Source organism: Hylobates moloch, unplaced genomic scaffold (assembly GCF_009828535.3).
Source record: "Hylobates moloch isolate HMO894 unplaced genomic scaffold, HMol_V3 SCAFFOLD_14, whole genome shotgun sequence".
In the NCBI taxonomy this organism is placed as follows: Eukaryota; Metazoa; Chordata; class Mammalia; order Primates; family Hylobatidae; genus Hylobates; species Hylobates moloch.
The window spans coordinates 34,441,250-34,513,338 of NW_026652289.1; the positions used below are offsets into that span (position 1 = coordinate 34,441,250).

Genomic DNA, 72,089 nt, shown 5'->3' on the forward strand with positions numbered 1-72,089 from the left:
TAATACCAATTATTCTCAAACTCTTTCAGAAAATTAAAGAGGAGGAAAGTTTTCCAAACTCATTCTATGAGATCACAATTACCCTGATATCATAACTAGTCAAGGACACAACAACAAAAAAGGGAAACTATAGGCCAATATCCCTAATGAACATAATTGCACATGTTCTCAACAAAATACTAGCAAACCAATTCAACAATGCATTAAAAAGATTGTTCACCATGATCAAGTAGGATTCATCTCCCGGATGCAAAGACGGCTCAACATACGCAAATCAATAAATATGATACGTCAGTGGAATCAAGGATAAAAACCATATTAGCACCTCAATAGACACAAAAAAGTATTGGACAAAATTCAACATTGTCTCATGATAAAGCTCTCAAGTTAGGTATAATAGGAACCTACCTCAACACAATAAAGGCCATATATGACAAACCCCTAGCCAACATCACACTGAACGTGGAAAATTTGAAAGCTTTACCTCTAAGATCTGGAGTGAGATAAGGATGCCCTCTTTAAACACTTTTATTCAACATGGTACTAGAAGACCTAGCTATAGCCACTATTCAAAAGAAAGAAATAAAGGTCATCTAAGTTGGAAAGGAGGAAGTCAAATTGTCCCTGTTGCAGATGGCATGATCTTATATATAGAAAACCATGAAAGCTTCACCAAAAAAGCTCTTAGAACTGATAAACCAATGCAGTAAAGTTGCAGGATACAAAAATCAACATAAAAAATCAGTAGTATTTCAATACATCCACGACAAACTAGTGGAAAAACAAATCAAGAAAGGAAATCCATTTACAATAGACACACACACATATACACACACACACACAAACTAGGAATAAATTTAACCAAGGAGGTCAAAGAGCTCCACAAGGGAAAATATAAAACACTGATGAAAACATTGAAGAGGATACACAAAAAATAGACATTCCATGTGCATGGGTTGGATAAATTAATATTGTGAAAATGACCATACTACCAAAAGCAATCTATAGATTCAGTGTACTCCTTATCAAAATACCAATGGCATTCTTCACAGAAATAGAAAAAAATTCTAAAATTAATTTGGAACTACTAATGACTTCCAATAGCCAAAGCAGTACTGAGCAAAAAGAACAAAGCTGGAGGCATCAAACTACTGGACTTCAATATATACTACAAAGGTGTAGTAACCCAAACAACATGGTACTGGCATAAAAGCAGACATGTAGACCAATGGAACAGAATAGAGAACCCAGAAATCAACCGATATACTTACAGACAGTTGATTTTTGAAAAATGTACCAAGAACATTCATTGGGGGAAAGGACAGTCTCTTTAGTAAATGGTACTCAGACAACTGGATATTTATATGCAGAAGAATGAAACTAGTCCCCCTATTTGTCACCATATACAAAATTCAACTCGAAATAGATTAAAGACTTAAATATAATACCTGGAACTATGAAACTATTAATAGTAGAGGATACTGTTCCTTCAGCATAGAGGAAATGCTTCAGGACATTGATCTGAGCAGATATTTTATGGAGAAGATCTCAAAGGCACAGGAAACAAAATCAAAATAAGACAAGTGAGATTATACTGAGCTAAAAATCTTCTGCACAGAAAAATAAACAACAGAATGAAGAGACAACTTGCAGAATGAAATAAAATATTTGAAATCTATTCATCCGACAAGAGATTAACATCCAGAATATACAAGGGGCTCAAATAATTCAACAGCAAAAAAACAAATAATCCGATTAAAAAATGGGCAAATGAGCTGAATACAAATCTCTTAAAGGAAGACATACAAATGGCCAATAGATATATGAAAAAATGCTCAACACGACAAATCATCAGTGAAATGCAAATCAAAGCCACAGTGAGCTATCACCTCACCCCAGTTAGAACGGCTATTATGAAAAAGACAAAAAATAACATATGCTATGAGGTTGTGGAGAAAGGGGAATATTTGTATGCTGTTGATGAGAGTGTAAAGTAGTACAGCCATTATGGGGAACAGTATGGGGGCTCCTCAAAAATCTAAAAATAGAACTACTATATGGTCCAGCAATCCCACTTCTGGGTGTATATCCAAAGGAAATAAAATCAGTATGTTGAAGAAATATCCGCACTCCCATATGTACTGTAGCATTCACAATGGCCAAGATATGGAATCGACTTAAGAGTCTATCAGCAGATGAATGGATAAAGACAATGTAATCGAATACTATTTAGACATAAAAAAAGAACAAAATTCCGTAATTTGCAGCAACATGGATGAGCTTGGAGGACATTATGTCGAAATATGAAAAAAGCCAAAACAGAAAGATAAGTACCACATGTTCTCACTCCTATGTAGAAGCTGAAGTAGTTGAGCTCATACAAGTAGAGAGTAGAATAGTGGTTACTAGATGCAGGGAAGACTGTTGGGGGATGAGAGGGAGGGCCTAGCAAATGGATGCAAAGCACAGGTCGATAGGAAAAATACATTCTAAGGTTCCGTAGCACTGCAGGGTGACTCCAGTTAGCAACAATTTATTCTATGTTTTCAAATAGCTAGAAGAGTAGATTTTGAATATCTCCAACACAAAGAAGGAATAAATGTTTGAGGTGATAAGTATGCTAATTACCCTGATTTGATCATTACATGTTGTGTATGTGTATCAAAATATCACATGTACCCCATAAATATGTACAATTATAATGTGTCAATTAAAAATAATAAAGGCAAAAAAAATGAGATACTGCATATGCCCTTGGCATTGCACCAGGCGCTTGATGAGTGCTGTGGTGGTCAATGCTATTATTTTAAAGCAGTAACTGGATCATGTTCCTATCCTTTTCTGAAACATAGTAGCTGTCCAGAGTTTGGCTGTCATAGCCTTCCTGATGGGCTTTCTCCTGCCTCCTCACCACTCTGAACGCTGGTGGCTCTGGCGTGCTGCAGTTCCTGTCCTTGCCTGTCACATCTCTACATCTCTGTCACCTCCCTCACCTGGCATGGCCTTCTCCCCTTACTTTGGCCTGACTCATTCTTCCCACCTGGTTAGGTCAGTTGCCATTGGAGACTGTCATCCCTCAGTCCAAATGACCTTCTTCTCCCTTCTAGCCCTCCCACAGCACATAGCCCGGGTCTGATTTGACTGTATTCTGTGTCTTTCTCTAAACTGTAAGTTTCTTAAGCCAGGGTCTAGTTTGATTCCTTGATTGGACGTAATATGTCTTTTGCACATTATAGCTGCTCTACATGTGGGTTGGATAAGCAACACGTGCCACAGATTTGTGACCTCCGGAGGGTCTGTGCACTGCTTTGGTACCTCCTGCTGATCTCTGTGCTGAGGCAGGTGGAGAGGGACCGCAAGCTCAACTTCGCGCTCCACCGTCCCCGCTGGATGTTGCTGCTGCATCACACCACACAGCCTGGGTCTGTTTTCACTCGATTCTTTGTCTTTCTTTAAATTGTAAGTTTCTTAAGCCAGGGTATAGTTTAATTCCTTAAGTAGACTCCTCCTTGCTGAATTTGGCTGCAGCCTCAAAATCCTTCGGAAGGCACCACTCACTCTTAGTTGCCACAGCCCATTCATCCGAGGTAACAGGGGACAACCAGGTCTCTCTGACCTGTACTGTGAAAAAGTCATGCTAACTTTTTCAGAAGGATTGTTTTGCTTACTTATAGATTTAAAAAATCAGAGAAAAAGGTTCAGCTTCTTTAAGAAGTCTTAGGGAAGACACAAAGTTTAAAAAATCTTGTCAGAGGTCCTGTTATGTGTCTGAATCCGGCACTGATGTGTGCCCACTACGTTGGGAGGGCAGAGCGAGGAAAGCTGTGGTCAGCTTAATTCCCTGATAGAAAAGGGGATGGTCATGAGGAAATGTGGTGTGAAAAGTAAATACTCACTGGATGGGCAGACCTCAAGCTGTGAAAGACAGACGTTTCTGTGCAAACCGGAGCAGAAAGACGGTTTGGATGGGGATCTCCCAGGGAGAAACAGAGTGTTACAGAACACTTTCCATTGTCTTGTTGACAATGAAAATATTACACAGCCTTTTCATACTTCATTGTAATCCCAGAGCAATGTTTGAAGCAGGTGGAGGAACTTTCTAGAAATTACTGGAATGCTTCAAACACCTAAGGAAAAGCAGTTTGGTGAGGTGAACTCTCTCACCTACCTTGCTTTATAACAATAGAAGAGGATGTGATTGTGATCTCCATTTGACAAGTGGGTGAATCAAAGCTAGGGAGGGGATGGGTTTAGGTCATGCAGCTAGTAACTGGAGACGCCAGAATTTGGGCCCTGTCTGGCTCTGAGGTTCCAATTCCTTTTCCTATACCATGGACAGTATGTAGAGCCGTTTCTAAAATGCCTTGAGTCATCTTACTCCTCACTGGCGCTGACGTCGCCTAGTGACTTCTGAGTGAATGAGGCCAATGTTTTGCTGAGATGGTGTGTGCAGCCCAGTCTCTTCCATATTTAGACCTTGCCCAGCTACCCCTGCCAGTTGGGATGCCCTGAACATGGCCTGGGACTTCCAGGGCGCTGTGCCTCTGCTCCTGGGTTGCCTGCATCAGCCTTCCCCACCGTCTCTGTCTGTTGAAACCTCACCCAGTGATGCGGAGCTGGTGGAGTTTCTGGGAATGCTTTCCCAATTCCCCTTGGCAGAGTCGACCTTCTCCTCTGGGTCCTTGTGAAACTCGATTCCAGCACCGATCACTCCCTGCCCTGTATTGGAATAGCTTATTTAGCTCTCTCGTTCTCAGTGGGCTCCCAACTCCAAGAGGCAAGGATGGAGGCTTAATCATCAGCTCCTGGGGCCCAGGACAGCACCAGTCACACTATGGGGAACTCAGCCATGGAGAGTTGAATTCAGTGGATCATTCATAGCCTCGGGTGAATCCAGGCCTCTAGGAATTTGCCTTAGGGACCTCACTGTCTTAACTTCTTTGGGAGAACTTGGAGTGTCATAGAATAAAATCCATTCCTGATATCTTCCTTGTGGTCCATGTCACCTGCCACTCGGGGACAGGGAAATTGAATTGGCGTGGTGAGGCTGGCTCTTCACAATGCCCTCCCGATGGCTCTCAGCACGGCGCATCTCTCTCTGCAGCTGTCCAGGCTCTTCTCAGTCCTTAGGTGGAGGAAATGACTGATCAGGACCATATTTTTCCTTTTTAAAAACAAGGATGTTGTGACTTCCATTTTCTCACCTTTGGAGGTTGCTTGCTCCAGGGTCTCAGCAGTGATGCCCTGAGGCTGGCTCTGTGGCACCTGTCAGCACCCCAGGAGCTGTCATTTATCCTTGCTGAGCTGGGGACTGCCTCTCTCCAAGGGCTGTGCCACCATGTCTCCCTCCTATGTTCTCTGGACAAGGTATTACACTTCACTGATCAAAAGCTACTGCTCTCCAGAAGGCTGATTCTATTTTTCAAGAGTTGGTTTTGAGGGCAGTTTGTTTTTAACTGTTACATGTGATTGGACTTCAGTTTCATTGTTATGTATACTTAGCAGTTTAAGGTGAGTTTTGAAAAAAAAAAAAAAAACAACCGTTCAGTCTTATTTGTGACAACTTGTGTGACTAATTACTGGTCTGCAGTGCACCACGAAACTTGCAAGGTACCACATAAACACCGAATCGTAACACATTTCTTGTTTGAAACTGTATTAGCAAATTGAACATCTGTATTACAGCAATACAGAGTATTAGTAAATTCAACAGCTTTTATTGATTCACCTTGTTAAGCAGGAAAATAATCCTTATAGCTTATAAACCTCCTGGAAGTTCTAGTAGGTGCCATTTTGGAAGTGAATTGAGTTGAATAAATGAAGGCAGATGTCAAACATTTAATTGGCTCTTTGCTCCCAGCTGGCTCAATCAATTTTGGAACCATTGTCAGAGATGATATAATTCACCCATATGAAACTGACAAGGTGGGTTAGATGCTGTTGGTCTCTAGGGAGGAGGGGCTGGCTATGCAGAGTTAATGTTTAATACCTGGCTAATGCCACTTGTATTAGTCAGGGTTCTCTTTTTTATTTTTTATTTTTTTGAGATGGAGTTTCACTCACTCTGTTGCCCAGGTTGGAGTGCAGTGGCACAGTCTCTGCTCACTGCAACCTCCGCCTCCTGGGTTCACGCCATTCTCCTGCCTCAGCCTCCCGTGTAGCTGGGACTACAGGCACCTGCCACCACGCCCGGCTAATTTTTTTGTATTTTTAGTAGAGACAGGGTTTCATCGTGTTAGCCAGGATGGTTTCGATCTCCTGATCTTGTGATCTGCCAGCCACGGCCTCCCAAAGGACTGGGATTACAGGTGTGAGCCACCATACCTGGCCTAGTCACGGTTTTCTTAGAGGGACAGAACTAACAGGATATATATATCCTATATATATAGAATATATATAGGATATATATGTATGGATATATATATAGGATATATATATGAGTTTATTAAGTATTTTATATATATACATAAACGGGAATTTATCAAGTATTATATATATGTATAAAGGGGAGTTTATTAGTATTAACTTACATAACCGCAAGGTCCCACAATAGGCTGTCTGCAAGCTGAGGAGCAAGGAAAAGCAGTCCGAGTCCTGAAGCTGAAGAACTTGGAGTCCGATGTTCAAGGGCAGGAAGCATCCAGCATGGGAGAAAGATGCAGGCTGGGAGTCTAGGCCCATCTCTCCTTTTCATGTTTTTCTGCCTGCTTTATATTTGCTGGAAGCTGATTAGATTGTGCCCACCAGATTAAGGGTGAATCTGCCTTCCGCAGCCCCCTGACCCAAATATTAAACTCTTTTGGCAACACCCGTACAGGCACACCCGGTATTAATACTCTGTATCCCTCAATCCAATCAAGCTGACACTCATTATTAACCATCACACCACTGTAGCTTGGTCTTCACAGAGTTTTCTACTAAAGTTCCTTTAGTAGCAGAGAGGACAGGGAGAAAGGCTGTGGCAGCTGACCCCGAGTGGTCCACAATATTTGTTTTAAAATCTTGAGGCTTATGTGAAATGTTCAACTGCTTTTGTTTCCTACTCCGTATTCACACTTTCCTCCAAAAATCCATCTAAAAAGGTTTGACTGGGAAGAGGCCTCTTTTATAATTCTGTGGATTCTGGAACCCTCAGGCTCAAATACTGGGCTTGAGAAGCAGACATAAAAATGATGATCAAAGGGGTATAAAAAAGACACCAGAAAACAACCAAAGTAACTTTGGTGTTTCAAATGTGATTCTTGTACATTTTAAAATAACTAAAAGAGTAGAATCAGATTGTTGGTGACACAAAGGATGTAACGCTTGAGGGGATGGATACACCATTTTTTGTCTTTCCTTTTTTTGTTGAGACAGAGTCTCACTTTGTTGCCCAGGCCAGAGTGCAGTGGTGCAACCATGACTCACTGCAGCCTTGACCTCTGGGACTCAAGTGATCCTCCAGCCTCAGCCTCTCAAGTATTTGGGATGACAGGCATGTACCACCACACCCAGCTAATTATTTTGTATTTTTCACAGAGATGGGGTTTTGCCATGTTGCCCAGGCTGGTCTTGAACTCCTGGGTTCAAACTATCTGCCCACCTCTGCCTTCCAGAGTGCTGGGATTACAGACATAAGTACCCTGTTGGATACTCCATTATTATGCATTGCATGCCTATATCAAAACATCTCAGGTATCCCATAAATATATACATTTACTATGTACCCACAAAAATTAACAATTGAAAAAAAATTAAAAAGGAAAAAAATTTAAAAAGAAAAAAATGTAATTTTTAAGAAAGGAAAGGAAAGTTGCTGAGTTGAGACAAGGGGCAGAGACCATGGTGGGATTTAGTGCGGCCACTCAGTAGGAATGGATTGGCAGGGGAGACTGAGGTGGGAACTGGGCGATGGGCTGTCTCAGCCTTCATTGGAGATGGTGGTGGCCTCACCCAGCTGAGATATGGGGCTGGAACCAAGCGGAAAGATTTTGTTATGAGGCAGCAGGAGGAACTGATGGGACATGGTGATGCCAGCATGAGGGGAAGAGGAGAAATCAACTCATTGATTAGTAGACACTGAGCACTTTCCGTGTGCCAGGCCCTGTGCTGGGCATTTCAGTCCCGATCCTCATGAGAACTTCCCAGCCACCTGGGGTGATTGGTTTGGGCAACTCCGATGAGGAGTGTGGGGCTTAGTGAAGTTGCAGTCATGTCCAGGTCTCCCCTGCTGAGTAGCGGTACCCATGTCTACACTTGGAATGGTTCCGGGGATGCTTCTGAGGCAGAGTCAGCAGGCCTTGGAGATGCCTGGGGTAAGGGTGGGGGGAGGAGGGGAGGATTTCCCTACCCTTCTCCTGTAGATCTTAGCCCAGGGACCTTCTCATCCAAAGACACCCCCTCTATCCCATGTGATTCACCCCATTCTTAACACCAAACCCATCTCCAGCCTCTTAGAAGGAGCACTGACTTAGGAGTCTAGTGGCCCAGGGCTGAAGCCCACCTCAGCCCCTTCTAGCTGATTGCCTGCAAGTCATTTCACCTCTCAGAGCTTCAGCATCCTCCTTAGAAAGACGCTGGTAACAGTTTCATGGTAAGAATGAAAGAAACTCATGTAAAAGAAGGCAGCACCAAGCCCAGGGCCAAGGTGATGCTCAATGCACAGGTATTAAATCAGTTTGTTTAATGCGCTTAGCCCATGTTGAATTTTACTAAATTGGGGAAATTCTGGGCTGTGGCACATGGTTGGACTTTGATAAGTGTTTTTAACATGAAAAGAGTTAGCTGGGCACGGTGGCTCATGCCTGTAATCCCAGCACTTTGAGAGGCCGAGGCGGGCGGATTATTTGAGGTCAGGAGTTTGAGACCAGCCTGGCCAACATGGCGAAACCCTGTTTCTACAAAAAATACAATGATTAGCAGGGTGTGGTGGCTCACGCCTGTAGTCTCATCTACTTGGGAGGCTGAGGCAGGAGAATCACTTGAACCTGGGGGGCGGAGCTTGCAGTGAGCCGAGATTGCACCATTGCACTCCAGCCTGGGCGACAAAGCGAGACTCTGACTCAAAAAAAGGTAATTCTTACCCATTGGATTTGTCAATACTGGTGTGTATCCCATTGTGTCCCCAAACATTGGGATATATCCTGTTTTGGCATCAACAACAGGCCACCTTTGAAACATCTGTGAAGCTCCCTTCATGTGAGAGTGGTCACTCTTTCCTGGTCAGTAAATTCAGCTCTAAAAATATCACCTGCTTTCCCCACAAATCATCTTCCGTTTGCATCTTGTCAGTGGCTCTGTGCTGTGAAGCTGCCCCGCTGTTGGCCAGTTTGCTGTGTGCACATCATCCTTTCTTGGCTTTCTCTCTAGTTGTGGCTGTTTACATAAAGGAACCCTGGTGGTCCACGGAAGATGCACTAAGAACCTCTGATCGTGCAAGAGAAGGGTTGATGAAGGTGAGTTGATGCAATTTTAAATGAACGTTGTAAAAGAAGTTTTAAAAGTCACAGTGCTTACTTGATAATTTGATCATTTAAAGCAGTCTAGCCATGTCTTCACTTCCTAGTACCACAGAGTACCACAAAACAGAAGTGTATTGTCTGACAGTTCTGGAGGCTGGAAAGTCTGAAATCAAGCAGTCGACAGGGTTGTTTTCTTTTGAGGGCTGTAAATGAGAATCTGTTCCTGGCTTCCCTCCTGGCTTCTAGTAACCTCAGGGGTTGTAGATGACCTTCTCCTTGTGTTTCCACATTGTTTTCTATATGTGTGTCCGTCTCTGTCAAAATCCTCCTTTTTTATAAGGACACCAGTCATATTGGATTAGAGACCAACTGAATCCCCTCATGTTGATGGACCAGCAGACTCTATTTCCAAATAAGGTCACATTCACACAACTGGGGGTTAGGATGTCAACAGCTTTTTGGGGGTGACAATTCAATCCATAACACCCTGCTAGCAAGGAAAACAGCACTCAGTGCTATGTATAATAGATATCTGGCTACTGATAAGTCTATTTTGCTTTCCTGAGTGGCACCTCATGTCTAAGTTTTAAAGCTTTAATATACACCATCTCTCTGTTGAATGGGAAACTTCTCTTTAGCGCATTCCGGTGACGTTTATTGGCTCTTAGCATGAGTTAGAATTGTAGCAGATATTACCCTGTATGTTACCTGAGACTCTATAGGGATTATCTAATGTCAGAACCTTCAAGGTATTTGTTTTACAGATGAACACGTTGAAGCTGAGTCACACAGCCAGTAAGTGATTTAGCTGGGTACAAACATCTGTCTCCTTGACATCAGACCTGGTGATCTTTGAAGAGCTGTGCCTCTGTTGAGCAGTTGTAAAGCAGAGACCTGGCATGGCAGGTGTGAAGGCAGGAGCCAGAGGAGCTTCTCAGAGGTCCAGGTAGCATCCTCTTGGCTGAACTTTGGCTGGGGCAGAGGCTAAGGAGGAAGCCAGTACCCAACTGAGAGTTTGGACTGTGTGCCTCACATTCACCCATTTTCATTTAATTGGTATATTTATCTTAATTCCACAGGTAGGAAGAAGGATGATGCTTCCCTGCAGTCTTGAAATGTGTGATCTTGTTTACAGTTGTCTGGAATGCCATTTGGTTCCCTTCATAGAGCCCTGTAAATAATGAATGAAATATCAGTATTCTTTCAGGTTCAGTATGGAGAATGGCTAAGAAACAAAATACAATTAAAAGATAAAGAAAAAACGTCGAGACCTAAAGTTCTACAAACAGAGAGGGGAAATAGTCCCAGGCACAATACTTCCAAGATCTCCAGCCTGATGTCAAGGAGATGGAAGTTTGTACCCAGCTACGTCACTTACTGGCTCTGTGACTCAGCCTCGATGTCTTCATCTACACAACAAATACCTCGAAGGTTCTGAAATTAGATAATCCCTATAAGGGGTCTCAGGTAATGTTCCCAAGTTGTTAATCCAGGTTTTATTTTATTTTTATTTTTTTCTGCTGAGCAATTAAAAAAATTAGTTCTTGATTTTTTTCTAAACAAGAGCTTCATTAAGATAGAATTCACACATCATAACCTTCATTCTTTTAAAGTATACAATGCACTGACTTTTAATATATTCACAACATCGTATATCAATCACCACTAATTCCAGAACATTTTCATCATTTTAAAAAAAAAGCTTTCTACCCACTAGCATCACTCCTCGTTCCTGTGTTTCTCCAGTCCCTGGAAACCACTAATCTGCTTTCTGTTTCTATGGATTTGCCTATTCTAGATATTTCTTATAAGTGGAATCATACGACAGGTGGTCTTTTGTAAACAGCCTCTAACTTGGCATAATATTTTCAGAGTTCGTCCATTGTAGCATGCATCAGTACTTCATTCCTTTTTGGGGTGAATAATAGTCCATTGTATGGATATACCATATTTCATTTATCCATTTTTCAGTTGATGGACATTTGAATTGTGTCCACTTTTTGACTGCGATTAATAATACTTCTATAAGCATTTGTATGGAAATTTTTGTGAGGATACATATTTTCATTTCTTTTGAGTATATATCTAGGAGCAGAATTGCTGGTCATGTGGTAACTCTATGTTTCATATATTGAGGAAATGTCCAACTGCCTTCCCCAGCAGCTGCACCATTCTGCACTCTCAACAGCAGTGTCTGAGGGCTGCAGTCGCTCCATATCCTCACCAGCACTTGTTATTGTCTTTTTAATGTTCTCCATCCTAGTAGGTGTGAAGTAGAATCTCACTGTGGTTTTAATTTGCATTTCCATGATGGCTAAGGATGGTGAGCATCTTTTCATGTGCTTATTGGCCATCTGTAGATCCTCTTTGGGAAAATGTTTATGAAGATCCTTGGCCTACTTTTTAATTGGGTTATTTGACTTTTTACTATTGGGTTGTGAGAGTTTTTCATATGCAGGGTTTCATATGCAGAGTTTTTCATATGCATAATCCTTATCACATATATGATTTGCAATTGTTTTTTTCCCATTCTATAAGTTGTCTTTTTTAGGTCTCATTTTAATCGACTCAGTAGATATTATTTTGAAACGGTTTTTCTTCCAGCACATTAGAGATGGCCTGAGATTCAGCAAGTGAGCATGATGTACCCAGTGTGGTGCTTGGCATCTTGGTTTGCGTTGCTGCCCCAGCTCTGGTGCTGCAGGTGGGCCAGGTGGCCACTTAACGACTGACTGTTCTGAATGCTATGAAGAATGTGAATGGCTCCTTAAATAATTTTTTCAGAACAAGAGTTGTTACTTCCTTCATTTGTCATCTCTTCTTCTAAGTTTAAATGAGAAAACCTGCACATTTTCTGACAATGTGGCCTATATTATGAACAAAAAGAAACTTGGGTGTTATTTCCACTTAATGAACCATGTTGTAAAGATCTGTCCTACCCCAGATGTACAGAGGAATATTTCCCCTCTGTTTGTGGAACTTTAGGTCTTGACTTTTTTCTTTTTCTTTTAATTACGTTTTGTCTCCTAGCCAGCTCTTCTTCACAAATTATCAAAAAAACCCCCACAAGATTTCTTAATGTTTTTCCTGTTAACTTAATTAGTGGTCCTAATGAGAGATGTGAACTGGAACTTACTTTTGTGTTTTCAGAAACATTTCTGAGTCAAAATCACATGTCACACGTTTTCCTCCCCCATAATGAAATTGGACAAATTAAGTACATTTTCTTTCTCCCTCTTTTTCTCCTGCCAGTTTTTGATTGGATATTTCCCTTCTGCCAGATGCAATCTGCTTTTGTCTTCTGGCTTTCTTCTGAACTTTTTGGTTTTATAAGTTGAAAAATATAACCTCCCCCATGACACCAATCTGGTTTTGTGATTAGCTAGTTATTCTTAACGTCTGAACTTGATTTGGCTGCCACTGTCTGAGATACAAAATGTGATGGCTTCTCAGAGCCAAGCTAGTGTGGTTTTCACTAATCTTTTTCTCATTTAAGATTTAGCTCCAGACGAAGGTGAAATATTTTACATTCTGGCCAATTCGTAAGTTTATTGGCACTGAACACTTCGTGCCATTTGCTGCAAGCTGCCTTATTTTTATTATCAGAGCATTTGAAAAACATGCAAGTATTTTAGAGACCACATGAAGGATCTTCTCCCTTGACTGGAGGGGGAAACCAAGACTCAAAGAGGTTGTGAGTTGCTGAAGATCTCCCAGCAAATCCAGGGTAACAACCCACAAACCACAAATGATGACAATGATAATCCAAGGGTCAAGTATTAAATATAAAATGAAGTATTAATATTTGTATTATCCCCTTTCCCCAAATCTCATTTCTAATGGATGAAGATGAAGAACAAAACCGCTGGCTGGACTGGAAAGCCCCAGCCTGTTGTTTTGTGCCTGCCTCTGACGGACCCCTCGCCCAGCTGTCTCAAGTCCTCTTTGAAATGAGGCAGGGAAATCAATAAATGTAATCACCCTCTTTGAGCTTCAATTTCCCCACCTATGAACCAGGACCTCCCCAGCAGGTGGTGAGAATCAAATGGTAGCAGGTGGGTGGATGTCATGGACCAGTTAGTGGCCTTGTTGATCTGGAGGTAATGCATTGGATAAAGTGACAAACAGACACCAGAGGCTGTCATCTAGCAGTGTTGCAGAGTAAATTCCCATTCAACAGCATTGTCACTTCGTAAATAGCCGATTGTTTTCACCTCATGCCACATTTTAGCAGTTGCTCGTGGCTGTTTGAAAGGCTGCGTTAAGGAGGCTTCTGAGACTGTGTCCACGCTTAGCTGGACAGATAGGTCTGCTGTGAATCCAGGGATGGCAGACCTTGGTTTCTGCCACCTATTTGCCATCCGTGGGCTACACACATGCAGAGCATTTTAACAGGCAGGAGTGTGAAGTCATTTTGACTTGCGAAAGGGAAAGCTTCTAAGTGTGTGGGCCTGACTTTGACCACAATACAATTTCCTCACTTGTGATAACTTTGCTACAGGCAAGAGATGGTTCAATTTTACAGCCTTAGAACGGGTTGTGCCCTGAGTCCCTGTAATTCTCTGGGATTAGGACACCAGTGTGTGCTCTAAATCTGTCACAAGCCATTGAAATTCACTTGCTTTTGGTGTAGCAATTAATCTCCCACATTATCTACCCTCCTTCTGACGGCCAGAATTCCGGAGTCTGCTGTCATGAAAATGGCAGATTGGGTTTATTTCAGGACACATCCAGCAAGTCAGTTGAAATGGGTTGCCCCAGCCCCCCAGTGTTAATTTCCTGTTTTGTTACCATGTGATGGATTGTGCTTTGTCATCTCACATTCCTAGTCCGTGGCCCTGGGGACCCAGGGGCTGCCCCTGGAGGCTGCATGGTGCGAAAGGTCAGTGGTGTGGAAGCCTCTGCGAGATGCCATGATGCACGTTTTGGCTCTTTGAGCACAGAATGAATTTTCGATGGAGGAGCTCACACCTGGCCCCAACGTGTGGGTCACATCCAAGCGCAGAATTTACTGCATATGATTTTCTTCTCTTGTCTCACTTGACTGTTGTTCTTTCTCTTTCTTTCTTTTTTTTTTTTCTTCAAAGGTTCAGTTGTTTGGGGAAAGGATTGTGCTTTTCATTCTAAACGACATTATTTTTGGAAGATGGGAGAGAAATTTGGATGATGATGACATGTTTTTCTACCTCACTCTGTGAAGGAACCAGCTAAAATCCTGCGGAGACGTGGAGCGGCTGTTGGGTTTTACACAACCAAGATGAAAGGTGAGGGATGCACGGCCACCACTTCAGGCTGGACTGAGCGGGGCTCTCTAGGGGTCTGCCTGGCCTGGAGGGCTTCCTCAGCACCAGCCATGTGGAGAGAATCTTCTAGCACAGGAAGTATCGCGGATTAAGTCGGGTGTAAATAAACCCCATGTATGGATCCCATTTCCACCACATTTCTCGTCTCAGTGGCAAACACGGTGAAAAGCATGTCCCTTTGATTTCCAGGCAGTGCCATGTCCCCTCTAAAAAATAACTAATTGTAACTAATGGTATAAAATTTCATTTATTTCCTTCAGTGTTACTAGTTAGTTGTCAAGAAAAATACCACTGCTAATAGCTGATATGTGGAGCCAAAGCAGCTTGGATGCCAAGATTTATAGACATTAGAAGACAGGGAGTCCGGCCATGATAACAAGGTTGGGGTGAAAGTCTCTGACTCGAAGGGCAGTGACCAGTGCTAAGTGTGGGACTAGTACTATTTTGCTGAAGGCATTTGTCTCTTCTCTTTTTTTTTTTTTTTTAAATTTTTTGAGGCAAGGTCTTGCTTGATGTCGCCCAGGCTGGAGTACAGTGGCACGATCATGGCTCACTGCAGCTTCAACTTCCCGGGCTCAGGTGATCCTGCCACCTCAGCCTCCTGAGTAGCTGGGACTACAGCCACGTCTGGCTAATTTTTGTATTTTTTGTAGAGACAGGGTTTTGCCATGTTGCCCAGGCTGGTCTCAAGCTCCTGAGCTTAAGCCATCTGCCCACTCCAGCCTCCCAAAGTGCTGGGATTACAGGTGCATGCCACTGCACCTGGCCACCGGTTTTCTTCCTTAAAGTTGCTTTCTTTTTTTCATTCTTTCTTTTCTTTTCTTTTTTTGAGATGGGATCTCTTTGTCACCCAGGCTGGAGTGCAGTGTCGTGATCATAACTCACTGCTGCCTCCAATTCTTGGGCTCAAGTGATCCTCCTGCCTCAGCCTCCCAAAGTGCTGGGATTACAGGCATGAACCACCGTGCCTGGCCTCTTTAACTTTTAAAGGCTGTCAACATCTCTCACCTAACTAATTCCAGCCCCATCATTTGGTTGTCAAAACGTTCTCAATTTTAGCAAAAATTAATCCTCTCAGTAAACTGCCATGGATGTACTATGAGTTAGATGTTTTTCTCGGGTGCTAAAGAGGCTGAGTTTGGTTCTGAGCCACGTTCACGTTGTGTGTGTGCTTGACCTGCCCAGGATGCGATAAATTTGTGTTTCTCACTTTTTTGTTTTTTCCTCAGTGAGATACAGCAGTTTCTCATCCAAACCACTTCTTCATTTCTTGGTTAATTATTTGCAAAGTCAGTTGTAGCTTTAGCCCCTGTGTCTTTCAGCTCCTTTCCTCACTACAGCCTTTGTCCTCAGATTTTGATACCCTTTCACTTTTTTGAATGGTCATGTTCTTTTGCCATTTAAGATAGACCAAGGGGCCTAGAGAAAAATTAAAATGAAAATGAAGCTTTTTGTAATTCCTCTTTCCTGGGAGACTCATCAGTGGTCATTTTCTACCAAATGGCTGTTTTTGAATCTGTAACCAAATCATTTGTGGTATAGACATGCTACTAATAATAACGAAAACTGTTAAGAGATGCCAGCTTGACGTGTGAAACCACAGGTAGGCGGCAGAAGGAGCTGGACCTTGGTCTTGCCTGGTCCTGCTGCTATTCCTGGAGGCAGTGATACCAAGGGTCCTGATTCCAGGGAGGGACGCAGGGGTTGTCTGCAACTGCCATGCCCTTCCCCAGGCAGATTCAGAGCCTTGGAGGAGAGGGAGTACCGAAGGATGCTGAGCGGAGGCAGGTCAGGCTGGGTGCTTGAATTCTGCCTTTTCATTTCTGATGGATCCCACAGATTCAGTGAAAATTTCCCTGAAGCTGCTTGTGAGGTCACATTATTTTCATCAATGAACTGGTTTTTAAAGTGGCAATGGACTGTTAGTTACTCGGCAATCTAGTGGGTTTAAAAAGTGTCAAACGTGCGTGGTGGCTCACGCCTGTAATCCCAGCACTTTGGGAGGCCAAGGTGGGCAGATTGCTTGAGCTCAGGAGTTCGAGACTAGCCTGGGCAACATGGTGAAACCCTATCTCGATTAAAAGTACAAAAACCAGCTGGGCATGGTGGTGCATGCCTGTGATCCCAGCTACTCAGGAGGCTGAGGTGGGAGGATCACTTGAGCAGAGATCATGCCACTGCACTCCATCCTGGGTAAAAGAGTCAGACCCTGTCTCAAAAAAAAAAAAAAAAAAAAAAGTATCAAACTTATAGAAAATAAAATAAATGAAGCAAATGTATTTTTCAGGTTTTCATTGCCAACTTTAAAATTTTTTACTGCCTTTTTATGGATTAACATTTTTAGGGAGACACAATGAGGCTATTTCTGTGGAATCAATATATATATATTACCAGCAGCAATGTCTGAGAGTTAACAGTTGCACCACATCCTTGCCAGTACTTGGTATTGTCAATCTTTTTCATTTTAGCCAGTCTATAAAGTGTGAAGTGGTGGCTAATTTTGGTTTTAATTCACATTTCACTAATGATGAATGATATTGAACACATGCTTATTTGATGGTCATATAACTTGTTTGCTGAAGCATCTGTTCAAATATTTTTGCCCATTTTAAATTGTTTTTTAAATTATTGAGCTTCAAGAGTTCTTTATCTATTTTAAATGAGAGCTTTTTATCAGATATATGTTTTGAAAACGTTTTCATTTTGATGACAGTGGCTTTCAAAGAGCAAAAGTTTTAAATGTTGATGCAAGTCTAATTGATCAATTTTCATTATTATTCAGTTGAAAATATTTTCTAAAATACTTTATGATTTCTGTGGGTTCTTTAAAAGTGAGTTTTTAATTTCCAGATATTTGGGGGCTATCTGTGATTTTTTTTTTGTTGATTTCTAATTTAATTCTGCTGCAGTAAGAGAATATAGCCTGCTATATTTTAATATTCTGAAAATGACTGAGAGTTGTTTTTTTTTGAGACAGAGTTGCACTCTGTCCCCCAGGCTGGAGTGCAATGGCACGATCTCCACTCACTGCAAGCTCCACCCCCTGGGTTCACACCATTCTCCTGCCTCAGCCTCCCAAGTATCTGGGACTACAGGCACCCGCCACAATGCCCGGCTAATTTTTTGTATTTTTAGTAGAGACGGGGTTTCACCATGTTAGCCAGGATGGTCTCGATCTCCTGACCTCGTGATCCACCCTCCTCGGCCTCCCAAAGTGCTGGGATTACAGGCTTGAGCCACCGTGCCCGGCCTGACTGAGAGTTGTTTTATGGCCTAGTGTGTGTGTGGTCTATCTTTGGGAACATTCTGTGGGGACTTAAAAGAGTATATTCTGCAGTTGTTGGGTATAGTGTTTAGAACTATCAGGTTATGGTGATTGGTGATGTCATTCATATCTGCAAGGGAGCAAGAGTGGGGAAGTGTCATACTCTTTCAAACAGTTGCTATCCAGTGTCATTTTCCTTCAGGCCAAAATACTTCTGATATAGGTGGATATTTGTCCCCTCCACATCTCAGGTTAAAATGTGACCCCCCATTGTTGGAGATGCAGATGGGACCTACTGAGAGGTGTTTGGGTCATGGGGGCAGATCTCTCATGAATTACTTGGCACCTTCCCTGTGATACTGAGTGAGTCTAGCTGTATTAGTTCATACTAGAGCAGATTGTTTAAAAAAGCATGGCACCTCCCATCTCTCTCTTGCTCCCTCTCTCTCCATGTGACACGGCTGCTCTCCTTTGCCTTCCACCATGAATGTAAGCTTCCTGAGGCCCCACCAGAAGCAGATGCTGGTGCCATGCTTCTTGTACAGCCTGCAGAATCAGGAGCCAAATAAACCTCTCTTCTTTACGAATTACCCAGCCTCAGGTATTCTTTTATAGTAGCACAAAACAGACTAATACAGCTTCCCTTAGTATTTCTTATAGTGCCATTCTGCTGGCAACAAATTCCATTAATTTTTGTTTACTGAAAATGTTTTTATTTTATTTCACTTTCATATTTGAAAGATAGTTTATCCATATACAGAATTATTAGAGATCACTTCTTTTCTTTCAGCACTTTGAATATTTTGTTCCAATATCATCTGGCTTTCATAATTTTGGGTGAGAAGTCAGCCATTTGTCTTATTCTTGTCCCCTTATAAACAAAACGTCATTTTTGCTTTGACTGCTTTCAAGGCATTCTCTTTAACTTTGACTTTTTTGTTGCAGTTGACTGTGATACACCTATATCTTAGTCCATTTGTGCTGCTATAACAAAATGCAAGAGATTGGATAATTTATAAACAACAGAAATTTATTCCTCACAGTTCCAGTTGTCTTCTTTTTCTGGGTTTGCAGCTACATGTATGTTATGGTGCTTCATATTGTCTTACAAGCCTCTGAAATTTTATTTTTCTTGGAATGTTTTTCTTTCTCCTTTGGTTTAATTTATCTTGATCTATATTCAGGTTCATCTGACATCTATAATCTGCTGCTAAGTCAATGAAAAATTTAGTTATTGTACTTTTCAGTGCTAAAATTTGTGTATAGTTTTAAATTCTTTATTGAGATTCCCTATCTATTCATTTGATTATATCTTTTTCTTTAATTCTTGGAATTATTTTATTTTAATTCTTTGAATATATTTGTAAAGCTGGTTTGAAGTCACAGAATTATTTTATTTTAATTCTTTGAATATATTTGTAAAGCTGGTTTGAAGTCCTTATCTGCCAATATCTGGGCCTACGTAAACTCAGTTCTATTTACCACCATTATTTTTTTTCCTGAGTAAGGGTCATACTTTCCTGTTTCTTTGCATATTTAGTAATTTTTGGTTGAAAACTAGTTGTTGCAGCAACTGAAATTCTTTTTTGATTTCTGAGGATTTTGAGATTTTTGTTTTAGCAGGCATTGAACTTGCCTGGATTTAAATTGCACACTTCATCTCCCTTGTGATATGTAGCTGCTGACATCTGTTTTATGGCTTCTCATGGCTGCTTCTTTAGCCTGGCCCTGTAGGGTTCTTCCCTGTACCTGCGAAGTTGGTGGTTCAACAAAGATTTGGACATGGATGTGACTTACCCTCTCTGTGATTTCCTTGCTTCTGCCAGATTTGGACTCCGTAATCTGACCCTTCAAACCATTTATTTGACTTCAGCCTTCTGCTACTACAGCTGCCCAAGTTGAGGAATGTCCTTGGTTAAGGAAAGTGTCAACTTGCTGGATGTGTCCTGAAATAAACCCAATCTGCCATTTGCCTCCAAATGGCATCTTGTTAACATATCTTCCTGAGGGGATGAATGCTGTGTCCTCACATGGTGAAAGGATGGAAATGGGAGAAAAGGGCCTCCTTCCACTCACTCCCTCCAGCCCTTTCATAGGGATGCCAATCTCATCCATGAGGCTGGAGCCTTCAAGGCCTAATCACCCTCTAAAGGCCCTATCTCTGAATACTATCACTTTGGTGATTAAGTTTCAATACATGAATTTTGGGGGACACATTCAGACCATAACAATCCCTTATCAGACATATTATTTGCAATTTTTCTCTCCCATTCTATGTGATGCCTTTTTACTTTGTCTTGATACTGACTTTTGATGCACAAAATTTATAAATTTTCATGAAGTCCAATTGCCTGTGTCATTGGTGTCATATTCAAGAAATCATTGCCAAATCCAATGTCATGAAGCTTCTGCCCTATGTTTTCTTCTAAGAGTTTTATAGCTTTAGGTCTTACATTTAGGTCTTTGATCCATTTTGAGTTAATTTTTGTGTATAGTGTCAGCTAAGGGTCCAATTTCATTCTTTTGCATATGTATATCCAGTTTTTCCAGCACCATTCATTGAAAAGATTGTCCATTCTTATGGTTTCTTTTGCTTTTTAAAATTTTGTGTTTTCTGGCCGGGCACGGTGGCTCACACCTGTAATCCCAACACTTTGGGAGGCTGAAGCAGGTGGAATACCTGAGGTCAGGAGTTTGATACCAGCCTGACCAACATGGAGAAACCTCGTCTCTACTAAGAATACAAAATTAGCTGGATGTGGTGGCATGCGCCTGTAATCCCAGCTACTCAGAGGGTGAGGCAAAACAATCACTTGAACCTGGGAGGCAGAGGTTTCAGTGAGCCAAGATCGTGCAATTGCACTCCAGCCTGGGCAACAGGAGTGAAACTCTGTCTAAAAAAAAAAAAAAATTCTGTTTTCTGATTAATGGATTGAGTAATGTTCAGGGTCCAGCACGATGCTGAACTGAAGCAGCCTTTCTCCTGTAATCTTTAAATGAGGTACATTACTGATATAGATTTTCTTATGTTATACTACCTGGGATAAATCTGCTAGGTCAAGTGTTTTTTTTTTTTTTTATTCCTGAGCTTTTTTTGAATATTTAAAAAGTAAATAAAATTTTGTGGCACCTTATAAATTCATTCCTGTTATAATAGTAAAATATATAGAAATAAATGAAATTTTAAAAGGGAAAATAATATAACTAAAGCTTTTCTCCAGGTGTGTCCTATTTTGGGATGGTTCATGTCAATGCATTATTTTTAATTGTTTTTGAGAAACATATAATTATTACAAACAGATATTATAAAAGCTTAGTTCCCCCTGTTAAAAATGATGTTTTTCTGGGCAGACATTAGCAAACTATGGTCTGTCAGCCAAATCATGCCTGTCGCTTGTTTCTGTAAATAAAGTTTTATTGGCACATTGCTATGCCCATTCATATTGTCCTTGGTTGCTTTTACATTTCAACTGTAGAGTTGAGTAGTTGCAACAGAGACTTTATGGCTCCCAAAGCCTAAAGCACTTAACTCTCTGATCTTTACAGAAAAAGTTTGCCAACCCCTGTTCTAGAGAATGCAATTTAAACATTTTTTTCCCAAAACATTATTTAATCTAAATTGGTGTAGTAGTTCTTGGTGGGCAGAATTTAGGAACATTCAGACCATTTACTAGTATCTTCAATGGATGCTTAACTGTGCAAGGTTCCAAGGGAGTCTGGCTCTAACCTTGTGAAGTGGGCCCAGGACAGATATAATAGCATGATTTTAACTAAAAGTAATAACACTTAGCAAAATTGAACTCTTAGCCATTTCTGTATTGGATTTCTGTGGTTTAGGAGTATCCTAAATATCGTCATAATTTGCACTCATTCTCTTGGACTAGCAAGTGTTACTACTTGACTTGAATTTGGATTTTTAGAGCAGTTCTTCATAAAACATTCTACAGAGCCACAGCAGGTGCAACAGCCACCATGAGTATAATGTCTCTCAGAATTATCAGGACAAGACCTGGATGGGTGCTTCACAGCTCCACAAAAGAAATACTGCAAAAGGAAATTTGCTGAAAGCTGGGTCATCTTTGGCCAGGCGCTTGTTTATTTTGTGCTCTGACATCCACACCATGACTTTCCTGGTGGCCTGTCTTGATTCTCAAAAGCAGCTGAGCAGGGACATACATTATGGAATTTGTCCTGCCACTTGTCTTTTTAATCTTCCTCCTTCCTGACAAATCACCTTTTTGAAGTAGATACAGTTTCTTCCATTACTTTCTAGCTGTCTGCCCCTATCATTTCCTGGTGGGCCATCTGTGAATTCTGCCTTAGGTATTCCAAGAAGTCACTCATATCTTCATTAAAGTAACCCTAGTTTTTCTTTTCTTTGTTTTGTGTGGGTTATTGGTCTTGTGTCTCCTCCAGAGCAGCTAGGTTAATGAGCAGAGAAACTAGCACCCTATGGTGACCTAAATTAGCTTTGTATGCCTTGTTGAATCCAGTATGTTAATATTTGTTTATTTTTATTTTCTTTATGTTCACAAATGACTACTGTTGACATATTCTTCCTGTCCTTGGCTTTTTCTTTTTCCCTCAAAGGCTATATTATACTCATAGACTGAGAGGGGGAATGTTCTCTTTATTTTTTGTTCTCTTGAAGGTGTTCTTGGAAGTTTGATAGAACTTATCTCTAAAACCATTTGTGCCTGATGTCTTCAGTGCTGGAGGATTTTAAGCTACTGATTTAAGGTTTAAATGCTCATAGGACAAGTTAGTCTTTTGGTTTTTTCTTGAGTCAGTTTTGGTGGGTTGTCTTATCCTAGGAATTTGTCCTTTTTATTTGTTTTCAAGTTTATTATCATCTTTTCTTTTAAACTTTTGCCACATTTTTAGGGATATCTCTTTTAATTCCTAATATACTTTATATACTGTCTCCCCTTTCTTTCTTATTTTAGCAGCTCTTGAATTTTTAAAACCTTCTTTCTGTTGTCTCTTTCCTTTCTATTTCATTAATGTCTATCTTTTTGTCTTTTTCCCTTTATTTTCTTTGAGTTTCTTCTGTTGTTTCTGAATATTGTAAATTCTGGTGCTTAGCATATTCACTTTCAGCCATTTTTGTTTTCTACTATCAGCATTCACGGTTAAAACCGTCTCACAGTACTGACAGTTTGGTTGGTTCACCCTGCTGTGGTCTTATGGGTTGTATGTTCTGACTGGTCTGTACTTTGCCATACCTGCCCTCCCCCACTATTTACTATGAATTGTGGTCTCTTTGGATCTGTTCCCCTGACCCTTTATCCAGGACTAATTATCCTCATGTAACAGGCCTTTCTGAACATTTACCTGAGGGACACAGCTTCATCTGATTTTGGATAGTGCACATTTTGGAATAGGCTTTAGTCTTCAAAGTGTCATTAGGTAGAGAGACAATTTGTGCAGTCAGTGGAAGTGATTTTAGGCGTAAAGTAGAAGAAAAAGAAAGGGCACCAGAAGATCTTGTTCTTGGCTCAGTTGTGACCCCAGCTACTTGGCAGCATGGGTTGGTCTAGGTTTGCTCTGGGATCAAAAGATGCCCCATGAGCTGAAGAGAGACATCTTTGGACAGTTGGGGCCAAGTCCCACGTCCTCCCTGTTTTTAACCTTTTTATGACCGTGTCAGTTGCCATGTCTGTAAAATGGGTAACATGGACGAGATCATTGCTATGATTCCTATCAAATATTCTGTGCTATGTTGCTAGGGTTTCCTTGGACTTTATGTTCTGATTATGAGTAGTAAGCCCATTTGAGCACAACCAGATTATTGCTTCAGCCCCTGTTCATGATTGGGTTTGTAATAAGAATTGGCTTTGGGAGTTGATGTTACAAGATGAATTTATTTGACCAACCTGAAGGTGTGGTCAGCATTTTTGTTTCTTCTTCTTCTTCCTCTACCTGTTTATTTTGAAAGAATTTTAGATTTACAGAAGGGTTACAAAGATAGCACAGAAGGTGCCTGTTCACCCTTCACCCTCCCTCCCCTAGTGTCAACATCTTCTATAACCATGAATAATTATCAAAACAAAGACGTCAATATTGGCTAATTTTCCACCAATGTCCGTTTCCTCTTCCTGATCCAGCATACCATGTTACATTTAGTCTTCAAGTCTCTTTAGTCTACTCTTCCAATCTGAGACCTTTTCTTGGTTTTTCCTTATTTTTCACCATCTGGACACTTTTGAGAGGTACTGGTCAGGTGATCTATAGAATGTCCCTTAATATATACGTGCCTGATGTTTTCTCATTATTAGACTGTGGGGCTTTGAATTTGGGAGGAAAGGGAAGTACCTTTCTTCTCACATCGTATCAGAGAGGTGGGGTGCATGATATGAACGTTACTACTGGTGATAACCCTGATCACAGTTAAGGGAGTGTCTGCTAGATTTCTTCACTGTAAAGTTACTCTTTTCTCTTTTTTATAATTGATTTGTTACAATCTCTTTTTTTAAAAAACTTAATCCATTGTATTTTTAAGAAATCAATTTTACTGGATATTTTTGAATAATTTTGAATAATTATTAATGGAATAATTCGATTTGTTGAATAATTTTTACATTCCATACAATTTTCCAATTATAAGTATATAAGCCAGTGATTTTTGGCAAATTTAGAGAGTTGTGTAACCATCATCAAAATCCAGTTTTAGGACATTTCCGTCACCCCCCCAAAAATACTGGCTGTTTGCTGTCAGCCTGTTTCCATCCCAGCTCCAAGCAATCTCTGATCTGTTCTGTCTCAACCAACTTGCCTTTCCAGGACAGTTCACATAGATGGAATGATAAAACATGCAATCTTTTGCATCTGGTTTCTTTTTCATTTAGCACAGTGTGTTTTCAAGGTTCATCCAAATGTAATGTGTTAATATTTTGTTCCTTTTTATTGTTGAGTAGTATTCCATTGTATGAATATCACATTTCGTTTATGCATCTATCATAAACAAAATTAGTTGATGGGTTGTTTCCAGTTTTAGGCTATTATAAATTACCCTGCTACAAACATTCACAAACATGTGTTTGCATAGACATTGTTTTCATTTCTTTTGGGTAGGTTCCTAGGAGTAGAATTGCTGGGTCATCGGGTAAGCTTATGTTTGACTTCTTAAATAACTGCCAAATTGTTTCACAAAGTGGCTGTACCATAACACGTTGCCACCAGCAATAGATGAGGGTTTCAATTTCTCCACATCCTTGTCAACAGTTGTTATTTTTTTTTTTATTGTAGCCATTCTAGTAGGCCAAAAGTGGCATTTCATTGTGGTTATAACTTGCATTTCCCTAAGGACTTAGGATGTGAAATATTTTTTAATTAATAAGTAGCCATTTGTATGTTTTCTTTGAAGAAATGTCTGTTCAGATTTTCTGTCCATTTTTAATAGGGTTGTTTTCTTCTTATTGAATTGTAAGAGTTCTTTATATATTTTGAATCTAATTCTTTTATCAGAAATGTGATTTGTAAACATTTTCTTGCAGTCTATGGCTTGTTTTTCATTTTCTTAGTGGTGTCTTTTTTCTTTAATTTCCATAAGTTATTGGGGAACAAGTGGTGTTTGGTTACATGAGTAAGTTCTCTAGTGGTGATTTGTGAGATTTTGGTATACCCGTCACCCAGGCAGTAGACACTGCACCCTGTTTGTAGAGTTTATTCCTCAACCCCTTCCCACCCTTTCCCCCTGAGTCCCCAAAGTCCACTGTGTCATTCTTATGCCTTTGTATCATCATAGCTTAGCTTCCACTTATGAGTGAGAACATATGACGTTTGGTTTTCCATTCCTGAGTTACTTCACTTAGAATAATAGTCTCCAGTCTCATCTGGGTTGCTATGAATGCCATTAGTTCATTTCTTTTTATGATGGCTGAGTATTATTCCATCATACATATATACATATCACAGTTTCTATATTCATTTGTTGATTGATGGGCATTTGGGTTGGTTTCTTGATTTTGCAATTGCGAATTGTGCTGCTATAAACATGCATGTACAAGTATCTTTTTTTTTTTATAATGACTCTTTTCCTCTAGGTAGATACCCAGTAGTATCTGGGTATCTGCTGGATCAAATGGTAGTTCTACTCTTAGTTCTTTAAGGAATCTCCACACTGTTTTCTATAGTGGTTGCACTAGTTTACATTGCCACCAGCAGTGTAGAAGTGTTCCCTGTTCACCACAGCCACACCAACGTCTACTACTTTTTGATTATGGACATTCTTGCAGGAGTAAGGTGGTATTGCATTGTGGTTTTGATTTGCATTTCCTTGATCATTAGTGATGTTGAGCATTTTTTCATATATTTGTTGGCCATTTGTATATCTTCTTTTGAGAATTGTCTGTTCATGTCCTTAGCCCACTTTTTGATGGGATTTTTTTTTCTTGTTGATTTGTTTGAGTTCATTGTAGATTCTGGACAGTAGTCCTTTGTCGGATGTATAGATTGTGAAGATTTTCTCTCACTCTGTGGGTTTTCTTTTTACTCTGCTGACTGTTCCTTTTGCCATGCAAAAGCTCTTTAGTTTAATTAAGTCCCAGCAACTTATCTTTGTTTTTATTGCATTTGCTTTTGGATTTTTGGTCATGAAATCCTTGCCTAAGCCAATATCTAGAGGGGTTTTCCCAATGTTATCTTCTAGAATTTTTATAGTTTCAGGTCTTACATTTAAGTTCTTGATCCATCTTGAGTTGATTTTTATATAAGGTGAGAGATAAGGATCCGATTTCATTCTCCTACATGTGGCTAGCCAATTATCCCAGCACCATTTGTTGAAAACACTGTCCTTTCTCACTTTATGTTTTTGTTTGCTTTGTCGAAGATCAGTTGGCTATAAGTATTTAGGTTTATTCTGGGTTCTCTATTCTATTCCTTTGGTCTTTGTGTCTATTTTTATACCAGTACCATGCTGTTTTGGTGACTATGGCCTCATAGTATAGTTTGAAATCAGGTAATGTGATGCCTCCATATTTCTTCTTTTTGCTTAGTCTTGCTTTGGCTATGCAGGATCTTTTTGGTTCCATATGATTTTAGAATTGTTTTTTCTAATTCCGCAAAGAATGGTGGTGGTATTTTGATGGGAAATGTATTGAATTTGTACATTGCTTTTGACAGTATGGTCATTTTCACAATATCGATTCTACCCATCCATGAGCATGGGATGTGTCTCCATTTGTTTGTGTCATCTGTGATTTCTTTCAGCAGTGTCTTGTAATTTTTCTTGTAGAGGTCTTTCACCTTCTTGGTTAGGTGTATTCCTAAGTATTTATTTTTGCAGCTATTATAAAAGGGGTTGAGTTCTTAATTTGATTTTCTGCTTGTTTGCTGTTGGTGTATAGAAGAGCTAGTGATTTGTGTACATTAATTTTGTATCTGGAAGCTTTGCTGAATTCTTCTGTCAGTTCTAGGAGCTTTCTACAGGAGTCTTTAGGGTTTTCTAGGTAAACGAGTATATCATCAGCAAATAGTGACAGTTTGACTTTCTCTTTACTGATTTGGATACCTTTTATTTCTTTCTCTTGTCTGATTGCTCTGGCTAAGACTTCCAGAGTCTGGCTATGTTGAAGAGGAGTGGTGAGAGTGGGCATCCTTGTTTTGTTCCAGTTCTCAGAGGGAATGCTTTCAACTTTTCCCCATTCAGTATTATGTTGGCTGTGGGTTTGTCATAGATGGCTTTAATTATATTGGGGTATGTCTGTTGTGCGCCGATTTTGCTGAGAGTTTTAATCATAAACGGATGCTGAATTTTGTCTAATGCTTTTTCTGCATCCATTGAGATGATCTTATGATTTTTGTTTTTAATTCTGTTTATGTGGTATATCATATTTATTGACTTGTTTATGTTAAACCATCCTACATCCCTGGTATGAAACCCACTTGATCATGGTGGATTATCTTTTTGATACGTTGTTGGATTCGGTCAGCTAGTATTTTGTTAAGGATTTTAGCATCTATGTTCATCAGGGATTCGGTCTGTAGTTTTCTTTTTGGCTATGTCCTTTCCTGGTTTTGGTATTAGGGTGATACTGGCTTCACAGAATGATTTAAGGAGGGTTCCCTCTTTCTCTATCTTGTGGAATAGTGTCAACAGGATTGGTACCAATTCTTCTTTGAATGTCTGGCAGAATTCTGCTGTGAATTCATCTGATCCTGGACCTTTTTTGTTGGTCATTTTTAAATTACAATTTCAATCTTGCTGCTTGTTATTGGTCTATTCAGGGTATCTAATTCTTCTTGATTTAAGCTAGGAGGGTTGTATCTCTCCAGGAATTTATCCATCTCTTCTAGGTTTTCTAGTTTATGCATGTAAAGGTGTTCATAGTAGCCTTGAATGATCTTTTGTATTTCTGTGGTGTCAGTTGTAGTATCTCCCGTTTCATTTCTTATTGAGCTTATTTGGATTTTCTCTCTTCTTTTCGGGGTTAATCTTGCCAATGGTCTATCAATTGTGTTTATCTTTTCAAAAAACCAGCTTTTTGTTTCATTTATCTTTTGTATTTTCTGTTTATTTGTTTCAGCTTCATTTGGTTCTGCTCTGATCTTGGCTATTTCCTTTTTTCTGCTGGGTTTGGGTTTGGTTTGTTCTTGTTTCTCTAGTTCCTTGGGGTGGCGTGACCTTAGATTGTCTGTGCTCTTTCAGACTTTTTGATGTAGGTATTTAGGGCTATGAACTTTCCTCTTAGCACTGCCGTTACTGTGTCCCAGAAGTTTTGATAGGTTGTGTAACTATTGTTATTCAGTGTGAAGAATTTTTAAATTTTCATCTTGATTTCATTTTTGACCCAGTGATCATTCAGGAGCAGATTATTTAATTTCCATGTATATGTATATGATTTTGGAGGTTCCTTTTGGAATTGACTTCCAGTTTTCTTCTGCTGTGGTCTAAGAGAGTGCTTGATATCATTTCAGTTTTCTTAAATTTATTGAGGCTCATTTTATGGCCTATCATATGATCTATCTTGGAGAAAGTTCCATGCACTGTTGAATAGAATGTATATTCTGTGGTTGTTGGATGGAATATTCTGTATATATCTATTAAGTCCATTTGTTCCAGGGTATAGTTTAAATCCATTGTTTCTTTGTTGACTTTCTGCCTTGATGGCCTGTCTAGTGCTGTCCATGGAGTATTGAAGTCCCCCACTATTATTGTGTTGCTGTATATCTCATTTCTTAGGTTTAGTAGTAATTGTTTTATAAATTTGGGAGCTCTAGTGTTAGGTGCATATATGTTTAGGATTGTGATATTTTCCTGTTGGACAAGACCTTTTATCATTATTATAATGCCCTCTTTGCGTTTTTTAACTGCTGCTGCTTTAGTTTGTTTTGTCTGACATAACAATAGTTACTCTTGCTCGCTTTTGCCTGAAATGTCTTTTTCCACCCCTTTATCTTAAGTTTATATGAGTCCTTATGTGTTAGGTGAGTCTCTTGAAGACAGCAGATAGTTGGCTGATGAATCCTTATCCATTCTGCAATTCTGTATCTTTTAAGTGGACCATTTAGGCCATTTACATTCAATGTTAGTATTGAGATGTGAGATACCACTCCATTCATCATGCTGTTTGTTGTCTGTATACCTTGTTTTTTTGTTTTTGTTTTTTAAATTATATTTTTGTTTTATAGGTCCTGTGAGATTTATGCTTTATTTTTTATTTTTTTATTTTATTTTTTTGAGACGGAGTCTCGCTCTGTCACCCAGGCTGGAGTGCAGTGGCATGATCTCAGCTCACTGCAAGCTCTGCCTCCTGGGTTCACGCCATTCTCCTGCCTCAGCCTCTCCGAGTAGCTGAGACTACAGGCACCTACCACCACGCCTGGCTAATTTTTTTGTATTTTTAGTAGAGACGGGGTTTCACCGTGGTCTCGATCTCCTGACCTCGTGATCCACCCGCCTCAGCCTCCCAAAGTGCTGGGATTACAAGGGTGAGCAACCATGCCCGGCCAAGATTTATGCTTTAAAGAGGTTCTGTTTTGATGTGTTTCCAGGATTTGTTTCAAGATTTAGAGCTCCTTTAAGCAGTTCTTGTGGTGGTGGCTTGGTAGTGGTGAATTCTCTCAGCATTTGATTGTCTGAAAAAGACTACATCGTTCCTTCATATATGAAGGTTTGTTTCACTGGGTACAAATTTCTTGGCTAATTGTTTTGTTTGAGGAGGCTGAAGATAGGGCCCCAACCCCTTCTAGCTTGTGGGGTTTCTGCAGAGAAATCTGCTGTTAATCTGATAGGTTTTCTTTTATAGGTCACCTGGTGCTTTTGTCTGACAGCTTTAAAGATTCTTTCCTTTGTCTTAACTTTAGATAACCTGATGACAACGTGCCTAGGTGATGATCTTTTTGTGATGAATTTCTCAGGTGTTCTTTGTGGTTCTTGTATTTGGATGTCTAGGGCTCTAGCAAGGCTGGGGGAGTTTTCCTCGATTATTTCCCCAAATATGTTTTCCAAACTTTTAGATTTCTCTTCTTCCTCAGGAACACTGATTATTCTTAGATTTGGTCATTTAACATAATCCCAGACTTCTTGGAGGCTTTGTTCATATTTTCTTATTATTTTTTCTTTGTCTTGTTGGATTGGGTTAATTTGAAGACCTTGTCTTTGAGCTCTGAATTTCTTTCCTCTCCTTGTTCAATTCTATTGCTGAGACTTTCTGGCATTTTGCATTTCTATAAGTGTGTCTGTTGTTTCCTGGAGTTTTGACTTTTTTAATGCTATTTCCTCAAATATCTATTTCCTGCCTTCACTTCTTGTATCATTTTTTGGATTTCCTTACAATGGGCTTCGCCTTTCTCTGGTGCCTCTCTGATTAGCTTAATAACTAACCTCCTAAAATTCTTTTTCAGGTAAATCAGGGATTTCTTCTTTGTTTGGGTCTGTTGCTGGTGAGCTACTGTGATTTTCTGGAGGTGTTAAAGAACCTTGTTTCATCATATTACCAGAATTGGTTTTCTGCTTCCTTCTAGGGCTGGGGCTGAAGGCTTCTTTTGTCCCATGGGGTGTTCCCTTGAGGTAGTACTTTCTTCCTATTCCTATGGATGTGGCTTCCTGAGAGCCAAGCTGTAATGATTGTTATCTCTCTTCTGGGTCTAGCCAGCCAGTAAGTCTACCAGGCTCCAGCTGGTACTGGGGGTTGTCTGCACAGAGTCCTGTGATGTGAACCATCTGTGGGTCTCTCAGTCATGGATACGAGCACAGTATTTGGGGTGTCTCCTGGGTCCTGCAGGAGCAATCTGCTTCTTTCAGGGAGTCTGTGGGTCCTCTCAGGTTTCCTGATTTATTCCTGCAGTTGTTCTGGAGCAGAAGTTTACAATGCGAGCCTCCACACACTGCTCTGTCTGTCCCAGTCCGAGCTGCAATCTAGTCCTGCCTCCCGTCCGCCATGTTCCCCAGTGGTGTCTTTTGAAACAAAATGTTTAAAACATTGATGAAGTTAGGTTTGTCAATTGATTGTGTTTTGGATGTTGAATCTAAGAACTCTTTGCCTAACCCAAGGTTGGGGAGATTTTTACTTTTTCTAAAAGCTTTATAGTTTTAGCTCTTACATTCATGTCTATGATCCATTTTGAATTATTTTTTATGTATGATGTAAGGTAAAGGTCCAACCTGACTTTATAAAATACTTAATACATTTAAAAATATGAATAGGCTTTATTTTTAGAATAGTTTATAGATTTATAGAAAAATTGAGGGGCAAGAACAGAGTTCCAATGTATCACCTCCCCTAATCGTTTCCCCTATTATTAACATATTGCATTAGTGAGGTACGTTTGTTCCAATTGACGAACCAATATTGACATATACATTAGTTTTCTAGGGCGTCCATAACAAAATGCCACAGACTGGGTGGCTTAAACTAGGGGTCCCCAGTCCCCGGGCCATGGACCGGTACCAGTCTGTGGCCTGTTAGGAGCTAGACTGCACAGCAGGAGGTGAGTGGTGGGCGAGTGAACAAAGTTTCGTCTGTATTTACAGTCTCTCCCATTGCTCATGTTACCGCCTGAGCTCTGCCTCCTGCCAGATCAGTGGCAGCATCAGATTCTCGTAAGAGTGCAGACCCTACTGTGAACTTCGCATGCGAGGGATCTAGGGTGCACGCTCCTTATGAGAACCTAATGCCTGATGATCTGTCACTGTCTCCCATCATCCCCAGATGGGACCATCTAGTTGCAAGAAAACAAGCTCAAGGCTCTCACTGATTCTACATTATGGTGAGTTGTATAATTATTTCATTATATATTACACTGTAATAATATAAATAAAGTGCACAATAAATGTAATGCACTTGAATCATCCAGAAACCATCCCCTCCTTTCCTGGTCCATGTGAAAATTGTCTTCCATGAAACTGGTTCCTGGTGCCAAAAAGGTTGGAGACTATGACTTAAACAACAGAAATTAATTTTCTCACAGTTGTGGAGGCTAGAAGTTCAAGGTCAAGGTGCCAGAAGCCTTGTTTTCTTCAGAGGCTTCTTCTTGGCTTGCAGATGGCTGCCTTCTCACTATGTCCATACTTGGTCTTTTCTCTACTTGAGTATTGCTGGTGTCTTTCTGTGTGTCCAGATTTCTTCTTATAGGGACACTAGTTCCTGTAAGAAGGTTGAAGTGGTGCACACCCTAATGGCCTCCTTTTTAGCTTCATGACCTCTTTTAAAGGCCTTATCTCCAATGATCTGCAAAGAAAGTATCTTCTGAGGTACTGTGGGTTTGCGAATGTTGGAGACACAAGGTTCAGCCTATAAGAATAGATTATCATTAACTGAAGTTCGTAGTTTACATCAGAGCTTACTCCATGTTGTACCTTCTATAGGTTGTGACAAATGTTTAATGGCATGTGTCCACTGTTGTTATATCACACAGGGTAGTTTCACTGCCTAAAATTCCTCTGAACTCTGTCTACTCATCCTTCTTACTCCTGGCCCTGGTAACCACAGATCTTTTTTTTGAGACAGGGTCTCACTCTTGTCACACAGGCTGGAATGCAGTGGCATGATGTTGGCTCACTGCAACCTCCACCTCCCCAATTCAAGCAGTTATCGTGTCTCAGCCTCCCAAGTAGCTGGGATTACAGGCATGAGCCACCATGCCTGGCTCAGTTTTTGTATTTTTAGTAGAGATGGGGTTTCGCCATGTTGACCAGGCTGGTCTTGAACTCCTGACCTCAGGTGATCCGCCCACCTTGGCCTTCCAAAGTGCTCGAATTACAGGTGTGAGCCACCATGCCCGATCACCATGCCTCCCTGGTTTTGCCTTTTCCAGAATGTAATATACAGTCATTTGTCACTTAGCCACAGGGATATGTTTTGAGGAATGCATAGTTAGGCAATTACATCATTGTGTGAACATGATAGAATGTATTCACATAAGACTTGATGGCAGAGCCTGCTGCACTCCTAGGCTGTGGAGTATGGCCTGTCATCTCTAGGCTACAAACCTGTATAGCTTGTTATTGTACTGATTACTGGAGGCGATTGTAACATAATGGTAAGTATTCGTGTATCTAAACATATGTAAATATAGAAAAGGTACAGTAAAGAGATTTAAAAACAGTATGCTTGTGTAGAGCACTTACCGTGAGTTGAGCCTGCAGGACTGGAAGTTGCTCGGGGCGATTCAGGGGGTGAGTGAGTGGTGAGTGATTGTGAAGGCCTAGGTCAGTACTGTGCACTACTGTGCACTTTGGAAACGCTGTACACTTAGGCTACACTAAATGTCTACTTTTTTCTTCAATAATAAATGAACTGTAGCTTACTGTAACCTTTTTACTTTACAAAAACTTTTTAATTTTTTTAACTTTTTGACTCTTGTAATACTTGGCTAAAACATAAATACATCGTGCAGCTGTACATAAATATTTTCTTATTCTATAAGCTTTAATTAAAAAAAATTTTTTTTAAGTTTAAAAACGTTTCTTGTTGAAAACAAAGAGACAAACACACTCGTTAGCCTAGGCCTGCTCAGGGTCAGGACTGTCAACATCACTGTCTTCCACTTCCGCATCTTGTCCCACTGGAAGGTCTTCAGGAGCAGTAACACGCGTGGAGCTGTCACCTCCTAGGATAACAGTGCCTTCTTCTGGAATACCTCCTAGAGGACCTGCCTGAGGCTGCTTTACAGTTAATTTTGTTTTTTTTAATGAGTAGAAGGTGTACACTCTAAAATGACAATAAAAATATAGTATAGTAAATACATAAACCAGTATCAGTCATTTATTATCATTATTGGGTATTATGTACTGTGCATAATTGTATGTGCTAGACTTTTTTTTTTTTCTTTTTGAGACAGAGGCTTGTTCTCTTGCCCAGGCTGGAGTGCAGTGGTGCAATCTCGGCTCACTGCAATCTCTGCCCCCTGGGTTCAAGCTATTCTCCTGCCTCAGCCTCCTGAGTAGCTGGGATTACAGGTACACGCCACCATATCTGGCTGATTTTTAAAATATTTTTGGTAGAGATGGGGTTTCACTATGTTGGCCAGGCTGGTCTCAAACTCCTGATCTCAAGTGATTCTCCCACCTCGGCCTCCCAAAGTGCTGGGATTACAGGCGTGAGCCACCGTGCCTGGCCTGTATGTGCTAGACTTTCATACGACTGGCGGTGTGATAGGTTTGTTTACCCCAGCATCACCACAAACACATGAATAATGTGTTGCATTACGACTTTACGATGCCTATGACTATCACTAGTTGACAGGAATTTTTCAACTGTATTTTAATCTCATGGGATCTCCATTGCACATGTGGTCCATTGTTGACTGAAACGTCTTTATGAAGCACTTTACTGTAGTTGGAATCCAATGGAATGTCGTTGTTCAGTTAGCTTCTTTTGCTTAGTAATATGCCCTTATGGTTTTTCTGTATCTTTTTATAGTAATAACTCATTTCTTTTTAGTGCAGAATAATGTTACATTGACTGGGTGAGCCATAGTTTATCCACTCACCATCTGAAGTACATCCTGATTGCTTCTAAGTTTTAGTAATTATGAATAAAGCTGCAATAAATATTTGTGTGCAGGTTTTTGTGTGAACATAGTTTTCAACTCCGTTGAGTAAATATCAAGGAGTGCGATTGCTGAATCATAAGGTAAGAGTATGTTTAGTTCTGTAAGAAACTGCCAAAATGCCTTCCAAAGTGGCTGCACCATTTTGTATTCTGACAAGCAATGAATGAGAGTTCCTGTTGTTCCACATCCTCACCAGCATTTGTTGTTGTCTGTGTTAAAGAATTTGGCTATTCTAGGCCAGGTGTGGTGGCTCACACCTGTAATCCTAGCACTTTGGGAGGCCGAGGCAGGTGGATCACCTGAGGTCAGGAGTTCAAGACCAGCCTGACCAACATGGTGAAACCCTGTTTTTACTAAAAATACAAAAATTAGTTGGGCATGGTGGCACATGCCTGTGATCCCAGCTACTTGGGAGGCTGAGGCAGAAGAATCGCTTGAACCCAGGAGGCAGAGGTTGCAGTGAGCTGAGATCGTGCCATTGCATTCCAGCCTAGGCAATAAGAGTGAAACTCTGTCTCGAAAAAAAAAGAATTTGGCTATTCTAATAGGTGTGTAGTGGCATCTCATTGTTTAAATTTGCGATTTCCTAATAACATATGATGGGGAGCATCCTTTCATATGCTTAGTTGTAGAATTACAAAGAGGATTTTGATAGAGCTAGCATTGAGTTTACAGATCATTTTGGGAAGAATTATCATAAGAATTGAGTCATCCAATCCATGCACATGGAATTTCTCTTCATTTATTTAGATCTTCTTTAATTTCTCTCAACAATGTCTTGTAGTTTTCAGTGTTCAAGATTCTTTTGTTAAACATACTCTTAATTATTTACTTCTTTTTAATGCTATTGTAAATTAAATTGCGTCTTTATTTAATATTAAAGCTTTTTAGTTTTGGAAGCCTTCACAATTACAAGAACATTGCTCTCATCTTCTATATATTGAAATAATATAATTGCAAGCAAGTTGGTACTGTCATCTCAAGCGCATCCAGGTTGAAATCCCTAATATTTTGTAGTTACTGTCTCAAGAGAAATGAGCTTCCTTGTTGGCTGTGGATTATTTATTTTTAAATTCATTTTTGGTATGAAATAGTAACTGCTTATTTAGCTAACAATTCTTTTGCTTGGCATTTTAGGCTGAGCTCAGCTGGGTGGTTTTCTAGTCTAGCTGGGCTTGCTGTGTATCCATGGTAACCTGTCTGTCAGGTGGCTCTGCTGCTTGGGGCTGGCTAGACATTTGCTGGGACCACTGCAGTGCCTGGGCCATATTCCTTTCATGGTAGCAGGTCACCCTGGGCTTGCTTTTATGGTGTGTTGCAGGGATCTGAGAGAGAACACAGGCACACTGGACCCCAGGGGACCTAGGCTTAGAGTGGTGGTGCTGTCACTCTGCCTCATTCTGTTGACCAGAGTGAGTCACAAGGCCAGCTGGAATTAAAGGTGAGGGGAAATTGATCCCATCTCTTGATGGGAGGAGCTTCAAAATCAGATGCAAAGGGGCATGGCCATAGGAAAGAAGTAATTGTGGCCATTTTTGCAAACAGTTCACCATGGCAGTGTGTATCTTTGCAGTTCAGTCTGGCTGATTAGAATCGGAGTCACTTTTGTTTGTTTGTTTGGGAAATTACCCACTTATGAATCTTGGCAGGGACAAATACCACCACTTCCAACAGAAGCTGAAAATGCTCCATATTTGTTTTCTTCTTCCATTGCATCTAGGGCATGGGCACCTGTGCAGTTTAGAGGTGAGGAAGGTGAGCTAGTAGGCCCAGCGTAGAATTGGTGTTCTAGTTAGGGTGATGACAGAGGTGCCTGGCTGAAAGGCCACGTTCTCATTGCAGAAATGGCAACTGTGCTGGTGTTGACTTTGGTTGCAATACAGTTAAGTTGTGGGTAAAAAGGGGGGACGGTGCCAATTGTCACCTCTCTGGCTCTGCTGCAGCAAGGCCATCCATATTTCACGAGAAGCAGGGCCTGGTGCTGCGTCTATTTGGGATTAGTGCATTTTGCTATAATTGGACACGGTGAGCCCTTGCTAGAGTTACTGAAACAAGTGTGTACCCTAGCGATGGGTCAAATTGTCTCTTCAGGTTTCACTTCTGCAGGGAGATGGTTGATGTTGCCAGATACTCCTGGTTGGCTCCAAGGGTCTCACTGAATGGTGTGCAGTGAAGGGAGGAATCTGAGGAGGGTGCTGCCTGAGTGGCCTCACTCTGCCTAGTCTCCCAGGTTTACCTTTCATTTCAGTCCAGTGGTCTTGTATCATGTGAGTTTGTAAAGAAAGCTGATCAGCCAACTGGAGAATGATCTGCTATTTTAGCATCACTTGTTTAGCTTGTGAAACTGACCGTGTTTCCAGGAGGTACCCATAACTGTGGCTGTGCAGGGGCCCTACAGGGTCCTAGTGGGTCAGCCGTGAGCCCAGGGGACAGTGTGTGTCTCTTTCTTTCTTTGCAGGCAGCCTGTGTGGTGATGGCACCGGTGTGTGCTACCTGCTGCCTGTCTTTGACACCGTGTTCATCAGGAGGAAACACTGGCGCCGAGGCTTGGGGACAGCCATGCTGCGGGACTTCTGGGAGACATTCTCAGAGGATGAAGCCCTGGGGGTCGGCTGCCCGTTGTCTCCTACCATGTACCAAGGTAAACCCCCCTTGTGTCGTGCAGAAGCATTTGGGTAACGGTGATGGATAACACATGTGCATTCCGGGGGATTCTGCAGGAGGCTCTGGGGAACCCTCGTGGGCAGATGCAGGCCTTGGCTCGGCGGCATGCACGTGGGGTTTTCCTTCCTCCTGAGAAATCTCTGGTTGCTGCAGCAGAAACCGAGACTTCATGTCTGATCACAAGAAGGGAACTCTCCCAAGCTGGAAAATAATTGGATTCAGAAACAATCACCAACAAATCAACGAGCTCAGAGAGGAGGGAACCCGGAGAGCTGCCGCCAGGCTGCGGGCTGCGGGGCTTTGGAGCGCCTTTGCTCTTTCACTTGACGCCTGTAGTTCCTCACTTTGTCCTTTGAACTAGAAGCCACAGGAGAGCCCAGGGGCTGAAGGGAAGGCAGGGACCGGGTAGAAAGGCAGGCTCTGAATGGGCTCTGCTTTCCAGCGCCTCTGTAGCTCTCTACGCACAAGACGCCTCCCATATTCTTTATCCACGTTTGCCAAAGGAGGATGAAACAGCTCTGATGTGAAACATCACACTCTAAGGTGAAGAGGGTGGGAGGCTCTGGAGAGCATGTCTCTGAGTCCCCTTCTCCCCCATGAAGCACACACACCCTACTTTGTGCCCTGCCCCTGTTCTTGGTGTGCGGCTGTTTTTGAACGCTTAGGATGCAGTTTCTGGTGTCTTTCTGGCTCAAGGGATAGGAGAGAACAGTTAGGAAAGGCAAGGAAGCTTCTGTTGCTGTGAAGTCATAAAGAAAAGCAGGTAAAAACATACTTTTCCTCAAGTGGGTCTGGCTGTTTCTTTGTATTTTCAAACTCTTAGTCTGTTGTTAAAACTCTGAAGAGCCTTGAATTTCTGCAAAGAGCGCTCGAGGCTTCCTGCACCGTGTAGCTCACTTTCAGGTGCAGGAGCGTTCGGGGGCCCAGGCAGCTGGTCCTCTGTCCACACCCATGTCCTTCCAGGCCCCCTCCTCCTCCTTGCTTCAGGTGCAGGCCACCTCAGGGTTTTAGGAGGCTTTGGCAAGGGAGTAGGAGAGAGCTTTTACTCAAAGGAACAGTGGGCTCCAAGGCTAAGGGCTGGCTGCCGAGCCTGGGCCAGTCTTGCTGAGACCCTTTAGGGCCCTGTGATGCCTCTGGTCCTTCCACTGTCTTTGCCTGCAAACAAAGATCTGAACATGCTGATTCTGACTCACGCTGCTTCTCTCTGGGCTTCAGCCACCCAGGTGTGCCCGTCAGGTTTCTGTTGAGTTCACTGATGCCTTCCAACCGGACTGGAGGGACCCCTGCCCTGGGACCCATGCTTTGAGCCTTGTTTCAACTGCATCTCCCTCCAGGGGGGTGAGGACTCCATGGGCCCAAGAGGAGGTGCCCACTTGGCTCATGCTGCTCCTTCTAAACTGGCTCAGGGTGCCAGGACCCCAGGATTCCTGCCAGTGGCCACTGTGGGCCTGAGTGGACCTCATCCCTGGGTCTGTGCTCATGAGGGTGGACCATGCCGCCAGTTTGCACATCCTTAGAGCCCAGGGGTGGCTCTTGGGGGGCTGTGGATGGCGTGTGGGGAGGACGGCCACATTTGTACTCACAGGCCCCTTGAGGTATCGGGGGCTGGGGTGGGAGGAGAAGGGGGTGGACTGCCGGCTGGGGGCCAGCTCGCTTGGTATTGCCACATTCTGGTGCAACACTCCAAGGAGTCCAAGAATTCTAAATTTGAAACGAGCTTCTCCTGTTGTTAGGAAGTTATATTTGTCAAGATAGGAGGGCAGAACGTGTCATATATAGCGCTTTGCTAACTTGGTTTGTACCTTTGGAAGACAGGCGTTCCTCATTTCACTGCTCTTCCCTTGATTGCACTTTGTAGATGCTTCGTGGTTTACATTTTGAAGGCTGTGGCAGCCCTGCTTTGAGCAAGTCTATCAGGGATATTTTTCCAAAAGCATGGTCTCACTTCGTGTCTCTGTGTCATGTTTTGGTAATTTTCACAAGATTTCAAACTTCTTCATTATTATTATATCTGTCATGGTGATCTGTGATCAGTGATATTTGACGTTACTATTGTAATTGTTTTGGGGCACCACAAACCATGCCCGTGTAAGTTAGTGAACTTAATCAATACACGAGCCTGTTGTGATTCTGCTTCTGACCAGCTGTTCCCTCCTTCTCTTCCTATTCCATGAGACACAACAATATTGAAACTAGGCCAGTTAATAACCCTACAGTGGCCTCTGAATGTTCAAGTGAATGGAAGAGTCACATGTCATTCACTTCAAATCAAAAGCTAGAAATGACTAAGCTTAGCGAGGAAGGCATGTCAAAAGCTGAGGAAGGCTGAATGCTAGGTCTCTTGCACCAAACGGTTAACCAAGTTGTGAATGCGAAGGAAGAATTCTTGAAGGGAATGAAAAGTTCGACTCTGGTGAACATACAAATGATAAGGAAGTAAAACAGCCTTATTGCTGATAGGGAGAAAGTTTTAGTGGCCTGGATAGAAGATCAAACCAGCAACAACATTGCCTTAAGTCAAAGTCTAACCCAGAGTAAGGCCCGAACTCTCTTCAATTCTGTGAAGGCTGAGGGATTTGAGGAAGCTGCAGAAGAAAAGTTTGAAGCTAGCAGAGGTTGGCTCGTGAAGTTTAAGGAAAGAAGCTGTCTCCATAACATAGAAGTGCAAGGTGAAGCAGCAAGTGCTGATACAGAAGCTACAGCAAGTTATCTGGAAGCTCTAGCTCAGATCATTGATAAAGTTGGCTACACTACACAACAGATTTTCAATGTAGGTGAAACAGCCTTCTACTAGAAGAACATGTCATCTAGGACTTTCATAGCTAGAAAGGGGAAGTCAACGCCTGGCCTCAAAGCTTCAAAGGACAGGTTGAGTCTCTTATTAGGGGTTGATGTAGCTGGTGGCCTTCAGTTGAAGTCAGTTCTCATTTACTGGTCTGAACATCCTAAGGCCCTCAAGAATTATGCCAAATCTATTCTGTCTGTGCTCTAGAAATGGAACAACGGTGCCTGGATGACAGCATGTCTGTTTATAGTGTGGTTTATTGAATAATTTAAGCCCACAGTTGAGACCTACTGCTCAGAATAAAAGATTACTCTCAAAATATTATTGTTCATTGACAATGCACCTGGTTATCCAAGAGGACTGATGGAGGTGTACAAAGAGATTAATGTTGTTTCCACGCCTACTAACATAATATCCATTCTGCAGCCTGGGGATCAAGGAATAATTTCAGCTTTCGAGTCTTATTTAAGAAATACACTTCCTAAGGTTTCCATAGATAGTGATTCCTCTGATGGTTCTGGGCAAATTACACTGAAAACCTTCTGGAAAGGATTCACCATTCTAGATGCCATTAAGAACACTCGTGATTCATGGAAGGTCAAAATATCCACATTCATAGGAGTTTGGAAGAAGTTGATTCCAACCCTCATGGATCACTTTGAGGGAGGGGTCCAAGACTTCAGCAAAGGAAGTGGCTGCAGATGTGGTGGAAATACAGAGAGAACTAGAATGAAAAGTGGAGCCTGAAGATGGGACTGAACTGCTGCAATCTCATGATTAATCTTGAACAGTTGAGGAGTTGCTTCTTATGGATGAGCAAAGAAAGTGGGTTCTTGAGTTGGAATCTCCTCCTGTTGAAGATGCAGTGGACATTCCTGAAATGACAACAAAGGATTTAGAATATTCCATAAATTAGTTGAGAAAGTAGCAGCAGTAGGGTTTGAGAGGATGGACTCCAATTTTGAAAGAAGTTCTACCGTGGGTAAAATGCTGTCAAACAGCATCACATGCTGCAGAGAAATCTATTGTGAAAGAAAGAATCAATTAGTGGAAGAAACTTCATTGCTGTGTTATTTTAAGAAATTGCCACAGCAACCCCACCCTGAGAAGCCATCAACCTTCAGGCAAGACCCTCCACCAGTACAAAGATTATGGCTTCCTGAAGGCTCAGATGATCGCTAGCATTGTTTAGCATTAAAATATATTTTAATTAAGGTATGTACATTGTATTTTTAAGACAAAATGCTATTGCATGCTTACTAGACTACATAACTTTTACATGTATGCACTAGGAAACCAAAAAATGTGCGTGACTTGCTTTACTGTGATATTTGCTTTATTGTGGTGGTCTGGAACCGAACGCACAGTATCTCCGAGGTCTGCCTGCACTTAGCATTGCACTCTGTAGGTTTCCATCTGTGTTCTTTCCCGGGACCCCCCAAATGTTAAGAAGAGGGTCTAATGGAGTCCTCATGGGCACCTGCAGAACCAGGAGCAGTTTCCCATTCACCTGGATTCGGGACATTGCCATGTGAACATGTTCACCCATGAATGTTGGCATAAAAGTCTGGGAACTTTGAGTGGACTCTGGAATCCAGGAGGGAACAGAGGATAAGCTTGAAGGTTCTTTGGGAGGGAGGAAGGACGGTGCATGAAGAGCGGCCAGGGTGGATGGTGCTGAGGACTGAATTGGGCCCCCCACTCAAATTTATATGTTGAAGCCCTTGGTGTGACCACATTTGGAGATAGGGCCTTTAAAAAGCTAATTAAGGTTGAATGAGTTCCTAAGGGCAGGCCCCTAGTGCAGTATGACTGGTGTCCTTGTAAGAAGAGAGGCACCAGGATGGACCCAAACAGAAACAGCCGTGTGAGGATGCAGGGAGAAAATGGCCACTCATAAGTCAAGGAGAGAAGCCTCAGGAGAAACCAACCCTGGGCCACCTTGATCCTGGACGCCCAGCCTCCATAAGTGTGAGAAACAAATTTCTGTTGTTTAAACCAGTGGTCCCCAACCTTTCTGGCACCAGGGACTGGTTTCATGGAAGACAGTTTTTCCACAGATGGGGCAGGGACAAAAGGTTGGTTTCAGGATGATTCAAGCACATTACATTTATTTATTGTGCACTTTATTTCTATTGTGATTACATTTTAATATATAATTAAATAAGTATACAGCTTACCGTAATGTAGAATCAGTGGGAGCCCTGAGCTTATTTTCTTGCAACTAGATGGTCCCATCTCGGGGTGATGGGAGACAGTGATAGATCATCAGGCATTAGATTCTCATAAGGAGTGTGCAACCTCGCATGCGAAGTTCACAATAGGGTCCACACTCTTACGAGAATCTAATGCTGCCACTGATCTGACAGGAGGCAGAGCTCAGGCGGTAACACAAGCAATGGGAGCAGCTGTAAATACAGATGAAGCTTTGCGCACTCCTCCACCACTCACCTCCTGCTGTGTGTCCCGGCACTAGTCGGTGGCCCAGGGGTTGGAGGCTCCTGGTTTAAGCCACCCGGTCTGCAGCGTTTTGTTAGAGGAGCCCCAGTAAATGAATGCAGATGGGAAGGGTGGAGATGAGAGCTCCTCACTAGGAGGAGCCGGGGAGGTGGACGTGTCCATGGTAGGCAGGTGAAAAAGTGGTTTGAGTGCAGCAGGGATTCCAGCAGAGATCAGAAGGTGGAGGGCTGCTCGAGGACTGGAGTGGGCTGTGTCTGAGACCCAGAGAGCTGGCACAGAGTGAACCAGGGTGAGGTGAGGGACTTCCTGACTCACTCTGCGTTCCCTTCTCCCAGGCTGTAGGCAGTTCCTGCTGGTCTGTCCGGAGGAGCGAGTATGCCTGTGGGAGGTGGAGTCCCGGGGGGCCTGGGGCCAGTGCACCAATATCTGGCTCAAGGTTCAGCTTCACTAGGCAAGGCTTCCAGACTGAGTAGGACTGAAACACTGCACTGTGTCTATTTATTTCTGGTTTCAATACTAGTGTGGATTTACAGTGATCTAATGAGACCCATACAGATGTTATTTCTGTTGTGGCAAGAACAAAGGAGGGATGGGACCTGGGTGGGGACATCTTATCCTCCAACGTTCCCCTCCTGAGTGAAGCACACCTTCCCGTCCTTCTTGCTCAAAAAGATCACCCCCAGTTTAGCAGTTAGGAGCTCCCTGGGACTAAGGGACTCCCCTTTTACAATTAGATAGATTGTTGAAACATATAAGAAGATTGGTTTCCTCTGCCTAGCTGAAGATGAGTTGAAAACACGATTCTGAACAGGTGATGAAAGGTAATGTGTGCACTTGATTGAAAACTCAAAAGAGTTCACTATGACAGGCAAGTCTTGTATCCTCACCTCTGAGGGGACTGCACACGTAATGGCAGCATCACAGAGACAGCGTTCTACAAAACCGCTGCCTGGTCTTTTTCACAGCAGCATAATATGATGTCGTGTGGACGTGATATCATTTATTTCCCTGTTGACAGATGCGCATTGCGTCTTCAGTTTCTGGTTGCTCGAGACAGTGCCCCAGTGGCAGTTTGCCAGCGGGGTTTAGTGGAGGAAGCAGGAGAACAGAGCCTCTGGTGGTGGGTTTCCAGGGGAGGCAGGGGGTGGGAAATCCTTTAATCAGCCAGACGGGAAAGCAGGCTTGCAGTGTCTGGATTTCCAAGTTGCTTTTTTTTGAGACAGAGTCTCGCTCTGTCACCCAGGTTGGAGTGGAGTGGTGCAATCTTGGCTCACTGCAACCTCCCACTCCTGGGTTCAAGTCATTCTCCCGCCTCAGCCACTCGAGTAGCTGGAACTACAGGCATGTGACACCATGCTTGGCAAATTTTTGTATTTTTAGTAGAGATGGGGTTTCACCATATTGGCCAGGCTTGAACTCTCGACCTCAGGTGATTCGCACTCCTTGGCCTCCCAAAATGCTGGGATTACAGGTGTGAGCCACTGCGCCCGACTCCAAGTTGCTTTTTTGACAGTGAACTTTCCACTTCTCACAAGCAGGCAGGCGCTTCTCAGCTCAGTGCTTCTCAGCTCAGCACTAAGAGGTGAGGCCAGGCCAGGGCTGGGGCAGTGGACACCTCCAGGCTTCAGGTGCTGCCATGGGTGAGAGGTGAGGGGGGACAGTTAATTTAAATTAACTGTCCAAAATGAAAGCCCTGGCTCTCCTTCACTCCTGGAGTGGGTGCTCCCGTCAGCATCGAATGCCATTTCTGTGGCTGCAGGTGGCTCATTAGGGGGTTGACAGGCAGCTGAGGTGCCAGGCTTTCTCTCCACGTGGTGACTGATCCACCTTAGGTGTTGACAGGTGAGCGTGCCTTGGAGTTTATTGATGATAATAGTGATTGGTATTGCTTTTATGCTGGAAGGCTTAATGGATCTTTACAGATATTAATGGGGTGACCAGGCACCAGGGAAGGAGGCATGGCAGGGTGGGGCTGTGCTGTGACCCTAATGGAGCAGTTAAGTGACTTGCCCTGTGGCACTGAGTTAGGAATGAAGGGAAGCTGGTCGGGTCCCTGGGCACTGAGCTGTCTAGCCGTGCGGGTTTATGGACACGCTTCACAAATGAGGCTGTGGGGCCTCACACAGCCTCTGCGTTTGGATGTTTCGGTTCCTTGGCTGGGAATGGAAAAAGAAAATGCACTGCATATTGAAATGTGGAAATCGCACAGGCCAGAGGGGTGAGCAGGGACGAGGATGTTTTCTCCTAACTGGGGAGATGGCTCCTCCTGGAGAATCCCACTGGGGCTGTTTCAAGAGCTGGGAGTCGGTGTGGTCTGGGCAGAGGAAACTGAGCTGGAAGTCACATGCCAAACATGTCACTTTAATTCACGCTGAGATTCACCAACTCTCATTTTAAAACAGCAAATGAGGGGACTTGCACAGAGAATGTTCCAGAAGCATGCTTGAGTCTCTTGAAGGAAGAAGGGTTATCATTATAATTAGGATATAATTAGATTACTAAAACTCTTTAATTAAAAAAAAGAATTCCAAGTTATGGTCTTTTCACTGCCTGTATAAATTATGGCTAGTTCCCAGTTTCACCCACACCTTCTTTCCCCTTGAGGGCCCGCAGTCAGGATTTTAATTCACTCAGGAAGGTTTTCAGCCAACCGGCTTCAGCTTGCAGCCATAATGACAGTTAGTGCTGACATCTCAGGTTTTTTTCAAGTTGGTGAGTTGGGGCTGCAAATGTGATCACAGATTAGCTCCGTGCTCTGCAGTTTCTCGTCTGTTTCTCTCTTCATGGAAATCAGCAAGTGTTAGTGGATTAGAACTTCTTACGGGTCACCGAACAACGCAGATTCCGGAACCTTCTCTTCCCTGGGAATCTCAGTAGGCCATTAATTGGATGTCAGTCTTAAATTAGTCAGTGATTCTTAGAGTTGCTTTCTTGACTTGTTCTGTTTTTTCAAGTTTTATCTGTTCTCCCTTCTTTTTCCTGACAGTTATTTTGGAGGTATCCTATAATTTTATGTGCCATAGAAATAGAACTGTAAGCAAGAAGCCCAGTGGAATCAATTGCTTCTTGCTCTAAATAAGGCATGAACATTTCACAACATTTCAAAGGGAAATTAACTTGTGCTCCTTGCAAATGTTTGAAAGACTATTTTTGAAGCAGCCTGATTGGTGGGCCAGGTCTTTAAAAGTTTGTGCGATCTTGGCTGTTGATAACATCTGCAGCTTATAATGGCCCTGAAAATATTTACAGATTATACAGACCTTTTGAGGGAAGGAGTTTGTGGGAAATTTCTTTCTTCCTACACTCAGTTACAGACAAAGCCTTTGAAACTTGACCAATAGGATCATAATTGCATCTGATGTGATTTCCTGGTCAGCCTGAACATGTCTTAAGTTTCTTTACCAGAGAGAGTGAAACCGAATATGTCAACAGTGAAATGTTTTTTTACAAAATTGTTACCGGGATAAGGAAATAATTGACCACTGCTTTAAAAATTATTTTTTTTTCAATCTGTAAGTCATAGTTTTGCTTTCTCCAGCTGAATTCTTAATGGATTCAGTTGTCATCCACGAATACTTTTATTTGCATTTAATTTTTAAGCCAGAAGGATCTTTGCATCAAGAGATGTGAAAAATATGAGATGGGAAGCAGGGGCTACTTTTCTGAAAGTTTGATGCCCAGCAAACTGCAGTTCTGACCTCTTTTTTTCAGTTTGTTCTGGTGATTCATACGTTATAGAGTACAATAGCAACAGCAATTTTGTGGTGGTGCAGTGTGCTGGGAAGTGCTGGGGGCAAAACCACCATACTGGGTGTGTTTTTTTTCTGTCGCATGCTGCTCTTTGACAGGTTGTGTGGCTCCCCTTAGTGGCTATTGTAGTCTACTGCAGCCTTGGATGATAACCTCTGTGATGAGTGCTCTGATACCTCCAGGTGTGCTTCCAAATTAGCGCATTCATTTTTAAAGATTTAATGAACCTCAATTAGGAATGAAACACAAGTAAACATTTGATAGCTCACAACACATAAAAACATTAGGAAAGGTGGAAAATTGATAATGGGTTATCTACTTCATTTTCTCATTCATTCATTCATGTATTCCTTTATACGTCCATTTGCTAACTGTCAATGGGGCATCTACAGATGTGCCAGGCACTGTCCTAGACGTTAGGGATGCAGTAGTGAATAGGGCTGACCTGGCTTCTGAACTCATTTACCAGCTAACTACATACATGGGCACCTACTACTGTGTGATATAAAAACTCTATATGGCCGAGAGAACTAAAGTGTGCTGGTATTTTTAAGTGCCCACAATTAAATTTTGCCAAACCAAATTTTGCTAATTTATACAGTTCTGTAAATAAATTTAAAAAATTTATTTATATAGATAACAACTAAATAATTCATTTGTTCTTTAGTAAACAAAATGTGTTACATAGGTATTTTCAGCTGAAATGCAAAACTGTGTATTTTTTTTAGGGATCTGAACACCACACACACACATATGGATTTGGGGGCGTGGGGTGGGGAGATGCAAAGAGGACAAGAAAGTCATCCCTTTCCAAGTCGGTACTGATTTGGTAGGAGAGGAGGGAGACTCACTGAACGTGGGTGATTATGACCTCTCTTGTGAGCAAAACCACCGGTGAGCAAAAAGAAGGATCCAGGACTAGAACTGGAAATGTGAGTCCATTGAATGCCAGATCGGTGGAAGAACAGATCACGATTCCAGCTCAGCAATGCTTGAATGGAACCATCACTTTCCCTTTCCTGACACCTAGCAGGTATTCCTGTCTTCTGGAAAGCATTGCAGCAAATGGCAAAGTGAAGGTCAAGAAGCTAGAACTGACCCAGCACTTTGGGAGGCTGAGGCAGGAGGATCACTTGAGGTCAGGAGTTCGAGACCAGCCTGACCAACATAGTGATACCCCATCTCTACTAAAAGTACAAAAATTAGCTAGGCATGGTGGCAGGCGTCTGTAATCCCAGCTACTCGGGAGGCTGAGGCAGGAGAATCGCTTGAACCCAGGAGGTGGAGGTTGCAGTGAGCCCAGATGGCACCATGGCACTCCAGCCTGGGCCACAGAGGGAGACTCCATCTCAAAAAAAAAAAAAAAGAGAGATAGAATCGGGTCTTGGCTATCAACATGTTTGCCATGTCCCCAGTGTACTGTTTCCTCTTTTGATTGTCCAGCCCCTTGGGAGCCACCCTCATTTGCTTATCCTCTTTCTCTTGCTTGGGGAGGGCAGCACACCCAGGAAATTCCGAGGACGTGAGCCATCATGCGAGGACTTCTCAGAATGACAGACCCAGACAGTCTGCCCCTGGAGACGGCAGCAAGGTATGGTGATACTGTATCACCCCATGAGCCTCACTTTCCTAGTAATCAGGTTGTCCTTGCTTAGTGAAGCCGTGGTCTGCACCTGCCAGGCAACTTCCTTGACGACTTGGCTGTGGGCTTCTCGTGGCAGCGGGGCCTTGGTCTAGGCTCAGAATCTCTGGGCTATCATGGGAGGGGGGTGTTGCGAGGAGAGGCCTTTGTAATTAGATTTTTTATGGTTCTCTTCTCTAAACTAGACAAGCTCTAACGAAACCAAAATGGAACAGAACACATGGGAATTGGCCGTAACCTTGCATCGTTAAGGAAATATTGAAAAATCTGAATTTCAAATTTTGCCATGGACCAGTGTCTGTCAAGCAGAACAAAAAGCAAGACAAATTTGTCTTTCTTTCCTCCTCCACTGCGAAAACCCAGATTGCTGGGATGGAGTGGAATTAGGTATTAGGTTTTTGTATAATCCAGAGTGACTGTAGAATAGAATCTTGAGGGAATATTAAGAATATTTCTTAGTAGCTTGCTGTCATTCAGTATTTTATAAGATTTTAGATTTTCCTGGTTTTCTTGTGGCTAAACCAGACTCTTGCTCACACAGGGTATTGTGAAAATGTCCATTCTCTGGTGCCAAAGGGTCTTTACTCTCAAATCCCTGAAGAGTCCAAAATTACTTTCAACTCACACTTGCACATCATGGACAAATACTGCTTATTTTGGAAAATATATTGCTCTGAAATAGAAGATTCAACAATGAAAGCATAAAATATCCCAGTAAGAGCTGGATTGTTTTAGAAAGCTGCTTCCTGTCTGACATTAGCGCTAGCCATCTGTTAGATGAGGGCTTTCATTTTCTTTGGTTCACCATGGAAAGATGGTCTAACCTAAGACCCAACAGGCACTGAACAGAGAGCGTTGTACTTGGCCTTTTCTGCTGATCCTTGACTTTTCTTTTAAACCTCTGTTAGAGGAAGCAGAAGTGTCTGGGGTACTGTAACGCCCATGGGTGTGGACCTGGGGGAATTCTGCACAGCTGAGCACGGGGTGCCAGCTTTGAAAGCTGTGCTTCCTTCCCTGCCCTTTCTCTGGTCTCCCCAGGCTGGGCTGTCCTTCAGTTCCTTTCAGTAAATATGTGCTCTTATGCACAAAACCTGATTTCCCCGTGGCTGGCTGGGGCGTTTGAACCTGGCCTATTCTGAATCTCAGCAGGAAGTGCAGGCACAAGCCAGACAGGACACCTCCATGTCCTCAACATCCAGCCCCAGACTGTGCGGGACGACCCCATTGCCATGTTTAATTGGAATGCCTGTGGATTCTTTTCTGACTTCAGGAGAGGATGTGTGGAGAAGAACTGGAAGACACAAAGAATGATCCAGAGTGTGGAGTGGAAAAGGAGGATGCCGGGCTGGCGGGGCAGCCACCAGGCAAGCTTACAAGGCCCAGTCCCTGACGTCTCCAGACACCCATCTGGGCCGGGTCCAGAGGCCTGCCTGGGCACCCAGGATTCGGGTCTGAGACTTGTGTGGCTGGGAGCGTGCCTTCCCCAGGGATCTTTGAGGGGCCAGTGACCCCAGGGGCCCCACCTACCTCTGAGGTGGGCTCGGGCTCTAGAATACCTGAGAACGTGCTGCGCTCAGCATGCGACACCATGCAACAGTGAGGAAATATTTCCCTAAGTTAATTGTTGACAGTTCCTAAACGTTTCAGAAGCCTACTTGTTAAAACTAATGTGGTTTCTGTTTCTCAGGATAAATTGGTGGGACTTCGCTGGAACCACAGGGATGTTTTACTGAATGTATCTCTTTCCTTGTAGAAGTTTAAAGATGCTCAGGAAGGGGCCACACCCATTCCATCTGGGCTGTAGAAACCCATTGGAGGTTTGTGTGTGCCAGCTCTGCTATTGCCGTGAGACCGCGGACACCAAAGAGGTTTGCAGGGGTACACGTGTCCTTCTGGCGAGGCTTCAGCCACATCAGGAGTGCCTTGAGGGCAGGGGCCGTGGCTGGATGGTGCCTACTGTAGGCCTGGGGCTTTCTTCTGGCCTGGTATACAGAAGGTGCTCAGAGAGCTCAGATGGGAAGCATTGGGTAGGAATTTGGGCAGATGGTGCTTCTAGAATATTGGTGGCCTTGAGTGGAAAGGCTTGTGGTAGTAAAAGTAACTAACAATGATAGCCTGGCTCGAACGTAACATTGGCATCCGCCTCAAATACTGATGGAGCCCTGTTTGGTGGGTCGTGTATGGCCACTCCTGGGATGCAGAGACAAGGACCTGCTCTCAGGCCCCAGGTCTGATGGGCGAGGCAGAGTTGTCCCAGGGCAGCCTGCCCTCCTCAAGGGTGGGGCGCAAATCCAGGCTGCTTTAGGGAGCCCAAAGCCTGCTCCCCCAGAGCTGGGGTGGTGCTTTCTCTGCAATTGGGCCCAGCCTTGCTGATTTCAGTAGGATTTTTCCCAGAGAAAGCTGGTCAGGCCCTCTTGAGGCAGATGACCCAAGTTCTTGCCCCTGCTTTTGGGAAAATGCAAATCCAATCCCATTGCCAAAGACGTCCCAAACTGCTCTGTGCTCATCACTGACTTTGGAGAAGCCAGAGGCTTGCTACCGTGGGCCCTGCCGCCTCTGCTCCTTGCCATTGGAGTTCAGCTGCAGGGTTAGCCCTGGGCTGCCTGGTTACTTTGTTAGACAGAAGAATAGGGTTTTACCTTTTTAGGATGTAATAAAGCCCCTCCTGTGGCCTGGTGAGGAGGCTACCAACAGTCCCAAGTTCTAGGAATATATCATCTGTTCCCTTGAACAGTCAAAGGACACACATGGTGGGACCTGTTATTTATTCATCCATGCACCCAGCTGTCCATCTCTCTGTCTGTCCATCCATCTATCCATTCATCATCCATCCATCCATCCATCCATCCATCCATCCATCCTCCATCCATCATCCATCCATCCATCCATCCATCCATCCATCCATCCATCCTGCTGTACAACAGATATTCAGCATGCTTTCTCAGGGACATGCTCTGTGCCGGGCACAGGGGATATAAGTGAGGTATGGTTACTGGTCTCAGGAAACTCTCTTCTCTTTGGAGGAATCTCTTCTGGAGTGTTCCACTGGAGTTTTCATCTCTCTTGCACCCATTACAAAGATGGAAGGGTCCAATTGACTAGAAATATAGTTTAGAGCTTCATATGGAGACATCATGAAGCCTGCATCCCCCCTGCCCCTTACACTTCGGCTCTCTGTGCAGGTGGCACAGACCATAAAAGTAGAGTTAAGTCTACAGCCTAGAGGGTGCCCTGTGTGTGGTGTCAGATGTAACCTTTCACATGGGATGTGTGTGCTGTGAGCATTGTGCTATTTGAGATGAATGGTTAGTATTTTGTGTTTACATGAAAATAAATGTTTAAAAATGTCTCAGGGGTTTGATGAAGTTACTGTTCAATAAAAGAAACCTCTCAGGGAAGAACAGCTGATGTATCGATGGCTTCGTTTAAGGGCATATGAACTGACCACACAAGTTAGAAGGCAATGCTGTGGAACTGAGAGCAACCTCCTGCCCAGTCCATGCCAGCTGTGAGGCCGTGTGCAGGGGTCCCTTCCAGCAGTGTGTGCAGGACTGCCCATAATGCACATCTTTGTGTGTGTTGTGTTGTTTTTATTAAATCAATTTTATTTTTCAGTTTTCCATGTCCTGTCTCTTATTTTTTAACAGCTCTATTGAGATATTATTTACAAACCTTAAAGTTCCCTCATTTAAAGTAATAATTCAGGCCCAGCGAGGTGGCTCACACCTGTAATCCCAGCAATTTGGGAGGAAGAGGCATGTGGATCACTTGAGATCAGGAGTTCAAGACCAGCCTGGCCAACATGGTGAAACTCTGTCTCTACAAAAATACAAAAATTAGCCGGCTGTGGTGGCCTGCACCTGTAGTCCCAGCTACTTGGGAGGCTGAGGTGGGACAATTGCTTGAGCCCAGGAGGTTGAGGCTGCATTGAGTGGAGATCATGCCACTGCACTACAGCCTGGGTGATAGAGTGAGACCTTGTCTCAAAAAAAAAAAAAAAAGTAATAATGCAATGATTTTTAGTATATTTACAGAGCTGTGCACTCATCACCACCATTAGTGCCCATGAGTCTCTCCCTCCCCACTCACCCCCTTCTCCTGCCCTCGGCAGCCACTGATCTATATATAAATTTGCCTCTTCCAGATATGTAAGTGGAATCACACAATACGGGGTCTTTCACAGCTGGCGTCTTTCACTTAGCATAATTTTTCCAAGGTTCATCCGTGTTGTGGTGAGGGTCATCAGTTCTTATTCCTTTTTATTGCCAAATAACGTCCCATGGTATGGATGTAGAACCCTGTATTTTGGCATTTGTTAGGTGATGTACTTTGGACTGATATGAGGTTTTGGTAGTTATCAATGATGCTGCTGTGAATATACACAAACACAAATACAAGTTTGTGGCCTGGCGCGGTGGCTCAAGCCTGTAATCGAGCACTTTGGGAGGCCGAGGTGGGTGGATCACGAGGTCAGGAGATCGAGACCATCCTGGCTAACACAGTGAAACCCCATCTTTACTAAAAATACAAAAAAAATTAGCCGGGCCTGCTGGTGGGCACCTGCAGTCCAGCTACTCGGGAGGCTGAGGCAGGAGAATGGCATGAACCCGGGAGGTGGAGCTTGCAGTGAGCCAGGATCGCGCCACTGCACTCCAGCCTGGGCGACAGAGCAAGACGCCGTCTCAAAAAATAAATAAATAAATAAATAAATAAAAAAGTACAAGTTTGTGTGTGTACATATGTTTTCAGTTCTCTTGGGTACACATCCGAGAGTGGAATTTCTGGGTCATATGGTAACTCTATGTTTAACATTTTGAGGAACTGCCAAATTATTTTTCCAAGTCCCTGCACCGTTTTACATTCTTATCAGCCAGGTATGAGGGTTTTTACTTCCCTCATCCCAGCCAACACTTATTCCATCTTTTTTTTTTTTTTTTTTTTTTTTGAGACAAAGTCTTGTTCTTGTCCCCCAGGCTGGAGTGCAGTGGTGTGATGTCGGCTCACTGCAACCTCCGCCCCCCGGGTTCAAGCGATTCTCCTGCCTCAGCCTCCCGAGTAGCTGGGATTACAGGTGCCCGCCACCACGCCCGGCTAATTTTTTGTATTTTTAGTAAAGACGGGGTTTCACTATATTGGCCAGGCTGGTCTCGAACTCCTGACCTCATGATCTGCCCACCTCGGCCTCCCAAAGTGCTGGGATTACAGGCGTGAGCCACCGCGCCCGGGGCCTATTCCATCTTTTTGATATAGCCACCATCCTAGTGGGTGGGAAGTGGTATCTCATTGTGGTGCTGATTTGCATTGCCCTGGTGACTACTGATGTCAAACAGCTTTTCATGTTATTTGTATCATTTTCAGTTATTTGTATCATCTTCTTTGGAGAAATGTCATTCAAATCCTTACTTATTTTTGAATTGGGTTGTTTTTATGTTGATTTGTAAGAATTCTTTATAAATTCTGGATTTTAATCCCTTTTTGGATATATGTTTTGCAGTTTTCCCCCCCATTCTTTGGTTTCTCTTTTCATTTTATTGATGTCATTTGAAGCACAGTTTTAATTTTGTTTTGTTTTGTTTTTGAGTCAGGGTCCTGCTCTATCGCCCAGGCTGGAGTGCAGTGGGGTGATCTCAGCTCACTGCAACTTCTGCCTCTTGGGCTCAAGCCATCCCCCCACTTCAGCCTCCCCAGTAGCTGGGGACTACAGGCATGCGCCTACATGCCCGGCTAATTTTTGTATTTTTGTAGAGATGGGGGTTTTGTCATGTTGGCCAGGCTGGTCTCAAACCCATGAGCTCAAGTGATCCTCCCTCCTCAGCCTCCCAAAGTGCTGGGATTACAGATGTGAGCCACCACGCCCAGCCGTGTGTTTTTTTTTTTAAATGCATGCTCTTTCATTCCCATCTAAAAGGAGTTATTGGGGAGAAAGGGATCTGACTCCAAAATCGACGTGGGAAATCCACAAAGAAGTCATTACTTAGAACAAGGCTGTTTCTGGATCCCACGTTCCTCAAACGTCTGGCCAGACGCACATGCCCTGTAACAGTTACGCTGTCTTGAGGGCTGCTCTGCCTCACACTCACCAATGGGCTCAGGCAGGGAGTCCATGGTCACTTGGAAGCTTGCATTCCAGGCCAGGGTCTGGCAGTGGTGACGGACACTCACTGCTATGCATGGAGCATTCAAACAGGTTATATTTCAGGAAGCAGGGTTTTGAGACTCTCCCAGCATTGGGTATTTTGTTCCAGGAAGTCTTTGAGAACAAGCCCTTCGGGATGAGGAAGAAATAAATTCAACTTGTTGACTACTTCCAGAAACCTCAGGGGGCCAATGGATTATGAGATAATTTTTAAGATCCCCATTTTCTGCAAGAAGCAATCTTTGCATTTGATTTAGTTCTCTTTCTAGGGAAAGCATGCTTAGCAGCTGGATGTTTTAAAGTTAGGTATCTAAGTTTCCATCTTGAGAAGCCATGAAATTCCTTGGCCACCTTCCTCTTTTCCCCTGGCTCCTCCATTTCACACAGGACACAAAACATCACCATGGCAAAGCAAGAGGGATTGGAGCTGCGTATTCTACCGAGCTCAAGCCACAGCAATGCAGTCATGGGAGGTCCGTAAGTCTGGTATCTCCGCAGCTGTGATTTCTGGCTCTAGGAAGGTCCTGTGTTATTTTCAGCATCAGATGAGACACAATTGGAAGGAATAATTTCTTTCCTGGCAGGAAAATCCTAATGTGACCACAGCCACTGAGGTGCTTCCGAGAGGGTGCTTTAGTGCCAACTAACTCTGTTTAATGGAGTTGCCTCATCTTTCTGAACTTTCCTTCCCACCAAACAAAATCACCTTCAGGGCTGGGTGCGGTGGCTCACGCCTGTAATCCCAGCACTTTGGGAGGCCGAGGTGGGCGGATCATGAGGTCAGGAGATCAAAACCATCCTGGCTAACACGGTGAAACCCCATCTCTACTAAAAATACAAAAAAATTAGCCAGGCATGGTGGCGGGCACCTGTAGTCCCAGCTACTCGGGAGGCTGAGGCAGGAGGATGGCGTGAACCTGGGAGGCGGAGCTTGCAGTGAGCTGAGATTGCACCTCTGCACTCCAGCCTGGGTGACAGAGTGAGACTCCGTCTCAAAAAAAATAAATAAAAAAAAGTCACCTTCAGATTTTCTAGGCAGCAAACCCTTCTAACAGGGATTCTTGACAGTGTGCAGACAGATGGGCTACAGGACTTGTGAACCTGGGTGATCTTCACTGCCTGAGATTTGAGGCACCCATTCTTAGTGGGCGGCCAATGCTGTACAGGAGGGGCTCCCAGCAGATGGCTTTGGGCCCTTGGGCACCCAGGTTCTGTTCCAATTCCTTGGGATTGGGAGGGTGTCTCCTCGGGGCGGATTGCGATATAATATTCCCAGGTAACACCAGTCACAGGACTAGGTAGGCTCTTTTTATGATCATTCCCTCATGGCTCTCAACTTGCAATAGGGGTGCTTCAATTTAGGAAATGTTTGCTGGGTCTCCATGTGTATTAGTCCGTTTTCATGCTGCTGATAAAGACATGCCTGAGACTGGATAATTTATAAAGAAAAAGAGGTTTAATAGACTCACAGCTCCACGTGGCTGGGGAGGCCTCATAATCATGGCAGAAGGTGAAAGGCATGTCTTACATGTGGCAGACGAGAGAAGGAGACCCAAGCGAAACGGGAAACTTCTTATAAAACCATCAGATCTCGTGAGACGTATTCACTACCACGAGAGCAGTGTGGGGAAAACCACCCCATGATTCAATTATCTCCAACTGGGTCCCCCCACAACAGGTGGGAATCATGGGAGCTACAATTCAAGATGGGATTTGGGTGGGACACAGCCACACCATATCACCATGTGAACAACAGAAGCAGATAAAATCCGTCCCATCTAATGTAGATATTACAACCAACTATATGTGTTGTATTTGTTAAGTAGCTTCATGAAAATCAGTCTAAATTAAATTCACATAAGCTACATAAAGAAATACTACAAGGGGGCAGGTGTGGTGGCTCACACCTGTAATCCCAGCACTTTAGGAAGCTGAGGCAGGCAGATCACTTGAGGTCAGGAGGTCGAGACCAGCCTGGCCAATATGGCAAAATCCCGTCTCTACTAAAAAAATACAAAAATTAGCTGGGTGTGGTGGCATGTGTCTGTAATCCCTGCTACTTGGGAGGCTGAGGTGTGAGAATCACTTGAACCTAGAAGGTGGTGGTTGCAGTGAGTTGAGATTGTGCCACTGCACTCTAGCCTGGGCAACAGAGAGAGACTCCATCTCAAAAAAGAAAGAAAGAGAGAGAAAAAGAGAAAGAAAAAGAAAGAAGAGAAAGAAAAAGAGAAAGAAGGAAAGAGAAAGAAAAGGGAGGAAGGAGAGAGAAAGAGAAAGAAAAAGAGAAAGGAAAGAAAGACAAAACAGAAAGAGAAAGAAAAGAGAAGGAAAGTGAAAGAAGACAGAACAAAGAAAGAGAAAGACGAAAGAAAGAAAGAAAAGAAAGGAAGAAAGAAAAATAGAAAGAGAAAGAAAGATTACAAGGAACACACAGCAATGTCCTGCTGCCGGCCACCCATGTGCCTTCCGGTGGCGCTGTGCCAGCAGCACGGCTTCCCACCCGCTCCTCTGCGTTTCTAGTGGCTGCTCCTACCCCAAACCCCTGCCACACAAGTGGCACTTGAGGATGTTTTGGGGTGCGGGGTGGGGATAGGTGGATGTGGGTTAGAAAAAGACATCTAATACCACAGTGCTATATTTTGAAAATGAAAAAAAAAGTTCCTAATTTGGTATTAGAAAATAAAGTTTCATAAAATCTCAGTCAAAGGTTTGAAAAGTTTGAGAACCATTTCCTCATACTTTCCGGAAGCTTATATTTCCTCCCCCAGATGCCTCCGGGAGCAGAAAGGATTTGCCAGAGGCGGCCTCCTGGGAAGGTGCCTGGAGTCCCTGTCAGCCCCTCTCCACCCCCAACTTTCCGGGGCTGCGGGTGACTGACGGCTGTGGCAGCGAGTGTTGGTGACCGGCCCTGGTTTGACGTCAGACACTGAACTCGGGAGCTCTGCTTTCCTCTCTTGATCTCTCCCCATCAGAGATTTTTGGTAATTTCCTAAAAAGACCCTCCCCTGCTCCCTTCCTGAATGCTGCAGACCTAAGTCGAGCAGAAGAAATCAGATTTCACAATATACGCGCTGACTTTTATCCCACCCACTTTTGCTGTGGACCAGAGCCTGGGCTGCAGAGGTGGTTTCTGGAGGCCCAGCAGCTTTGGCCTTGGCGCCTGTGCTGTGGGAAGGCCAAGCTGACTTGAGGCCTTTGCTCCCTCCCCTGCAAAGCCTGGATTCTGTGCGTGCTGAGCCCTGCCGGCTTCCCAGCCCTGTGCTTCAGATGGTCCTGGGTGTGTGGGGACTCTTGGTGACAGATCGGGAAGTGGGCACTGGGAGAGGGCTCCATTCCACCATCTCTCCTATGAAGCCGGCTTGGGAGGGGACACACAGTGTTTCGAAGACTTGGCCTGGCACATTTGGACAGGTCTTGTTGAGTGATCACTGCACAGCTCTGAGCCCCAGAGGTCCTGGCTATCCATAGGCATGAAACACCACCCCCAGCACGTCCCTGTGAGGGTGCCATGGATGTCACCCAGGACAGCACTCTTCCATCTGTAAAAGGTTCCATTATTACATGCATCTGCTATTGTCATACTTAATTTTCACTTTACACAGTTCACACTCAGGTGTGCAAAATTAGGACTTGATTTTCCTAGAACTGAGTTTTATCTGTATCTGGGGCACCCATTCTGGCTGATGGCAGAAAAAGTAGTCAAGTGGATTCAGACACCTTCCAACCAACCTCACTCCAAGTAGGATCTTCTTTGGTACCTCTTTCTTCCTGGGGTCAGCTCCAAGGGCAGGGGCCTTGGTAAGGAGATGCCATCTGCTCTTGGCCCACCCTGGCTCAAGCTAACATGCACGATTGTCTTGTCATGGTCTCTGGTCTCAGGCTCCCTGGACACCTGGTGTGTGGTCCTGCTGGCGTCTGCTGACGCTTCTACCCCAAACCCCTGTCCTAACCAGGAAGTGACGTTGTGGCCAGCAAGGTCTCGCTCTCAGCCTGCATTGTCTCTGTCCCTGGCCACATGGGAAAGCATCATTTGTCTGTCCCCACTGGGGACTCCTGGCTTTGCTGTGGGGTTGACCCTGCACCCTCATGCAGTCCTCTTCTGTGCCCTGGGGTTGGGGACACTCATTCTCTGAGAACTCCAAGCTGGAATTGGAACGCACCTCTCTTCTACTCTGGGACCCCCAAATCTATTTGAGGGCTTCTACGATGCCCTTCCCACCACTGCCCAAGAGAGCCTGGCTTTTTAGACTTCAAAGCCAATAAAAATAACAAAGGCATTTCTTTCTCTTTCCCTCCCTGGCACTCCGTATCCTCATACTCAATGCAGAGCCAAACACGGGTCTCACCCTCCAAGTGAGGGACAGACCCCTGAGCTCATCCTGTCAGTCCCCAGAGAGTCATGGTGCCCATGTTGTCCTCACATCCAGCCCCTCAGGCAGGGCCCCGAGCTGATTCTCACAGCCAGCCTCCAACCTCTGGTGGGGGGTGTGGAGTGTAGATGGTGCGGGGACCACCACTTCCTCCCTGGCCTCATGCACAGCTTGAACTCCCACAGCAGAAAGGTCTCCCTCTGAGGGTGAGTAATGTGGACTTGTGTCCCAGGACTGGGAAGAGCTTGGGGTTTGGCTTCAGCCTGGCTCCTTACTCTAGAGGGGGCTGGGACGATCACTTTCCTTCTGGGTCCCTGGGTTCTCATTGGTGAAAGGAAGAGGATGAGTCAGTGTCTGTAAACTGGCAGCTTGAGGGTTCAAATTAGTCAACAGATGAGACATCTTAGGGCCTGGAAGCTGCTGTCCCTTCCTGGAGGGCATATCCCCACCACTCACTGGCCTGTGTCACTCATCTGCACTGTCGCTGTAGCCTGGTCAAGGCTTACACTTCTATCTTCTTGTGGCAGCCCCCAAAGATGCTCACATGGGAATCCTGGGAACCTGTGAGTGTGTTACTGTATTAGTCTGTTTTCATGCTGCTGATAAAGACATACCTGGGACTGGGTAATTTATAAAGAAAAAGAGGTTTGATGGACTCACAGTTCCACGTGGCTGGGGAATCCTCACAATTATGGCGGAAGGTGAAAGGCACGTCTTACATGGCAGCAGACAAGAGAGAAATGAGAACCAAGTGAAAGAGGTTTCCGTTTATGAAACCACCAGATCTCTTGAGACCTATTAACTCTCATGAGAACAGTACCGGGAAAGTGCCCCATGATTCAATGATCTCCACTGGGTCCCTCTCACCACACATCGGAATCACGGGAGCTACAATTCAAGATGAGATTTGGATGGGGACACATCCAGACCATATCAGTTACCTTACCTGGTAAAAGGGACTTCTCAGATGTGATTAAGCTAAAGATTGTGAGAGGGAGAGATTATCTTGGATCCTCTGGGTGGGCCCAGTGTGATCACAAGTGTCGTTTAAATGAGGGACACACAGAGAGATTTGACTGCAGGAGAACCATCAGAGCGTCGCAGCGTGAGAACGACACAGTCAGCCATTGCTGGGTTTGAAGATGAAGGAAGGAGCCATGAGCCAAGTAATGCAGGCCGCCTGTGTGGAAAGGACCAGGAAACAGATTCTCCCCTGGAGCCTCCAGAAGGAACCAGCTTGACCTTGGCCCAGCAAGACCTGTTTTAGACTTCTGACTTCCAGAACTGTGTGGTAAGAAATCCTGGTAGTTTTAGGCCGCAAAATCTGTGATAATTTCTTACAGTTGCAATGGGAAACGAGTACACTCCCTCCTGGGTTCTCAGGTGGGTAACTTTGCCTCCTAACCCTGGGCATTTGGCCATGTCTGGAGATATTTTGGTTGTCACAGTTGGGTGAGAGGTGGTACTGGCATCCAGTGGGTAGAGGCAGGAAAGCTCCCAGAACAGAGTTATTCAGCCTGAAATGCTATGCTGAGATTGACACCAGGCCTGAGCTCCGGTATGCGTCACGTTTTGGACTGTGGACTGCCCTGACGGGCAAGTTCTTCCTTTAGAGGAGAAATCACCGCCTGCTGCAGTCAAGGCTCGGGGCACGGCCCAGGAGGTGCCCTGGAGAAGACTGAGACCCGGGCTGCAGCAGTGAGCCCCATTCTGGCTGGTGGGAGAAAACGGCGATCACAGGACAGACTTGCGGAGAGCGTGGACCCCAAGTGAAAAGAAGACGCGCCTGCTCGCGGCCCGGCCGCTTTCCCAGGGAAATACCCACGGCGGCCACACGATGGCAGCCTTGCCCAAACCAAAGCCCGCCGGGCGCGCTCCAAGGTCCGCAGCCGCAAGTCGGTGTCCCCAGGCGGTGGACACGGGGCCGCCCTCCCACAGAATCCAAGGGCGCTCGGCCTGGGTGGGCGTCTTTAGTTGCAGCTAGAAACTCTGCGCTTGACAGGTGAAAGAAACAGAGAGCCGCACAGACTGCACACTCCTGCCTGCTCGTCCGCCTCCATGTAAACAGCTTATCTGTGTCAATGTGGAAGTATGTTCTCCCCATCCCCACATTTCAGTGATGTGACAAGACAGATAACACAGCTGAGATTTATTCTTAAAAGGGGCTCGAGTGTCTTTCTCTTCTTCTTCTTCTTTCTCCTCCTCCGCCTCCTGCTCCTCCTCCCCTCCTCCTCCCCCCTCCTCCTCCTGCCTCCTCCTCCTCCCTCCTCCTCCCTCCTCCTTCCCCCCCTCCTCCTCCCCGCTATCTCCTCCTCCTCCCCCCCCCTCCTCCTCCTCCTTCTTCTTCTTCTTGACTGAGTCTCGCTCTGTTGCCCAGGCTGGAGTGCAGTGGCGATCTCGGCTCACTGCAACTTCTGCCTCCCGGGTTCAAGCGATTCTCCTGCCTCAGCCTCCAAGTAGCTGGGACTACAGGCGTCCGCCACCACGCCCAGCTAATTTCTGTGTTTTTAGTAAAGATGGGGTTTCACCATGTTGGCCAGGCTGGTCTCGAACTCCCGACCTCATGTGATCCGCTCACCTTGGCCTCCCAAAGTTCTGGGATTACGAAAAAAATATTTAGCTTTCATTGTGAGTCCAGGAGTGCAGACCCCAGATTTCCCTAATTACTTCATTAACCCCATAGACTTGTAAATAAATAAATACATATGTAAAAAATTCAACTAACCCACTACAATGCACACTGCCTCCCTTCACCACAGGTTGAAAGTGGGGGGGCCTTGAGACTCACTTATTCCTTGGGATTCCCCACCCGGGCATGAAAGCTGAGGGGTGCAGTGGGGGCAGCCCACTTCCTCCCTCTTAGCCTCTCTGGCCCTTGAGCATTCTATAGAAAACACTGGGGCCATGGGCCTAGAGGCACCCCCGACCCAGCTGTGATCTGGACTCCCTTCTGTTCTTTGTCATCAATTTGGCCCCATTTTCATCTGTAGTTTTTTGATGTGTTATTTGGCTTCTTTTTAGCAGCAGCAGCCGCCAAAATACTCTGGGGCCAGTGTGCTTCGTTTATAAAACGGGGACAGTGTCTCCCTGGCAGGATTCACTGGGAAGATGAAGGTAAATTTGCAGCGTCCCAGGGATGCCAAGTTCACATTAGCCCTGGCTTGCAACGATGAGAATGGAACTGGGGGTAAGAAGAGGGAAGAGAGGGAACAAGGAGGTGGAACATCCAACAGAGCGTGCTGGAGCCAGACGCCCCCACCTGCCCCCAGGGAGGTTGAACTGAGATAGTGGGGAGCTGGGGGAGCAGACCTGGTACTTGAATTGGGGTGGGTGGGATGGAAGATGCCCTTCTGGCCCAAGGAGCCCTCCCCCGGTTAAACCAAGCTGGGACTGGTAACAGAGGTGCCCAAGATCCTCCCAGCCACAGGGTGCCCCATGCCTCTGGGGACTGCCGACTTCAGGATAGCGCTCTCAGCTGATAGAAGTTCTAATTACTGTTCTAAAACTGGTTCATGCACTTTGGGAGGCTGAGGTGGGAGGATTGCGTGGGCTCAGGAGTTCAATACCAGCCTGGGCAACATAGTGAGATACCATCTCTACAAAAAATGAAAACATTAGCTGATCATGGTGGCATATACCTGTAACCCCAGCTACTGGGGAGGCTAAGGTGGGAGGATTGCTTGAGGCCGCGAGTTTGAGGCTGCAGTCAGCTGTGATCCCACCTTAGTACTCCAGCCTGGGCAACAGAGCAAGACCCTGTCTCAACAAACAAACAAACAAACAAACAAACAAAAACAAAACACTGGTTCATGCAGTCATCCTTCCCATGCACACTGGTGGCTTCCATGGGCCAAGTGCTGTGCTGAGGACTGGTACAGACTTGTGGGTATGGCAGAAAATTGTCCTTCCACAGCCCTTGGCTCCCAAGGACCAGATGCAGGTGCAGCCAGCGAGATGAATAGAGGAGAGGACTTCTAAGGAGGGGCAGGTGGGGTCCACTTGTGGCTATTTATGCTGGATTGTAAGCTCCCTGAATTCAGGGTCAGGGCTCACAGCGCCCTCAGCATTGATGCAATCAGCGCCGTGTGAGTGTCAGCTGAAAGTCTGAAGAGCTAGAAAGAATCCGCAGGAGAACTTGGACTCTGCCACATCTGGTGACATTCCTGCTGCTGTGGTGTCCTGCATGAAGAAACCCTGAGGTGCATGGGCTCAGCACACACCTGGGTTAGCATCCTAGCCTGAGGTCCAGGTGACAACTGTGTAGGGCATGCAGTGGCAGAGCTGGGTGTCCCAGGCAGCTGGGAGGCCCTGAGTGGGAACAGGGACTCTTGCCTTTAATTAGTCATATCTTGCTGTATTTCCACACAGTGCCCAAGTAGTACACCACTAACAATGCTATCATTGGTGTATATGCAGCTAGACTTTGCTTTAAAAGTGCAGCATTTTATTCTATACTAGAAACATACCGCACATGCAGTTTAATTCCTGTTTTTTTTTAAAAATGTGAGAACTATCTGAGTTATTTTACCCCAATGTTTTAACCATTGTACTTTTTTTTTTTTAATAGAGACAGTCTTGAACTCCTGGGTTCAGGTGATCTTCCCACCTTAGCATCCCTAAGTGCTGGGATTAGAGGCGAGTCACCCCACCTGGCCCGTCACACTTTAAGTCTGCATAAGATCTCATCACATCGTTGCACCGTGGTGGACACCACCGCTTTGCTCCTCTTGAATGTTTAGGGTCCCTCGTGTTTCATGGTGTTATAAAGAACAATCTAGGCTCGATACGGTGGCTCATGCCTGTAATCCTAGCACTTTGGGAGGCCAGGACAGGTGGATTGCCTGAGCTGAGGAGTTTGAGACCACCCTGGGCAACATGGTGAAACCCTGTCTCTACTAAAATACAAAAAAAATTAGCCAGGTGTGGTGACATGCACCTGTAGTCCCAGCTACTTGGGAGGCTGAGGCACCAGAATTGCTTGAACCTGGGAGGTGAAGGTTGCAGTGAGCCAAGAGCTCTTACCCAAAGGAAGAAAACCAAAGAGGATACAGGAAATCTTTTTGGTTAGGGGAGGATTTCTGATACCCTAGTTTGATAGTGAAACTATTTTGATAGTGGAAGAACCAGTTGCATTGTGGTGGGGGATGCGGACTGGGCTGTAATCCAGCAGCACGCTGGCCGCATTTGGAGTGGGTTGCACATGCCTCCTGCTCCTAGGGCCCTCTGCCTTCCCTCCCCTGCATATCAGAGCACAAGGGAGGTGCAGGCATGCCTGGCTGAATGCATGTGGCAGAATAACGAGCATGGTGATTGCTGGTGTTCCGGTGTGATCAGGTAGCTCTGATTCCCCAAAGTGAGTCTGAGGACCCTGCTTTGGATGTAAGATGATTTTGAGGGATGTGTGGATGGCTGTTATTAAGCTTAATAGTTCTCTGTTGATCCTGAAGTTAATTTTTATTTGAGGCAAGTGGCACTCCTTTTGATTGACAGTTGCCCTATGAAGTTGATATTTACATACATGTTTGCAAGTATAATAATGAGTTGACTTAAGAAAATAAGTAAACGAAAATACAAGTGGCAAAATCGTGAGGATGACATGGAAATGAGTATGTTTGGTAAACAACTAAAAAGGCTGGGAGGAAGGCTCCCAAGTGGAGAGCAATGAACCGACCAGCACGGGCGGCGGTGCAGGGAGCGGGGGCTGGGGCCTTGGGAAAACTTCCTCAGGGATTTTTCATCCTTGCTGTGTTTTCTCCTCCTCCTCTCTCAGGTTTGGGATCATCCTCTCTCCTCACTTCCTGTACAATAAAGAGAAAACACTGAACTGGGAGACTGGTTAAGTGGCAGAACACATTTGGAATCTTGATGTGGCTTTGTATTAATGGCAGGTGATCTCGGGTGGGAAGTTTAACTCTCTGAGCCCCAGTCTCCTTATCTGTGAAAAGGGGATGATGATATTCTGGTCCCGGTGTTGCTGGGTGGTGCAATAAGCTGATGTAGGTGGAGGCGTCTCAGCTGTAAGGTGGAGCAGCTGTTCCACGGTGCAGATCAGAGGGCAGTCCATCCAGCAGGTGTCATCTGCCTCCTGCATTCATTTTCTCTACTTCCAGAATAGCCCGATTTTTGCCTGAAGTCCCTCTCTCTGCCTCTTACCTGGTGGTTAGAATAAGGCAGGTGACCCAGGCCTAAGCCAGTCAGAGCATAGGATTCTCCTGAGTCACTCAGGGTGGCAAGTTGGCTTGAGCTGGTCCAGACAGAATGAGCCTCAGATGCCTGAAAAGGATAGAAGTGAGTGTGAAAAAGCTGCTGCCATCTCGTGGCTACAGGGCAGGGCCAGAAAGTGGAACGGGAGCTGAGAGATGGGGAGACCTGGGAACCTGGGGTTTACTGAGTCTCTGAACCCAGCCTGAAGCCATGACTACTCCTAGAGTTTTCAGTGACAAGAGTTAAAAATCTTCCGCTTTTGCCTAAGTTAATTCGAGTTGGTTTTCCGCCCCTGAAACCAACAGTCCAGACTGACACATTCCTTCTCCCCAATACACTATCTTTTGTGATAAAGGAGGGAAAAGAGAATGGTTATATGGAACCGCAGATGGTTAGAGCTGTGCAGGCCTTCAGGATGATCCAATTCTTCCTATTTGCTTGAAGCATGACTTCCTTGGGCCTTAGGGACTTTTGCTTTCATAGGCCCCTTCCTCCATAAAAATATTAAAAAATATATTTTGGTACTGTGTTGGTATAAAGACAAATATACGCCAAGACAGATTGTATTTACTTACTTTTCTAAAAAAATAAAATATTTCCTTGGGCCTTGGGCCAAGATGCCTGTGTGCTTAATGGATAAATCAACTCCAGGGGTGTTAACTTTCTTTTCTTGCTTGTACACTTTTTTTTTCTTGTTTCTTGTTTTTTTTTTTTTTTTTTTGAGATGGAGTCTCACTCTGTTTCCCAGGTTGGAGTGCATGGGCGTGATTTCAGCTCATTGCAACCTCTGCCTCCTGGGTTCAAGTGATTCTCCTGCCTCAGCCTCCTGAGTAGCTGGAATTACAGGCATGTGCCACCATGCTCGGCTAAATTTTTGAATTTTTAGTAGAGATGGGGTTTCACCATGTTGGCCAGGTTGGTCTTGAACTCCTGACCTCAGGTGATCCTCCAGCCTCGGCCTCCCAAAATGTTGGGGTTGCAGGCGTGAGCCACTGTGCCCAGCCTGCTTGTATACATTTTTGTCATGGGCATACATTTGTGATGAACAGTTAGTTCCTAGTGCAGGCACATGACTTTTCAGCTGATCTACAGTGCATATTAATGGCCACATCAATGGAGGCCATTTATGAATTAATAGAATAGGTATAACAATATTATGGATCCCGGTGGGTGAGGGCTCAGACTAGTGATCACTTCCGATTGGCTGAATGCATTTGTGGTCTGATTAGGCTGAATGTGATGGGGATGGAGCTCAGAGCAAAGCTTACTTCTGATTGGCTGAATACGCTTGCTGTTTGACTGGCTGGAATGTAACAGGACGGCACTAAAGAGCACTGCTCACCCCCGACTGACTGAATGCACACGTGGTCTTGTTGGCCTAAGTTTCAGCCAGAGACCCACAGACTGCAGGATGAAGAACCAACCCTCTCATGAAATCATGGTGGTTGTATCAGAAGAGAAACTTCTCATTTGTGTTGATAAATCTCTGGCATAAAATGTCGCCAGTGCAAATCTGTCTGTAAAGGTGGTGGAAATCCACGAGCGTTTATGTTGCACAGATGACCCCAGACCTGTCCTCCACAGAATGTAAGCCTCCAGAGTGTAAGCATCCTGCCCTCACTGCCTGTCTGGATGCTGCCTTTGGGACCAACAGCCTTTGCGGGCCTGGGGCTGGGTCCGACTTTAACTCCTGGTGGATCTGGGCTACCAGAGCTCAGGGGGTGGGAGAGAGCTCCACGTTCAGCTCCATCGTATCCCCTTTCCCATGCCCCCCCCCCCCCCCACCCAGCGCCTCTCTGGCTTTTCCTGAAAAGTCCCACACTGAGGCTCTGGAACTCTGCCAGCGTAGGTGGAGCAAGGTAAGCGTAGATCATGGGAATTTTTCAAATATTCAGGAAGAAGCAGCCCAGCTTAAATAGCTATGAGGCTTGAGTGGGTCTTAAGGTGCGCCCCAGACCAGCAACATCAGCATCAACAGAGGACTTGCTAGAAATGCAGATCCTCAGCCCTCACCCCAGACCTGCGAATCACAGCCTCAGGGAGGCCCGGGAATCCTTGTTTTAACAAGCCCTCCGGGGGTCGCCGATGCATGCTCAGGGGTGGGGACCTGCGCTCTGTAGGGTACCTTCCCTGAGAACACAGCTTTTTCCTTCCTTTGGAGGAGGATTTTCTGTGACAGCTTTGCTGGCCTGCACTCCCCGCAAACAGGCTCCCGGGCTGGCTCTAGCCCAGGCAGACAGGCCCTAAGACCCCATCGGCGGCGCACCGGGGGTCCCAGTAGCCCAGGAGAGCTGAGAATCCCGCGACAGCGTCCCCTTTTAGCGCTCTCCACAACACCCAAGCCGAATAGGTCAAAATCCTTTAAGCGTTTTGGCCTTTACTTCTCTTACTGAGGTGGCAGCGATAGCTAACCCGTTATTTAAGAAGCTGCAAAGGCCGCTGCTGCTGCGCTGTGACCACGCATTGGAGGGACCACGTTTTCCTGGGGACAGGTGGATCTTGGGTCGTGGCGCGCGCTCTCCGCAGCCTCCCCGCGCGGCCACTAGATGGCGCTGTTGCACTTTCCTATCGGCTCCGCGGGGCGCGCCGGCGCCCGCCTCCTGGCTTCCCAGGGTCCCACCAGAGTCCCCGAAGTGTAATAACAACGTGCCACCGTGAGCTGAGGCCGGTCTCACTAAGATGTCCAGGAAATGATATGCAGCCAGGAGGCTTGGCCTAGAGGGAACGCTGATTGTGGGATTGCGGCTGGAGAGCCTTTAGGACTTTATAGGTCTCCGTCTCCACGCCCCGCATGCTGCCCCCACCCAAGCCCAGGCCCCTTGGGGTGGCAGAGTTCCCGTCACGGACCCTAATATCAAAGCCCTCCCTTGCTGAGCGCTCATAAAAGTGGCGACAGGCGATTTTCGTCTCACAGGAAGCCTCTAATCTGATTGCATCCCGCATTCTTTTGTGTCTGAGCATCAATTCAGCCATGACAAGGAGGAAAAGGAAAAACGCCACAGATTGGCAAGGGGCCCGCAGAAGGCCCCGAGAAAGAAGGAGCGATCTGCTGGGCTTGAGGACTGCAGGGCTGGGCATGTGAGTGAGGGGTCCGTGGGCGCTGTGGGAGCAGAGGAGGGACGGCAGGGTCGGGCCGGGACTGAGGAGACACTCGCTGCAGGGGGCTGCGGGGACACACGCAGCAACCATGGCCTTTCCAGCAGCAGTCTCCTTGGAGGACGAGGCCGTAGTGGTGACAGTAATAAACACAGGGCGGCAATGAGAACAAACGCACTGAACTCTCACTGCACCCCTACGAGGGAGGGACTGTGGTGTCCCAGTACACAGGTGGGGAAGTGGAGGCACAGGGAGGCGGAGGCGGGATTCCAAACCAGGCCTCTGATTCCAGGGCCTCCTTGCCTCCAAGCCAGAGGCCCCAAGGTCTGCAGTGGAGGTCCTAGGAGCTGTGGTGTCCCGACTGAGGGGGCTGCCCCAGCCTGGGGCCTTCTTGGGATGTGTCTCTCCTCATTGGCTCCAGGGGCAAGGAGGAGCCACGGGACCCAGGATTCCCGACTGTTCCACCCGAGGCCCCACCTCCTCCCTCAGCGCAGCTTTGCAGGCACTGGGGCTCCCAACGGACAGAGCTTTGAATCCACCTGAAAGGTTTAAGAGAAAGTGCTGAGTCCCCCATGCCCTACCCCTGAGACTGCTGACAGGCATCGCTGAGGGCTGCAGCTTTGGAATCAGGCATCTTCTGAGGAAGAGAAAGGCACCACGGCCGCAGCACAGAAGACTAGGTGAGGGCAGTGGGAAGCCTGTGCACCAGGGCAAGCGGCCAGCCAGAGCCGACCTGTCCATAGGGACCAGATGGAGAGAGGGAGGTGGATGAACATGAAATACAAGTGCAGGAAATTGCTGTGTAGACAGCAGCCCTGGAGCTGAGGGAGGCTCCCGGCAGGGTCTCCTCTCAGTGACTGGCGCTCCGCTCACCTAATTGCTCGATCTGGGATGCCTGGGAGCTGCCCTCGCCGCTTTCTTGCTGCGTGTTCTCAGGCAAATGCTTCAACGAGCCCCTCAAGACCACCCCTCAAATGCCCCCCTCCTCAAGCCTCCCTCAGCTCTTGCTTTAGTGTTCCAGAAACACACTCTAATTCGGGTTTCTGCTTTTACTTTCTCATAGGGCCCTGTGTTAGGGCGTTCGTGTATTGTTATAAAGAAATACCTGCAGCTGGATAATTTACAAACAAAATAAGTTTAATTGGCTCACAGTTCTTCAGGCTGTAGTGCATGGTACCAGCACCTGCCTCTGGCTGGGGCCTCAGGAAGCTTCCAATCATGGCGGAGGCAGGGGGTGGGGTGGGAAGCCAGCCTCACAGGCCAGAGCAGGAGCAAGAGAGGGAGAGTGTCACACACTGTTAAACAACCAGGTCTCGAAGACCTTCCGGGTCCCCCAACACCCCCACAGGACCTACCTGCGACATTGGGGTTTACACTTCAACATGAGATTTGCAGAGACAATGGCCAAATTATATCAGCCCCCCCAGTTTTTTTTTTTTTTTTAATTTAAGAGATGGGGTCTCACTCTGCTGCCCAGGCTGGAGTACAGTGCTGCAATCAAAGCCCACGGTAACCTTGAATTCCTGGGCTCAAGCGAGCCTCCTGCCTCAGCCTCTCTAGTAGCTGGGACCACAGATGCGTGACACCACATTCAGCTAATTAATTACTTTTTTTTTTTTTTTTAGGAGCTAGGATATCACCATGTTGCTAAGGCTAGTGTTATAGCTTTTAACAGTTTGTTATGACCCATCTATTGGTGTGATTTTTGGCCTGTCTCTCTGCCTCCCCCCCCTCCTCCCCCTTCTCCTCTCCCCCTCTCCCCTCCTCCATTTCCTCCTCCTCCTCCTCCTTCTCCTTCAGGCTGTAAGCCTCCTGAGACTGTCAGTTTTGCTCCCCACTGTGATAGGGCCTGGGGCAGCTCCTGGAATCCAGTGGGACTTGAGAAAATTGGAATCAGCCCTCTCCTGGGCCCCAAGCTGGTCCCCACCCATGCTGGTCACGCTTTGCTGCCAGCTTATGCTCTAGTGGTAGAACATTCTCTCCCTCTGCCTGCAGTTACTCAAAGATGAGATTTACAAGCAGACTACTTGGCCGGGCATGGTGGCTTATGGGTGTAATCCCAACACTTGGGAGGCTGAGGTGGGCAGATCACTTGAGGCCAGGAGTTCGAGACCAGCCTGGGCACCATGTAGAAACCCAGTCTCTACCAAAAATACAAAAATTAGCTGAGTGTAGTGGCGCACGCCTATAGTCCCAGCTACTCAGGAGGCTGAGGCAGGAGAATCACTTGAACCCAGAAGGCAGAGGTTGCAGTGAGCCGAGATCCGACATCACACCACTGCACTCCAGCCTGGGTGACAGAGTGAGACTGTCTCAAAAAAAAACAAAAACAAAAACAAAAAACCCTTTTATTTGGAATTAATTTTAAATTGACAAGAGATGCAAAAATGCAGATAGTACAAGGCGCTCCTGTGTACTTTTTATTTCAACTCGCTTGTGTGTAATTTTTTTTTCAGAGCCATTGGAGGGTGAATTATATGGAACATGGCCCTTTGCCCTTCAGCACTCCAGTGGGTATTTCCTAAGAATGGAGATAACCTCTTATGTCATCACGGTGCAGTCACTGACACCAATTTGCATTGATACAATACTTTCATCTGCTGTCCATATTCTAATTGTGCCACTTGGTTTAATAATGTCCTTTATAGCATCCCCCATCCTCCATAGTACAGGATCCAGTTTAGGGGCAGATACTACATTGGGCTGTCATGTCTCTTTATATACCTTGATCTGGACCATTTCCACAGCATTTCTTTGTCTTTTATGACACTGGCATTTTTGAAGCATATAGTGCTTCTGCTTTTAAAAAAAGAACCTTCTTTATTTTGTGTGTGTCCGATGAGTCTCTGTAATTATGCAGGAACACAGAGCAGACGATTTTATTTCTTCTGAAGGTATCCCATGTGAAAGCAGATTTAAAATCAGAACCTTCTTCAAATGCCTTCTCATAGCACAAGCTATTAATATTTTCATTTCTCTTTGCTACCATGGGATCTGTGCAATGCTGGAACGTCAGGAGATGGCTCTCTTTCAATGTGGACTCTGAAAAAAACTCATTTATTCTCAGCTGTGGTTGAAAGACCTTAATAAGCCTCCTGGCTTACAGCAGGAAGGCCGGCTTTAGGCATGAGTGATGCTGGCAGTTCCCACGCTTCCCAAATACCATTTTCCCTGTCGGTACTGCCCAGGCTGCGCTATAAAGTCGTCCCCACAGAGCAGCTGTGGCTGGGAACAATCGACCTTTTACCTCCGCGGTGGTTTTGCTGCATCGTTTTGAAAACACTCCAGTGTGCCGTACCACAGCGGGGGTTCCGGGGAAACAGTTGGCAGGCTCCCTTGCCCGCTGGGCCACCTCTCTGCGGTTGGAGTGCTGCTAAAATGCTGATGTCCCAAGAAGAGGGGACACCAGAAGCTATTACTGGCCATTGGCTACTGAAGATGGCCTAATAACTGGGTGTCCCTGGGGAGGATGGTGGAGAACTGGAGCACAGAGGTGCATGGTCTCTGGGACTGATAGCAGCAGTGACACCCTTGTAGACATCCCTTTCTTCGTGGCCCTCACTGGTCCCAGAAAAGAAAAAAGACATATCCTTGTTGAGGCTTTAAAGTGTCCATTGAGAAAGCAGCCAGAGGAGGTGGAAAGAGAACCACTGTTCACTGAGTCTTGGGTTCAGATCTTGACTCTGCCTCTGATGAACGAGGGGTTTTAACTGCTCCTGTGCCTCTTTGGTGTCCACAGTTTGTGGTGACGATAGAGGGGGTGATACGGGGAACAGACATCCTGTCTGCTTAGAGTCAGAGCTTCCACAGTGCAGTGCAGTGCACTGCCTCCTCCTGCCTCCTGACTACTCTGTACTCCCCCAGCATTGAGGTGGGGAGGCTATGTCACCATGCCCCAGATATGGAAATAATTGTCACCAAGAAACACCTTATCCTAATTACAGTTTCCTGCGAACAAGAGGCACATTCATAAGAG

General features: G+C 44.7%; 1 protein-coding gene across 1 annotated transcript; it reads left to right on the forward strand.

The window, feature by feature from the left end:
* Positions 1 to 9,428: 9,428 nt before the first annotated feature.
* On the forward strand, positions 9,429 to 49,697 carry FAM169B (Protein). Its single transcript, XM_032174268.1, is given in 6 exon segments — positions 9,429 to 9,434; positions 14,528 to 14,621; positions 14,624 to 14,704; positions 37,465 to 37,647; positions 48,165 to 48,256; positions 49,578 to 49,697. Coding segments are annotated over 6 exon segments (576 nt in total).
* The last annotated feature ends 22,392 nt before the right edge of the window (positions 49,698 to 72,089 follow it).